The sequence below is a fragment of the Podarcis muralis genome, chromosome 3 (genome assembly GCF_964188315.1).
Source record: "Podarcis muralis chromosome 3, rPodMur119.hap1.1, whole genome shotgun sequence".
Classification (NCBI taxonomy): domain Eukaryota; kingdom Metazoa; phylum Chordata; class Lepidosauria; order Squamata; family Lacertidae; genus Podarcis; species Podarcis muralis.
The window spans coordinates 23966813-24038688 of NC_135657.1; the positions used below are offsets into that span (position 1 = coordinate 23966813).

At 46.0% G+C, this 71876-nt stretch overlaps 1 protein-coding gene and 1 long non-coding RNA gene across 2 annotated transcripts; one reads left to right on the forward strand and one right to left on the reverse strand.

Annotated features, from left to right (window-relative positions):
* Positions 1-2166: 2166 nt before the first annotated feature.
* PKDCC (protein kinase domain containing, cytoplasmic) lies at positions 2167-45129 on the reverse strand. Its single transcript, XM_028724773.2, has 7 exons — positions 44163-45129; positions 25486-25608; positions 23869-24140; positions 20978-21057; positions 19643-19750; positions 6514-6687; positions 2167-4763 (listed from the first exon to the last, which is right to left on the reverse strand). The coding sequence occupies exons 1-7, from the start codon at positions 44883-44885 to the stop codon at positions 4678-4680; spliced, it is 1566 nt and encodes a 521-aa protein (XP_028580606.2). The 5' UTR covers positions 44886-45129; the 3' UTR covers positions 2167-4677.
* A 196-nt stretch (positions 45130-45325) lies between these two features.
* LOC144327218 (uncharacterized) lies at positions 45326-54318 on the forward strand. The gene is made up of 3 exons (XR_013392144.1): positions 45326-46045; positions 49997-50151; positions 54003-54318. It is a non-coding gene; the product is annotated as an uncharacterized LOC144327218 (long non-coding RNA).
* Positions 54319-71876: the final 17558 nt, after the last annotated feature.

Genomic DNA, 71876 nt, shown 5'->3' on the forward strand with positions numbered 1-71876 from the left:
TCAGGCCAATGGCCTAGCTAGTCCAGCATCTCTCAGAGTAGCCCACAAGCAGGAAGTGAGTGCAATTACACTCTCCCCTCATGTAGTTTCCAGTTACTGGCGTTCAGGCACTGATAGCCTTATCCTCCACATGTCTAATCCTCTTTCAAAGTCATCGAAGTTGGCATCTATCGCCGCCTCTTGTGGGAGGGAGTTCCACAGTTTAACTACCCACGATGTGAATAATTATTTTCTGTTCTCTGCCCTGAACCATCCAGCACTCTGTTGAATAGGGTGTCCTTGAGTTCTAGTGGAGGAGGACAAAAATGACTCTCTATCCATTTATTTTAATTTAATTTGTTATAGACACCTTTTTCGCCCAAGGCAACTCAAAGCAACAGCTAAATGAACAACAACAACCCTCCGCATAAGTACATTAAAACCAAAGGTGGCAGGGAATCTTTCACCATTCCATGCATTAGTTTTATAGGCTTCTGTCGCATTCTCTATTACTTGCCTTTTCTATAAACTAAAAAGACCCAAAGGCTGCAAACTTTCTTCATAAGGGATTAGCTTCTGACAATCTGGGGCATCTACAATACATCTCCTATGGGCATCAGAGATATTTTGATGTCCCTAGGAACCACAGTAGGCCGGAAACGACTTGAGTCCATCAAATATGTGTTTGCCACACCCACCTGATCTTCTCTATCCACAATTCTAAGGAAATATTGATATTTTTTTCCGTAGGTTTCCATGCTAAAACATGTTTCCCTAAGTTTCTAAGCTTGTGCGCAATTGTTGACACCTGCTAGCTGACACCATGCATAGCCCACCTTTCCTCCAAAGATCTCAAGGGAACATACACAGTCCCTTCCATCCCATTTAATGGTCCTCACAACAACTTTGTGTGGCAGGTTAGGCTTGAAAGACCGTGATTGGCTCAAAGTGAGCTTCATGGTTGAATGGGGATTTGAACCTGGAGCTCCCCAATCCTGGCCCAGCTCTCTAACCACTACACTGCACCACACCATACCAAATTTTGACTACCGTTTAATCCTGCCATCTCTTACATTATGCCACAGTGGGAAAGGGGTGTGATACAGTGTTGCAGAGAGCCTATGGGTTATGTCCAATGCCAGGCCTACTCAGAGTAGACCCATTGGAATCCATTGACATGACTTAGGTTCAGATCAGAAGAATCTTTATTTCCGTCAGCCACTAGCCATAGCAATAAAACTTAAACTATACCAAAATACATTTTGGAGATTTATGTCAATAATCAAGTAATAGATCTTATTCTAATAGCCCCTACTAAAAAAATTGCAGTTTTTACTGTCACCTGATTATCTTGATCTGCTAGAAGAAAGGACACAGTAGCAATGGTTGAGCGACCAGGCATGGACAATAACAGAGGGGTAAAAAAACCACCCTCCTCAAATCTTTATAAAGAGTGCAAGCCAGAAGCACACGAGCCACTGACTCAATACCGCCAACTCCACATGGACATAACCGTTTTTCCAGCGGAATCTTTTGAAATCGACCCTGAAGTACAGCCGAAGGCAGAAAATTCAATCTTGTGTAAGTGAAAGCGCGTCTGTATTTTGGAATTGTTAAATTTTGCAAATAGGGTGCCAGCGTGTCAAAATGACTAGGTGGAAAATAATCATACCACAAATAACTTTTGTGGTGAAAGCATTTGGTTGGCAATTTTAGTCCAAGCGCTAAGTGTGTAACTTAGGTTCATTAGTATACTTCACTGCAGAACTTCATTGGCTACAAGCCCCACTATACATTTCCAGAGTTCCCTGGGCAGAGGGATCAATTCTTAAACCTTTCTGTGAATTGTAGCTCTGTTAGGGGAATAGAAGTGTCCCATTAAAGACAGCAAAGACAATTTTATTGATTTCCTGCCTGTATTCCATCATGGAACCCCAGGCAGCATGCATATGGTTCCAGCCGGCCACCCATCCAGGCACTGACCTGGCCCAAACCTGCTTAGCTTCAGCATGAGGCAGCCTAAGGTACCTTCAGACCAAATCTATAGCTCTGAAGCAAATCAGTTATAAGGATCAAAGATCCAAAAACAAAAGAGAGCAGGAGAGAGAGAGAGAGAGAGAGAGAGAGAGAGAGAGAGAGAGAGAGAGAGAGAGATTGAATCACAGCAGTGGCGAAAAAACAAGTCCATCCATTTCATTTCTTTTTATTACAAAAATAAACAATTTAAGAACCAAAGTACAAAAGATTCTGAATGTACAAACTAGAAAACAGTATGACATTTGTCACTTTTAAACATTTTCTCACTTGCTTTCACTGAAAGCATATTTTTAGACACACTCTGCCTATATAAAAAAAAAAGATTTTGCTATTTCTATTGCATTTATTAAGGCTGGGGTTCATTTGCTGTCAAAGGTTATTTGTTCTTAAAGACAGGAAAGCAGCAGCACCTTCAGAATGCAAAAGATCCAGTAGCAGAAATGCATCTTTTGTCGCAACTACTGAAAATTTGTGCTTTTTTTGAATAGCGGCTCTGCCTGTGTGTCAGGGATACACTTCTCTGTGGCAGTCCCAATGTGACATACGGGAATCAGATGCAAAGTTTTTCTTCAGGTGTTCTTCTGAACACGTACATTTGCAGAACTTTGGTCAGCAGGAGTTATCTACATGGCTTCCTAGAGGGCAAGGATAGGGAGCCTGTGGTCCTCCAGCTATGATTGGACTCCAACTCCCATCCACAGACTACCTTGGAAGCTGAACTCTCGCATCTGGAAGAGTACAGGTTTCCCATCCCTATCATAGAGCGATCCTATCATATCCATTGGAGATACCAGCAACCCAGAACATCTTCCAGAGTCAGAGCTGGCCTGGGGAATTTTGCTGCCTATCACAGAGTACAAGGTGGCATTCTACATACAGAAGCAAACATGGCCGGCAGCTGAATCTTACTTCAACTGGGTGATGCAGTAGTGCCTTCGCTGCACCTGAGGTAGCAGGTCTGATGAGGAACAGGCCGTGTGGCGGCAAAGTGGAATGGCTGGGGAGGCCTCAGGAGGAATAGCCAGGGCCTTCAGATTCTGTGCCACCTGAGGCATCTGTCTCACTGGGCCAAACAGTAGAGCTGGCCCTGATCGAGTCCCCAAGAAAGTCCCATTATTTCAGCCTGAGTATCCAAGCCTTTTAAATTCACCCAACACAAACGATCTGCGTTAGCCCAATGTAATGAAATATCACACAAACCTAGGTGATACTACTCATTGGTTTTGAGATAAGCAAACAAAACTAGGACAGGCTTTTGAATTAAGACAGCTGCTGATCAGCTTACCCAAAAACCAGTTCCTGGGTTTTGCCTCTTTGTACTCCACTATCCTGTTCTATTGGGATTAAGCCAAGAGTGTTGTGCAGATAAGGACAGGTTTGATTGTCAATGGCTCCCATTAAGTGATATGGGATAATGCAAGCAGGATGCATTTGTCAAAAACTGATTGAGGCAGGGGCAATATCTCCCTCCCTTTATACAGCAATAAGGGGTAGGGTTGGCTCCTAACCTCAGTGCTGTCTTACACCCTTCTACTTTATCCAAGAGCTTGGCTCCCATTCACTTGCATGGGAAAAGTAAATAGCCACAGTTAGGACTGGGGCACCATTTGGTGCACTGACAGAGACAGGTGCAGTGTGTCCGTTTGATTAATTACAGGCACACGCATGTAGCAAGCGGCTCTTTTTTCCTCCCTCCATCACAATGATGGGCATCTTGCTAGTTTATTTTAAACTGGAAAATAGCTATGTTTTTGACTCTGCAGATAGTCTGGCTGCAACATTTAGTCAACTAACCAATTAGATTTCCATTCCCTCCTATATAAGAGAGGAGGATTGTTTTCCCTAAAACAATGCCTGCTGCAACATGCACATGTATCATCTTTTTAAAAAGTTGTCCTCTTTTTGAACTATTGCATTTTTCCCCTCTTAGGCAAATAATGCAGATTTATATCCATTTAAGCTGACTTAACGCAAGCTTTTTGTGTGTGGGGAAAAATGTGTGACAACTTTAACAGATGCTATAGCGTTCCATCACACAAGGACAACCATAATTTTTGGTCTTGCATATTTGGTTCAATGAACAGAAGTACTGATTGTCTCCCAAGAGGTTTCATCATAAGCTTTGGAACTCAATGAGGCTTTTAACAACGCTGCAGTGATTGTACTTGCCTGTATAAATATCTGAACTGGAGGTTCCAAACTCCCTGTGAAAATGAACAAGAATTTCCAACCAAAGCCTACGCAAACCCTATACATAGTGAGAAAAGCACACTAAAGGTGGCTGCTCCTTTTTAGCAACCTACAGATAGCCACACAGTGTATCACATTTTGGATTTCATTCTGCTTCTTCCAAGTCACATCTTAAAAATGTCATCCTATTGCACATTTGTCCTGGTCATGTTGGTCTCTTCTTTTTAAGGTCTGATTTCACGCTCTGCAGATTAGAAGGAGTGATATAGTGCAATTCCCTCCCCATCCTCAGTTTCTTTGCGTACAACAGCAGTCTCTACATTGGCGTGTTGACTGCAGTCATATTTTACTAGCTTGCAACTAGGGCTGCAATCCTATGCATGCCGACTGGAGAGTAAGCCTTGCTGAACTTCATAGGAGATACTTCTGAGTAAATTTGCACAGAATTGGACTTGTAGGTCAGGCTAGCTTTCAGTTGACCACTTTCACGTAGGTCGTCTTGTCATGATCAGATACAATGGAAGTGGATCCCATCTTGAAGTAGACCAGCTGACGGCCTAGGCAGAAAACAAAGAAGAACGGTGATTTTTTAAAAAACAAACAACACTGCAGCTTTTTCAGATTAGGAAGTGATGGGAGTCAAGGAGGCTGCAGAGAACATGTTCATCGCCCATGGCCACTTTGCAACAGTAAGATGAGCTCAAAACTCTGCACCCACTGGAATTCTGAAGTGCCCTGAGAATGAGGCAGAAAAATGGAAGCACATTTTGCAGAGGGTGAAAACTTACAAAGAGAGATTTCAGAACAGCACTCCAAATACAGTGGTACCTTGGGTTACATACGCTTCAGGTTACAGACTCCGCTAACCCAGAAATAGTGCTTCAGGTTAAGAACTTTTCTTCAGGATGAGAACAGAAATCGTGCTCCGGCAGCGCGGCAGCAGCGGGAGGCCCCATTAGCTAAAGTGGTGCTTCAGGTTAAGAACAGTTTCAGGTTAAGTACAGACCTCTGGAACAAATTAAGTACTTAACTTGAGGTACCACTGTAATACTAAATACCAAATGTTGAAATTTTAGGTGTCATGTTCAAATGGGAATAAATATCACACTATGCACGTTTCCAGCACTGTGTATAATTTAGGGTGCAATCTTGAAACCCTCTTACTTAGAGATAAGCACCATCGAGTTCAATAATAGTTACTTCCAAGTAGCAATGCATAGAAGCTCCCTATAAACCTCAACAGTGCAAACCTGCATGTTTTTAATTGGGTTTAACTCCTCAAAAGTTCCTCTCCTAGGCAGGAAAGAGGCTTTTTTAATGTTAATATTAAATAAGTAAGACTACCAGAAATACGCACGACCTCTAAGTATATCCCCACAAAGATCCCAGAGTTCATTTGAGGCTTCCCTTTGAGTAAAGTAGCATTTGTTCGCATCTGCCAATGTCTAGATGGGAGGGCAGAATGCTCTGCTTGTCAAAGGAAGATCCTGCTCACATTGCATCCAGCTGGAAGCGGTCATCCAGCACACACACTAATCTCTATGGCACTCGTGACGACCGATAAAGGCAAGGTGCTGGAATGCATTTTGCAGGATTGCTTCTGCAGCTGCTCGGCTGTTTTCTACCTTCTGCCTAAACTTAATACAATTTCTACCCGCCTCTCAAGTGCTTCCATCAGCAACATAATGTTGTGCTCTGGACACTGCCAAGAGAGATTTTGTTATGCTCAACAGCTATATGGAACTCCTGGGAACCGAAATGTGATCGAAAGCCAGGAACATAGGTGGCCGTGCAAATGGGCCCCCATGAACACAGTTAGAAACATCCCATAAACTTTTGGAATGCTGAAGAGTTCAGGGAAAATAAAAAGTTGCTCAGTGAAACTGGCACCTTCTAGGTCAGGGGTCCCTGCGCTGTGCTGCGCTGATTTAGCGCAGCGCAGGGGGGACTCGCTGAGCGGGCAGATCTGTTCAGGGGCTTGGGTGCCAGTAAAACGGTCTTCGTGGGCCAGATCCAGCCCATGGGCCACACGTTGCCGACCCCTGTTCTAGGTGAACGAGACCCACCCCCTTGCTTTCGCCATTTTTCTAGGGAAAATAAAAGAAGGAAAGGCACTCTCCATGCAGCAGTGTTAGAGGCTGCTGTGACATCAGCAGCAAACAGACCAATCGCTTTCCTCTTATTTTGCATGTTTGAGCTCTGAAAGGAGAGCAGGGCCCTGACGCCCATTTCAAGCCAATCCCATTCCTTAGTGGCCATCTTGCTAGGAGCGGATGATAGTAACTCCAGTCCACCGGCATTTGTTACCTGTCCACGTTGTCTGATTGGTGAGCACGAAAGCTTTGCACTGGGAATGACTCTCACAAACCTCCATGGCCTCGCTAACGTCAAACACGGATAGGAGACATTCCTTGTGGTGGTAGGAGGGCCAGCACCTGTAATTCTCATTGATGATAGTGGCTTCAGGTACCTTTCTGTAATCTGTAGGGGAAAAGAAATACAAATATTCCACATAATGCTATTTTTAAGGAAAGTGGGTCCCCTCCAACACAGTCTTAGAAAACGTTACTGGCCCTCTTCTCTGTTTCTGAAATATATTGCTGGTATGTGTATATGTATGTGTGTGTTAATCATGCACAAAATATCTGCCAGAGGGAATATTTTGCTATGCTCATTTTGGTGGAGAAGAAAAAAGAAAAAGGTTTGCCAAGAAACTCCATCTGCCCCTAAAATTCTGTCCCTCGTCTCCTTCCTGCGCACTGCAAGCCTTTCATTTCGTCGAGCTCTTTATAGAGAGAATGTTCTACTGAGCAAACAACATCCACTTGAATGAACAGGCGACTCAGCCATCATTTGCTCTGAACAGGGGGCTGAATTGTCAGGGCAAGACCTGATCAGGCGCCTCGGCCCTCCTTCTGAGTCAGAAGAGCGTGGCTGTTTTTCTCTGCTTTTGTGAAGAAAAGACAGGTTTTTAATTAAGCAAACTTTTTTATTTCTTCCTAGGAGGAATACAAAAGGGCAGTTTGCTTGATGGGCCCCCAAGATAAAGGCATGGGGCGGGTTGGGGAGGGAGGAATGACATGGGGTTGTTTGGGGCTTGCCCAGCACTGCGGCATTGCCTGTGGATTAGCTGCCCCAATTGGCTGCCGTTCAGTCTCCCTCCTCTGAGCGCCTTTCTCTGTCTTGCTCCCTGTTCAAGGCTCTAGGCCGTTTCCCAGCTGCCTGCAGTCTCCGGTTTATGAATGCATCAGGCAAATCAAACTAATCATTTATAAACATTTCTACTTAGCCGATGGACTCACAAATCACCCTTCCGTTTTTTTTGAAAAACCACGCGCTTCTAATTGTACCCATTAAACAAACTGTAAGCTGAATTTCTAGTTTCAGGGCCTCGTGTTTTGTTGGAGTCATTTCAGTTCAAGAAGAGGGGGTTGTTTTGTTTTTTTGCCCGCAGCTATGAAATTTCAGCCTGTTGATATTTTGGAACGGGCTTTGTTAAGGATGCTTCCAACTCAACAGTCACAGAGTTAACTTTTGGCTGCGATTATACACGGGCTTACCTGAGAGGAGGCCTCACGTCCTGGGGACTGCGCACAATCTAACAGACAACAGATTGGTTTATATGAAAATTGCTCCCCATGCCATTAAGCATGCATTCCACACACCATCTCCTTGGAAAGTATGTGAAATATTTAGTAAACACACGTTGGTTTCACACAGCCCTTGGCTTCTCCTCCTCTGACAACAAGGAAGCAAAATGCAAAACCACATTCAGGAAGTAGACTCCTGCATTCTCGACAGAGCTTGGGTTCTGAAACAGAATTAAAATTCTGCACAGACGGATCTTACGGCCTGTATTAGGTTGCAACCCTATACCCACGTACCTGAGAGTAAGCCTCAATGAAAATCAGCGGGACTTACTTCTGAGTAGACCTACGCAGGATTGTGCTGCAGGCTGTCCATATTAAGGACAGTCACAAACTTTGCATGTCACTTGTGGGAGAGAGACATGAAGCTATGCAGGGCGCTAACAGACACCAGGTACTGCCCACTAAACTTATCATCTGAATCCTAAGGGATAGGAATTTGCTTTTGAAGCCCCCCACCCTGGGGAAAAATATGGTGGAACAAGCCAAGAGTCTCATGCTGCCAGCAACCACTTTTAAAAGCAAAATCCAGACAAAAATGGGTACCACAGAGCTTCACCACAGAGGTTCTCAAAATAACTTGCTTTCTTAATTCTGGACCTAAACCCTGATATTTGACACCTTTCCTGGGTGCTAACCAGAAGGATAAAATCCCAAACCTTGGGATCAACTCCCAAGACCCACAAAACCCAACTAATCCTCTGTATTAGTTGCATTGCAGGGGGTTGGACTAAATGACTCTCAGGTCCCTTCTATGTATGCCGGAAAGACGACAAGAGACCCTTAGCCAGAATGGCAAGAGCACTGAATCTGCAATTCAGAATGAGAACGATTGGTAACCTGAGTCTGGGGTTAAGCTAGTGCACTGACATCTCACTATTCCTTCCCCCAAGCCTCCTGGTCCTTTTTAAGCAGCTCTGGCTCAAAGCCTCAAGAGTGTAAGCTGAGCGCTGTTTTCCAGCTCGTCTGACATGCAGCCCCACCTCACTCCTCACCCACTGAAGCTCCAGGTTGCAGCTCAAAGCCAAAAGGAGAAAGCTGTCATGCTAAAGCAACTCCTGTTGAACCCCAAGGAGATGCTTGGGGGCCAGCCTTCATAGAATCATAGCATTGTAAGGTCAGAAGGGGCCACAAGGATAGATGCCAAAGTTTCCCTTTTTTTAAGGGAAATTCCCTTATTCCAAATAGGATTCCTCTCAAGAGAAGGGAAAAGATGACAGCTTTGAAAAGGATCATCTAGTTCAACCTGCTGCATCTTCTGGTCTGGCATTCTGGTGTGAGTCAGGCAGGTCACACCAGGAGCAAAAAAGGGTCAGAAACCAGGATTGGCTTCTGTAATTCCTGCTTAAAATGGGGCAGTTGAATGGTATGGCATTGCTGTGGGTTGGGCGAGATTACCCCTTGGGAGCTGGGAAGCTGTGAGTTAAACCACAGAGCCAAGGACTTGCAGATCAGAAGGTCGGCGGTTCGAATCCCCGCAACGGGGTGAGCTCCCATTGCTCAGCCCCTGCTCCTGCCAACCTAGCAGTTCGAAAGCACATCAAAATGCAAGTAGATAAATAGGTACCGCTCTGGCGGAAAGGTAAACAGTGTTTCCGTGTGCTGTCTGGTTCACCAGAAGCGACTTAGTCATGCTGGCCACATGACCCGGAAGCTGTATGCCAGCTCCCTCGGCCAATAAAGCGAGATGAGCACCACAACCCCAGAGTTGGCCACAACTGGACCTAATGGTCAGGGGTCCCTTTACCTTTACCCCTTGGGGGACGTTCTGACCCTACCATTCTCTGATTCTATACAGTATCTGACCAATTCGTTATTATCAAATAAGCAACGCCTGCATAGCTTGTTCTTTTTGCTGCCATTAATTCTGGCTTTCGCCCTGCTGAACTGCCTGCTCGGAAATGTCATTACCAGAGATAGACTAACGGTCACTCTTCTTTTTTCCCCCCCCAGCCCCTGTGAGTTCCGTGGTCTAAATAAAGCTCTTGTAATATTACCTAACGTGTTCTGTTCCTGCGAAAAGGTTCAGGCAAATAAAGTAAATCTTTCCACTCCTGGCAGCTTGCAGAGGTATGCGGCACAGACCCATCTGTCAAATTCCTAGAGCCCGGAAGCCACAGAGGTCTCCAAAGGTCTCCGGGCTCTGGACTAATATAAATACTATGTCATAACATATTTAGTAAATGGCAACGCAGGCTGCACACAAATGTGCAGAGAGGAGGGGGACTAGTTGGGTCCTGAGATGAGATGAGAAATAATTTCTGGTCTCGTTCTAATGAGAACCACCCAACTCATTCCCACTTCCCGAAAACTATACGTGGACTGAAAAATGCAACTACCCGTTGAAATTCACGCTTCTCCTGAATTTTGCATTGCAGCTCCCCAAACGAAAAACGAGTCCAGAAATGTGTGTATTAGGATTAATGTGCACAAAAATGCTATGATATTTTTTGCAGACTTCTTTTTTTTTTAATAGCAGCAATGCATGTGGAAAATTACAACTGGAAAAATAAGAAATGGGGGTGGGGGGTGAGGACTGAATCTGACAGATTCATCCATCCCTACTGAGATGAGGAAGTTGCTGAACAGGAGGGGAAAGGTAGAAAGCTGCCATCTGAGAAAGAGAAAGGTTTGAGAAGCACCACAGGAGGACAACTGGAAGGGGCCCCTCTATGAGGACACAGGGCCTCTGTTTGGAGCAGTTTTTGGCAGATTCTCAAGACTGGCACGGAACTTGGAATAGCCACTGATTTTCAACAGTTGTTATTCTTCTTCGGTCTGCATGCTAGTTTAAAAGCGAGGCCTGTGGAATGTGGTGCTCCTCCTCCAGGAAGGAGACAGTGCCCCACACAGAGCGAGATGAGTATCAGCTGACCTTGTGAACACAGAGAACATCACCCGTAAACTGGAAGAGGCAAATGCTCTCAATGTCCAAAAACTATCTGCAGCAGGAGTGAGGAAGCCCAAATGTGGCCCTCAAGGTCTTTCTATCTGGCCCTCAGGACTCTCATAGGCCATGGCCTTTCTCTGCAGGCTGCACCCCACACCGGTCCTGCTTTGCACGCTTTTTGGCTGCTTTGACCTGGCTGAAGGGTGCCTTAAACTTATGAAGCCTGTCTTTCATCTCTGATAACGCCCATTGCTTGCCTCGATGGAGGGTGGCTGGGATTTAGTTCATTGCACAAATGCAAAAAAGTCTCATCCATTGTTCTGACACCTTTTGCCTCTGGCCAGGATGCAATATGGCCCCACAGCTGAAAGAGGTTCTCCAATCCTATAGTCACACAGGAAGTTGTCTCACACCAAACCAGACCATTGGTTCCAGGGGATGATCTGAAGTCCCATGAGGCCACCACTTTGCTGAAGCTAAACAGGGCTAGGTCTGGACTGATTCAGAACCATAGGTTGAATCACCTTGGGTTCCAGGATGGAAGGAGAGCCCAGATAAATAAAATGAAATATGTAAAATAGATCAGTATTATCTACAAGGAGTTGTGGTAGGTCTCCAAGGTTTCAGCCTCACCAGATGCCAGGGTTTGAACTGGGGAAATTTTGTACACAAAGCATGTGCCATCACTGAACTGTGACCCTTCCCCTTTAAATCACTGGTATTCACCAGTGATTTTTTGGATTTTTACTTATATAGTCGTACCTTGGATCTCAAATGCCTCGGCTCCCAAACAAATCGGCTCCTGAACGATCAAAACCCGGAAGTGAGTGTTCCGGTTTTTGAATGATTTTTGGAAGCCGAATGTCTGATTGACGGCAGGATGCTCCTGCAGCCAGTCGGAAGCCATGCCTTGGTTTTTGAATGGTTCCAAGAGTCGAACGGACTCCTGCAATGCATTCTGATTGAGAACCAACTGTACCTATTCAATTCAAAATCCTAAATTTGCAGTTTGAACTGAAGAGCAATTACTAATTTTTAAAATTAGCTTTGTGGATAGCAACATCCCTAGTTGCTTAAGGCAAAAAGCAGGTACGTCCAAGTGAGTACGCAACACTCTAGTTTATTAATGAACAAGTTAAAAACCACAGGTCTCAACAGCAATCCTTAGGGGACTTCACTTTCTATTTCCCTGTTGTGATATGACAGGAACTATCTGCACTTTCTGGAAAACTACTGATGACATTTTTGTTCCAGCACTTTTTCTCAACTGGATGAATGGGTCTCTCGAGTATGGGTGCCTATTTTGAATCTCGCACTGTTTTATTCTAAATATATTTGCAGTTGTTGTTGTTTTTTTATTGTACTGTCCATTTTTCCCTGCTCTTCGCTTCCTGTTTCTTAATCAGTTCCTGGTCCTAACCAGACCTCTCCTCTTATTCCATGACTGCTAAGCTGACTTGCGGGACTTTCTCAAAAGCTTTTTGAAAAGCTACTTTCAAATATCGCAGAGGTGAGATAAGTCTCCATCACAGTGTCATCCAACAAAATCAAGCTCAGTAGCACTGCTCTGGAATATCCTGTCCCTCACTGAAGTGGGGGACCACAACAGCCTTAAGAATCTGTGAGGTACCTGCTCATTGTTGCTTCAGCAACTTTCTAAGGTGGGCCTGTATCATTCCCCACTAGAATGATGTGCCAAAGCCCACCCACTGAGTTCATGGCTGAACGAAGGTCTGAAGTCAGGTTAAAGTCCAGTACTCTGTCAAATGGACCACACCGGCTGACAATTGGCAGAACACCCGGTGGAGGAAAAGAACGCAACATTATTTGTCCTCTGTTTTGCTTTGCTTTGCCTTGCCAGAGGGGAACGGAAGAAGCGAGTGGAGAGCAGGCCAGCCAATGGAAGAAACACACACACACACACCCAAAACACACTATGCAGGCTGGAAGACAAGGCCCAGGGGATCCATAAACCCGTCAGCACGTGCTAGAAGCCTTGACGCACAGCACAGATGGATGCAAACTATTAGACAAAGAGAAAGAGATGCTGGCTGTAATGGCTTCTTAAGAATTAGGCCCATTTGAAACAAGAGCTTTATGACGAACTCATAAATATCACTAGAAACCTATGGCAAGTGTGCCTCTCAGGCCTTGGAGGACTATACTATAGTCGCATGGGTATTTAAAGTATACAGAAAAATTGAACGGGGATCCTTTGTGGGGGGATTGTACATGCAATTAAAGGAGATAAGTAAGTTCAGACTGGACCACCAAAGGACTAAATTGGGCCGCTCTTCACAATCCACACTTCCTGCTCTGACCTGGCTGTTGCCATAGCGACAGGTGCCATGGCACATGGACTCTGGGCGGTGGAATATGTGGTCTTCCTGTCTGTGGTTTCATCTAAATCCAGCAATGTGAGTGGGCATTTGGGGAGGGGGGTGTATAAACTCTACTACAGGAGTTACAGACCTTCCAAGTGTCCCTATTTTCCCACGTACGGTCTGGGAATCAGTGTGTTTTTACATGAGTAGAATGTGTCCTTTTATTTAAAATGCATCTCTGGGTTATTTGTGGGACATAGGAATTCGTTCTTTTTTTCTTTTTCAAAATATAGTCCAGCACCCCACAAGGTCTGAGGGACAGTGGACGGTCCCCTGCTGAAAAAGTTTGCTGACCCCTGGTTTGCTCTCCTCCAAGGAGACCCACCTGGCTTCACCCTTGTCAGCATTCTGGCACCAGTAAAAAATTATTTTCTTTTCACAGGCCTTTGGGCAAGACCAATGATTTGGTATTGCATTGTTAAATCTGTTTTAAATATGTTTAGCGATTTCAACATTATATTTTTACTTGGTTCTAAATTGCTTCAGGACTTTATTAGTGGGAAGCAATACATAAATTTAATAAACTTAAACCATATTTTCTTCTTCTACTACTACTATTATTCCCCCCCCCCCAAAAAAAAAAACAAAAAAAACTCCTGGTAATAGGATGCCATTTGGTGACACAGGCCTTATTTCTATTCAATGTACTCAGAACTAAATTTAGGAATTCCACCACAATCACCCCACTTAGAAAGGTTTGGTTCAAGCCAGGATTGTTTTGTCTCGCCAAAACTTGAAACCTGCTTAAATGGTGTCCATGGAATTTGAAGGCTCCTTGTAGCAACTCACATCATAAAAAGGTCAAAGTTCTGCTCAATTTCCAGACTAATGGCGTTAAAAACCTATAAATAACCTGCCTAATACTATAACAGTGGCAATAAATTCACACATTCAGCTACACACACAGAGAGAGAGAGAGAGAGAGTGTTTGGCATGGCATGGGTTAAAGCTACCACTGTAATGTCACATTATAGAGATTACAATGTACTCATCATCCTAATCCCAAACTCTTATTTCTGCTTAAAACTATTATTGTAAAGTTCACAAGACAGTCAATAAAGTGAGGGTACTCCCGCAGTGCCAAAATCTGCCCTCCAATTTCTCAATAGTTTCCATTTTCCTAGTTAGCAGACCCTCCAAGTGTTCCTATTTTCCAGGGTCAGTCCTGGATTTACAGAAGTTGTCCTGGATTTTGATTTGATCCCGGAATGTCCCGCTTTTCCTTAGGGTGTCCCTATTTTCATCAGAGAAATTTTGGAGGGTATGGAGTTATGGGACCCCCGAGACAAGGAGACAAGTAACTATACAACCTTTAGAAGACATCTGAAGACAGCCCTGTATAGGGAAGTTTTTTTCAATGTTTAATGTTTTATTATGTTTTTAAATAGGCTTGAAGCCACCCAGAGTGGCTGGGGCAACCCAGTCAGATGTATAAATAATAAAAAAATTATTGTGTTGTTAAATAGGACTCCCTATTTCCATCGGAGAAATGTTGGAGGGTGTGAGCTAGTTCTCAGGACAAATTAAGAGTTTTGAATTTATTGGTGGGGGTGGGGATAGCAGCAGTGAGATACCTGAAGGTGCATCTCCACCCCCATCTTTCTGCCCGGACGCTGAGGTCCAGCGCCGAGGGCCTTCTGGTGGTTCCCTCATTGCGAGAAGCAAAGCTACAGGGAACCAGGCAGAGGGCCTTCTCAGTAGTGGCGCCCGCCCTGTGGAACTACCTGACATTTAGAAGACATCTGAAGGCAGTCCTGTTCAGGGAAGTTTTTAATGTCTGACATTTTAATGTATTTTTAATCTTTGTTGGAAGCCGCCCAGAGTGGCTGGGGAAACCCAGCCAGATGGGCAGGGTACAAATATAAAGTTGTTGTTGTTGTTGTTGTTGTTGTTGTTGTTGTTGTTGTTGTTGTTGTTGTTGTTGTTGTTGTTGTTGTTGTTGCTGCTGCTGCTGCTGCTGCTGCTGTTATATTTTTCTTCTTCCACCATTGGTTCCAGCCACATCCTCCACTGTCATGTGGCCTCCAGCAGATTAGTCTCAAGAGACTGAGCCCCCCCAGTAGAAAAAACAGTCCGTCCCCCCCCACACACACCTGGAGGCAGAGACACCTTTCTCATCATCTGCTTTTAACTGGTATTGCTGGGGGCTGGACTTAGTGCCTTTTGCAAGCCCTGCTGCACCCCATCACGGTGCAACAGTCTCTCTCCCTTCTTACTGGTAAACCAAAAGCCACCTTGGCTCTCTGCGCTCAGACAGGCACGCCAGCCTCTCCCCAGACTCGGTCGCAAGCATACGCTCTGGGACGGCAATTTAATATAAATTAGGGAAAACAGGTTGCGGTTTCGTCCTTTTAGCCTGCTCGAGTCACCCTCCACCTGAATTTAATCAGTCCTAATGGCCATTTATTTCAGCCGCAGCAGCCCAATTGGGTGTGTGTGCGTATATGTGTGTTTTACTACCAACTGTAGCTACCAGTTGGAAAGCTGCCCAGTCTCCTTTTCTATTTATCACCTGCCAATATGCCCTGGTCCAGGGACACAGCTGCAGCAACGGGGAGCCTTGACAAAGAAATCGCTTTACTCTCCCTGCCGCCACCCATCTGTTGTAATGGCAAATTAAATACCAAAGGCAGGGTCCAAAGAGAGAAGTGGAAGTGATTAGAACTTATTTGCAAAATGGCACAGCATTATAGCTAGGGGAGCCGCTGAGGCGGTGCCAAAATGGAGGGCAAGGACTTGAATAAAAGTTACATATGCTAACCGATAGGCCTAAATACAAATTCATAAATCATGTAACTAGAAATACAATGCATCTCAGCATAATGGAAAGGATTGTGACCAGGTGGCCTGCTCAGTTTGCTGGCAAGGCGTGGATGGGCAACTTCAAGGTCCTCCCAGCTCTCCTTTCTTACGATTTCCATCTTCAAGGTGGAATTGCACCAAACAGCCCTTCAAACAGTGGCTGCCTCAAAACAGAGGACTGCCCTCTTTCTGTGAACCAGGACACGCGGCCATCCTATTTACAGCTCCTAGCTTCCTCTGGAGCAGCAGTTCTCAACCTGTGGGTCCCCAGATGTTGTTGGACTACAACTCCCATCATCCCTAGCTAGCAAGGCCAGAGCTCAGGGATGATGGGAGTTGTAGTCCGACAACAAATGGGGACCCACAGGTTGAGAACCGATGCTCTGGAGTCAAGAGTGAAAAGACTTTTAAAACAGCATCTGTAGCAGTGAGAGCGTTACAGAGAGAAGAGGTAATCGACGAAAACCTCTCTCCTCCTTTTCCGTTACAGGATGCCACTATGAGAGTCATTTTCAACCAGTGTCCTGTGGCACCCTGGGGTGCCTTGAATGCTGGTCAGGGGTGCTGCGGGAAACACTGGCCTCTGTGCCTCTTTTCCCTTACCTTTGTCCTCTGATGTCCTCCAGTGCTTCTGCCTGCCAAAGGCTTGCGCAGCTATTTATTGCAGCAGCCGTGGCTATAAGGAAGGCACCTCTCTTGGGGGACCCAGCTCAGAGATCAGGGATGGCAACAGCAGCTGACCAGAGGACTCCCCAGGAGAAAGAAGAGAAGAGGAGGCTGAGGGAACACTCCCTGAAGGAGGGTGTTCGAAAAAGGGTGAGGGGCTACCGGCTCTGCAAGCAAGGGGTGACATAACTGGGCTCCTGAGGCCCACAGGGGTGCTGCAGGGAGAATGCAGTTGATCATGGGAGCCGTGGACTCAAAAAGGTTGAAAACCTCTGCTCTATGAGATCCAAAGAACATGAGCCTGCTGGATAGTCCCTGATCCTGTTCTCACAGTCACCACCCAGTTGGCTATGAGAATCCTGCAAGCAGGACCAGGATGCAACGTCAGTCACAAACAGAAAAGTTTCCCCCATGCTTGGAAGCACATCTTCAGATACTGCCCATTAATATCAGGGAGATGGATTTTCCAAATGGAAGCAGTATTGGCATAGCCATTTTCTAAATAAATATACATAAAAGCTACTCAGAAGCCATTTTTGCCAGTGTACTCCTTTTGATACTGTCAAGAATAAATATGGGAATAAGCAAATTAAAAAACTGGAACCCTTGTTTCTAAAATTTGGAATATTTGTTTCTAGTTGTTGTGCCACCAATAAATATATTCAACGGCAAGTGGTTTATATTTTGATCCATTAGCCCTCCCTGTTTACAGTCTTTTTCTTTTTTCTTTTTTGTTTCAGGGTTTATTGCAACCTGTATTTAAAAAACACCTGTAGAAGTATTCTTGAATTCAGTATCATTTTAAATAGCCCAGCATCCAGATAACAAACTTCAATAATGGGGTGATTTACGATTAGGGAAAACACACATGACTATTAAAGTCCCTTCCCCTCCCCCCCCCCCCCGGCAACAAACACACACACACACACACACACACACACACACACACATGCTTTGTTTCTGTGTCACTAAAGTGAAGTCCAAAGTAGAATATAATTTACGGCACTATAAAAAGTTTTACAACCAAAGCACAGTGAAAGCTTAAGACCCAAGTCCTTCTGTAACATGACCAAGATTTATCTTGTTAACGTTTATTTATGGGAAAGCTCAGATTGACAAGAACTTTCATGAAGTTGCTTTTCCACTGACACTTTCCCTTACTAACTGGGCATGGGAAAAGTGGGAAACAGTTCAGGCTCAATCGCGAGGCTATTCTAAACATTTTTACCTATACATTGATAAAGAACCTTCAATCCAGCAGCAGCAGAGGGCATTGGAGCGTTGAACAGGAAAGGCAGATTTGCTGCTGCCACTGAAATAGATGGGATAGCCTGCATGATACCAGGTAGGATTCTGGACCAGGTATGAAATGTGCAGATAATTAAAAACTATTGTGATTTAAAGTCCAGCCTCTTCTGGCAGTTTAGAGAGAACTATCGTAATGGTTTCTAAACAAAATGGATCTCAGCCAATGCCAAAGCAGAGATAGTTGGATGCTAACAAGTTGCTGTTACATGAGTTCCCGAGGAATAAAAACTAAGTCGGAATAGATGTTACTCCAGCTGAATGTCAGTGTAGCTTTGCTCCATCTTAGCAGGCCAATGCACTGTTTCTGTTAGGGTGTTCTGCAGAACCTTGTACTATTCTAATGGTGCTGTTAAAACTGGATTCAGCAGACACCCCAAAATAATTCCCAGCATCCTGGCACTCTCCCAACAAAGGATGGATTGTGCAGCTGAAATGCAATTGGGCTGTGTTGACACTGGCACTCAGCAAAGTGCATAGCTGTCAACTTTTCCCTTTTCTTGCGAGGAATCCCATTCGGAATAAGGGAATTCCCCTTTTAAAAAAGGGAAACGTTGACAGCCATGGCAAAGTGTGTGATGGAAAATGGCAAAATATGAAAAGTTAAAGGAGCACCTGTACCAACTTTACCTGCCAGTTTCTTACTAATATGTTGACCCTGGAGCTGTCCACACTGGCAAGCCTCATCTCCTCCCTAAGTAATTATGGAACCGAATGGAAACCCAGTCAAGAGCTCTGGACTTTTACTTTTAGCCTAAGGGGTGGTTTCAACCCAACAACCAGGATTGGAACTACTCCCACAGCAGTCCCCTCACTGAAATTTCTACTTTGTTCATCCCTCTGGTCCTTAGCCATGCACAAAGCGTACCCATAGGGTGGTTGGGAGGTCATCTGACTACATGGGATGCTACTTGATAATACTTCTGTAGTTCTGCTACCCATATGATAGCACCACACAGCCAAGAGACCTCAAGCCGGGATAAAAAGACACAGACAGATTGATGCTCAATCACCATTAGGAGTCTGAAACCCCAAATCCAATGACAACAACCCCACCCCTGAGCTGTCAGTGAGCTACCAGAAGGTGTACTAGAAGAAGCAAATATCACCAGTGTCAAAGCAATGATTCTTCAACATCAACTTCGTTGGACCGGTCATGTTGTTTGGATGCCTGATTATCATCTTCCAAAGCAACTACTCTGCTCCCAACTTAAGAATTGGAAAGCGTAATGCTGGTGGTCAACAAAAGTGGTTTAGAGACTCTCTCAAGGCAAATCTAAAAAAATGTGGTATAAACACAGACAACTGGGAAACACTGGCCTGCGTGTGCTCCAATTGGAGAACAGCCTTTACCAAAGGTGTCATGGACTTTGAAGACACTCATACTCAGGACGAAAGGGAGAAACGAGCGAGGCGGAAGGCATGCTTGGCAAACCCTCACCGTGATCAACTCCTGCCCGGAAACCTGTGTCCCCACTGTGGAAGGACGTGTGGATCCAGAATTGGTCTCCACAGTCACTTGCGAACTCACTGTTAAGACTGTGTTCATGGAAGACAATCTTACTCGGCTACGAGTGATTGCCAAAGAAGAAGATCAAAAGGTGGCACTGCTTTGAATTCTCACCCTCCATCAAGATCCATGTGGGACTGCAACAAAACAACCAGGCCCCTAGCCAGAAAGGCAGCATGCAGCCATCCTGAGTCAAGACTAATTTGCTGCCCCCCAGGTAGTGATACTTTACCTGACCGGGGTGTCCGTGTAGAATTCTGGAGGTACACGCCACTCTTGTATAAATGCAAAACTCTTTCAAGCTGAGCAGCCGTTTCGTCTATTCCCCACTGAAGTTCTCCTATAACAAGGGAAACAGCTTAGAGACAGAAAGAAACCTGGTGTACAGGAACAGCTAGGGGAGCTTTAGACAGGCAAGGTGTAGCTTCATTGTGGAGGCTAATAGAGGGCAAAATGACAGAGGTCAGGAGCAATAGATGGGGTAGCAAGGGAGAACAAACGAAACTATTATTAATCACACTTCTGTCTTTCTCCAAGGAGCAGCAAATGGGGGGGGGGCCTGGCAGACTCTTCCTATGTTCTTAACGTTCCCCCCACTGCATTCCAGTTGTTGGGGGATGATAGACCTATCTACAGTCATACCTCAGGTTACAGCCGCTTCAGGTTGCATTTTTGCGGGTTGCATTTTTGCGGGTTACGCACCCACCGAAACCCGGAAGTACCAGAACGGGTTACTTCTGGATTTTGGCAGTCGCGCATGCACAGAAGCACCGAATTGCAACCCACACATGCACAGACGTGCCGCTGCAGGTTGCGAACGCTGTGGGATGTGAATGTGCATCCCTCACGGGTCACATTCGCAACCCGAGCGTCCACTGTACAGTGGTACCTCTGGTTACGAACTTAATTCATTCTGGAGGTCCATTCTTAACCTGAAACCATTCTTAACCTGAGGTACCACTCCTGCTGCCACCGCACGATTTCTGTTCTCATTCTGAGGTAAAAGTTCTTAGCCCGAGGTACTACTTCCGGGTTAGTGGAGTCTGTAACCCGACGTGTTTGTAACCTGAGGTGTTTGTAACCCAAGGTACCACTGTATTGCCTTCAAATCCTGCATCCAGACTTCTTGAACACAGGACCAGCCCTGATGGATCAGGCCAGTGGCCAACCAGATGGCCACAAAGCAGGATTTGAGCGCCGCAGTGCTCTCCCCATCCTGTCATTTCCAGCAACTGGTATTCAGAAGCATTAATGCCTCCAACCAAGGAGAGCACAGCCATCATGGTTCATAGCCACTCATGATAGCCTTATCCTCCACAAAGGCGTCTAATCCTCTTTTAAAGTCTTCCAGGTTGGTGGCCATCACTGTGCTTCCTGTAGGAGCAAGATCCATCTTCTCTGTCTCTTCTCTCTCCTGGATCTTCCAGAGCTCAGCTTCATAGGATGCCCATGAGTTCTGGTGTTCCGACGGAGTAAGAGCATTGGATTGGCCACAGTGGGATGCAGGATGCTGGAGAGAAGGGAAGCTTTCAGTTTAATCCAATGGAGATCATGACACGTTTCTTACCTGTAGCATTGACAATCGCATCGAGCAACGGCCTCAGGGATGAAGGGGCACTGTGCGGCAGAAGATAAGTAAAGAAAAACCTACAAAGAAGGGAAAGTTGTTAGTTTTGCGAGTTTAGTAACCGCAGGACATCATAAATGAATAATAAAATTCCAGTAATTTACAAGTCTCTGAGCTATGCAGGAAATAGAACCATATTCTATAATTAAATATAGAGCTGCGGCTATATTCACACAGCTGCTGGGGGAAGCATAGACAGAGCTGCTTTGGACAAGGCCACCTTGTAACTAACTACCTGTAAATACTTTATTAATGTAGAGATTTGAAGTAAAAAAAACACACACACCATGAAGTTGATCTATTTGTAAAGCTGTCTGCCTCTGCTTGGACAAGTCTTTTTATTTATTTAAGGACTGTAAATTCAAAACGTCTTTCACGTGTCCAATCCCAAAAAGCAACCAGCCAGATTGACATCAAACCACTAATATTTTCCAGTGTTTCCCAGCAAAAGTACTGGACATATGACACAATTTATGTAAGGCGCAGAATTCAGTCGACAGAATTTGGTTTATAATTCCAATTCACATTGTTAGAATTTGAGTTACAATGCCTCAGAATAGTTCTTTTTTTCCCCTTCTCTCTTTTTTAAATGAGCCTATTTTCATTAGTGGCTCTGCATAATTTGCTACACAAAGGCTCTAAAGTCAGGCAATAACTCTATTGTCAAAATGTCACTAAGTAGCAATTAAACTTTTTGAGTTGTCCAGAACTTTTCTGGAGGCTTGATGTTAATCAAACTTGTGGGTTGAATAGGAAAAGTTGAGCAAGATTTGTAAGCTGAAAGTCTGGAGCTTATAATAGTCTCAAGATGGGGTGCAGGTAATGTTAAGCAGAATCAACTAGACTCCAAAAGAAGAATGGATACAAAAACTTTTGGAATATACAGAAATGGCAAAACTTACCAGAAAACTAAAAATTTTATACCACAATGTCATGATTTATCAAGGGATATGAAATTTGAATTTCTTCTGCCAATCCCATACTACCATTGCAGTCTATCAAGTCTCTTTTTCAGAGTGACTTTTAACAAGATGGACAGTATAAACAGACCCATGAGACATAAATTATTAGGTCATGGGCAGACTGGTAACATAAATAGGACTTTCAATGGATGCTGCCCTGTCCTTACGCCTGTCCTAAAAAGTAAGAAATAACATTTTCTCTGCATGCATAGATCCTGCTGTCAGTCATATAAAAAAGTCGCTCACACCTGGGGGAGAAAATAAAAACACTTGCTGCATGTGTGTTAAATGAAGTCATAGGAAAGAATTAATATAAGATTCGTTGGTTTGCAGATAGAATACGGAGCTGGGTTGAAGTTAAAAGTCCTTCTCAGCTCTGATGAGTGGTTTTGTATGAGCCACACTATAAAGAGTTGCTTTATTTTATAGGGTTCCCAGGCAGTCTCCCACCGAAGGGACTGACCAGACCTAGACATGCTTAGCTTCAGTAGAATGCTACATCACATGCCTTCAAACCATGCCTTGAGAACATGAAGACACATGGGGAGTAAACATAGAATCCTGATCACCAAATGAACCATAGAGAGTCAAGGCCAAACTACACTTTGCACTGCTCACACTTTAAAACAAAATGCTTTTTAAAAAAAATATTTTCAAGAAAAATCAGCTGCTGGGCTCATGTCCAGAACATGGACCCAATTGCTCACTGCTGAAAATCACCCAGTTGCTACTCCCCGCCCCTGCAAAATGTACAGTTTGTGGCAAACTTCACCTTCAGAAGCAAAAAGCTAAGGGGGGATTTTTTTCAGCAAGAATCTGTTGCTGTTCCCTACTTCGAGTTGGGAGTATGTTGCAGATCAGGGCCCTGCAGCTGATTTTTCTTCAAAACAAACATCTTGAGCGTGTTTTTGGAGAAAGTGTGAGTAATGTAACACTTTAAATTTAGCATTTATTTGGCCTTCAGAGCCAGACTGTGTTTGCTGCGTGTCTTTAAAGACATCCCTTCCAAATGTGGTCCTTCTGGATAATCAAGAAGAAAATAACTCATGAGGAAGTTACACCCCCTGTCCTAATTTCATGCAGCCCACCAGACACTGTGGGCCTCTCCAGGCCACTGTTTTTTCAGGGTCTCATTCTCTTTTGTGTTTTGTGTGAGCAGAGGCAGAGTTTCATGGGAAATAAGGGAGAGCTTGTCACTGTGCGTGTGACATCACGTGTGTCGGGAGGAGGCCACAAGGCCCACCATTACTGCGACCGGGCCCTCAAGATTCGGGGGAGCTCAGTCTGCATACTTTGGCCGGTTGAGCTGTCGTCAGCCCCATAGAGTTGGTGCCTATGTGTGTAAGAAAGTAGGTGAGAAAGTGGGGAGACCGAAAAGGGAATATGACTGCTCCAGATAGTGAGCCCAGGGTGCAACATTACCCTGGAGACGGATGAAGCTGAAACGGACAGGATGGTGGAAGGTGGCACAGAGGGTGAGAGATGAGATAGCACAGAAAAAGAGAGGATGCACTAGGCAGTCCTGCCCACTTTGGGATCTGGTGTTGCTCACTGTCCGCATGCAGGCCCTAAGGCAATAGTGGGGAACCTTGGTCCTCCAGGTGTTGCTCAGCTACAGCTCCCATCAACCCTAACAGTCAATGGGCAGGGATGATGGGAGTTGTTATTCAGCAACACCTGGAGGGCCACATAGGGAATGTAGCCTATGGTAGGGTTCCCCACTCCTGAAATAAAACCATCTCTAATATTCAGAATGGCTCTGGAGGTGGATCCCAACACTCCCAAGGAAATGTGAACCTCAACAGGGGGGAACCAAATGTTTCCCACTCCTGACAGCCCATAGCCATTCATTTCCAGCTGCTTCGATACCTGTAAGCATTGTAAAGATTCCTCTTCTCATTCATACTTTGGCATTTGCCCTCAAGAGAACAAGGCAGGCTGAAGTTTCTTGCCGGGAACTCCATGAAACAGTCCCTGCTGCTCGTGCAGGAGGCCTCCTCGATGCTGGCGTCATCCAGATCTGTCACCTTGAGCTCTCCGTCCACAATCACAAACTGCCGGGGTCGGAAATCCAAGAGAGTCACGGAGCCAAGGGGAGAGTGGGCCAGATAATGCAGAAGCTGAACTAAGCTGAAGCAGATCTGAAACAACAAGAGCCACGTTGTCACGCCTGGCTTCCCTAACAAGGCCGTCCTAGAAGGATCTGTTTATTGTTGCAGAGCATGAAAAAGAAAGACAACAGCCCTTTCATCATTAGAAACAGATTGGGTGGTTACAAGAGCCAAGTGCACACACAAGAGGATCTCTCCATCTCTCCTGGTCTTCAGCACACAAGTTTGTCCCCTTAGATGTCCCAGGGGGAAATGTAGGCTTACCACATAGGTGCACACATTAATCTTTGGAAAGCCAGCACACCATTGCAAGACCCATCTCTGGCTTGGCTTACTGGAGGAGTGAAGAGCCAGTCGTGTTCCATATATCGTTGGACTACAGCTCCCATCATCCCTGACCACTGGCCATGCTAGCTGGGGCTGATGAGGGGCTGGGGACCCCAGCAGCATCTGTAGGGCTAGAGCAGGGTTTCCCAAACTTGAGTCACCAGCTGTATTTGGACTACAGTGCCCATCATCCCTGACCTGCTAGCTAAGGATGATGGGAGTTGTAGTCCTAAAGCAGCAGGAGACCCAAGTTTGGGAAACCCTGGGCTTGAGCTCTGGAGGCAACCAGAAGCAGCATCAGGAGACAGCATCCTCAGGCAGCTAGTGGGGCTCCTTGCTGTGCTGACACTTGCCCTCGACCCTCTACATCAGGTGGCTAGGAGCTGCCATTAAAATTGCCCACAACACAGCATCACCCAAGGGCAGGGGAAGCCAAAGGAGTACCCTTCCGATGTTTTCGACTACAATGCACCAGAGCCAGCATGGTCAACGGTCAGGAAACATGGGAACTGGAGTCCTCAACATCTGGAACGCACCACTGCGGGAGTTCAAAGTTGCTTCATGCTGATCACAGCGCTGCCGCTTGCCATTGTCACATAAGCCCACCACAGACCACCAGTACAGGAGAGGGCCCAGCAGAGTTAGTTCTGCCACTTCACCCAACCAGCTGCTTTTGAGATGGTTTTGAGACAGCAGATGTGATCCTCAGAGCTGGTCCTACTGTTGGTCAAAGTGAGACAACTGCCTCAGGCGGCCAATGCGAGGGGGAAGGGGGCCAGTGGCAGCCTCTGGTCTATTCCTCCTAAGGCCACTCTCCCTTTGTTGGAAGACACAGCTCTGTATGCTTCATGGTCTGTCCCAGCCCCCCCAAACTATCATGCTGCCTCAGGTGCAGTGATGTTATCCTGCCACAGGGGGCAAAGTGAGATTCGGCTGCCAGCTGTCTTGCACTAGTCCTGGGGATCCTGGTCTACTCTGCACCCCATATTCTGAAACCTCCACCAACGGTTAATGCCTCTTCAAATTGCAGCTTTGAAACTCTACTTACGCGAAACCTGTCCTCCCAGGAAATCTGTAAAAGCTGGATCATCTCCAGAGGTGAGCCCAGTTCTGTGATGGCAGTCAGGGTGTCTGCAATGTCATTGCTGTCTTGGTAACAATATCCGTGAAGCTGCAAATGCGGATGGGGGAAAGGAGGCATTTGTACATTATTTGAATGCATGCACGCTTTTTAAAAAATATATATCATCAGTGCATTGAACTCCGCCTCTGATGTGTATTAGAAACTAAGAGGCAGTATGAATCTTTTGGTATACTTCAGTTTAGGCAGAAGGAAGGGGGGTTGTTTGCTTAAATCTGCTGCTACCCAAAAGCACCCCCGCAAGCAGAAAGCTAGTATCTCAAGGAGGATGGAGTGAAGGCTAGTTTAGAAATTTTAAGTGCTTAGATGCTGGGAGGTTTTTTACAAGTGGAAGATAAGCACCATCAGCTTACAGGCTGCATCTAGAAGGGAGACCTTTCCACATGTTAGGCAATACCCAGCACATTAGCTCAGGGCCTTCAGCCTCCAGATGTTTTGAGCTACAACTCTCAATCAGCTGTGCTGTCTGGAACTGATGGGAGTTGTAGTCCCAAACATCTGGGAGGTAAAGGTTGGGGAAGGCTGGACGACATCAATGAATCCCACCCCCCAAATGCAGCTTGACAGACAAGTCACAAAATTTATTGATTGATATATTTTTAGAAAATAAACTAAATAAAATAAACACTGAAATAATGCACTGTTATAATACAGGAGGAAAAAAATCTTCAACAGCAAATAATTTATAAAGGATTCCCATTAGATCAGTAGTGTTTTGTTTTGTTTTTTCTTTCCAAACAGCATGTCAAGAAACCCTGGGGTTTGTTCGGAAGCGTATTTGAAATTCCTCAATGAGAAGATCAGCATTTATTTTCTAAAAACGGTTATATCCTACCTTTTCAAAAGTTAGGTCCTTGGTACCGTTTGCCAACATAATATGAAACAAGTGGGACCCACAAGAAAATCTTGCAGTGCGCAGGGCTTCCTGTTCAGTTCAGCTCATGCCCCTTCCTTGGTTTCTTATGCCTCCCTCAACACTCAGATAGCATTCTGGGACCACTGAACATGCTCAGGTCCCACTGAGCTGTTGTGGGCGTCCCCTAAACCTCAGGATTTTGCCAAGCCTGGCAATACCTCTCTCTTGCGCAGGGTATGGGGAATATTGATTCCAACATGGGACCCACGGGAGCAGCCATTTTAAAAAAAATTACTGAGAGGGGATGTCTTGGGAGTGCACAAAAAAAGTGGGGAGTCAGAACTGGCCCATGTATAAGCCACCCCTAATTTAGATATTTCAATGCAGTTTGGCCTATTTACACTTCTGAGCAATGACACAGTACGGTGCAGTGGTACCTCGGGTTATAGACGCTTCAGGTTACAGACTCCGCTAACCCAGAAATAGTGCTTCAGGTTAAGAACTTTGCTTCAGGGTGAGAACAGAAATTGTGCTCCGGCAGTGCGGCAGCAGCGGGAGGCCCCATTAGCTAAAGTGGTGCTTCAGGTTAAGAACAGTTTCAGGTTAAGAACAGACCTCCGGAACGAATTAAGTACTTAACCCGAGGTACCACTGTACTGGAGGAGATTGCCAGTATAACCAGGGAGAGGAAGGAAAGGAGAAGCTGCCACAAACTTTCCTTCTGTCATAGCAAGAGAATTTTACCATGCAATGCTATACAAAGGGGATTTTTTTGTTTGTTTGTTTCTCACCCCCCCTTTTTTTTCTTTTTTAAAAATTGCCCTAGATACTTTTACACTTTGGCCACACACATTTTGACACACAGCCCTTTGGGGGACTGATCAAGTTTCAAGGTGGCACCCAGTTTGAAAAAAAGGTTAGCCACCCCTGCTATAGATGTCTTGGTAAAGGTAAAGGGGACCCCTGACCATTAGGTCCAGTCGTGACCGACTCTGGGACTGCGGCGCTCATCTCGCTTTATTGGCCGAGGGAGCCGGCGTACAGCTTCCGGGTCATGTGGCCAGCATGACTAAGCCACTTCTGGCGAACCAGAGCAGTGCACGGAAATGCCGTTTACCTTCCCGCCAGAACAGTACCTATTTATCTACTTGCACTTTGACATGCTTGCAAACTGCTAGGTTGGCAAGAGCAGGGACCGAGCAACGGGAGCTCACCCCGTCACGGGGATTCAAACCGCCAACCTTCTGATCGGCAAGTCCTAGGCTCTGTGGTTTAACCCACAGCGCCACCCATGTCTTACTTAGATGTCTTACTCAGAATCAAATGTTTCCAGTGGAACTTATTCCCAGGTAAGTCTGCACAGGACTTACTGCCGCTTTAAAATGTGTGAAAGAACGTTCACCAGCTTTGACTCTTGCAACCCCATGCCAGAGATCTGTCATTGTCTGGGGAAACCGAGCCTTTCAAAAAATGTATGGTTGTATGAAGTAATTACTCCTTGTCTGAAATAAGTGCCTTTGCACATCAAAACACTGCTTTTAGGAAAGGGAGCATCGGACAAATGGGAATGTTAAAAGCGGGGGGGGGGAGGAAACTGAAACCAGCAATAGACACTTTGGCATCAGATCTGTACTTGTGGCAGTTTTCTTACACCTTAATTTCTGGGGCAGAGAACTGGGAAGGGAGTGTTAGGCCAAGCAAGCAAAAGTCAAACAGAAGCAGAAGGGAGCTGGCCTTTCAGGTGGAGAAAAAGAAGAACTTTAGCAGGGGGAACTGTGTTGAGGAATTGCCTGGAGCCCACCAAGACAAATTAAAAGTGATGCCAGTTCTGGGATGGAGGCCTACATATAACAGCATGAAGACTGGCCATTAATTCCAGTGATTCCTACCAGTAGCAGTTTTCAATGCCAAACGCTACTTGTTACAACAAGGTGAAGGCAGCAAAATCCTTTGGAACTGTGGACCGTTTGCAGTGACCCCAGACCCCAGACTGCCAACCTTTGCTCTGGAGGGGGCTGCATTTTGTTGGGCGTAGTCTGCCAAGGGCCAAATTCCAGGGGGTGAAGCTTGCAAACCTGCATCTCGCTCGCTCGCTCTCCCCCTTATTAATTTAATTATTATTGCATGCATATTCCCCCACCCTTTCCTTCAATGAGCTCAAGGTGGAAAACACAATTCTTTATCCCTCATTTTACCTGCGCACAACAACCCTGTGAGGTAGGTTAGGCTGAGTGAGCTTCATGGCTGAGTGGGGGTTCAAACCTCACTTTAACCACTATAGGTTTCATTTCCACCTCTTTCTGTTGCATCCAATTCAGGGCTTCTCCCACCCATCTAATTCTTCCTTGGGCACATCCAGGCAGTGTGTATCTGCCACATTTTACCGCTGCACCACTAGCCAGGCCTTTCCCGCTCCTTCAGATTTCTTTTGGAGGTGGGAGAGAACAACAAATTACGGCGACGAAAACGAACCCTTTTTCAGACGCGCCCCCTGCCCAAACAGAAGCCAAAGGTCAGACAGGACACAAAACCCGACATGTTCGAAACACAAAATAAAAGACCCCTAGTAAGCTGCCGTCAATGGGTAGAGATAGACAAACAGAAAACCCTTTCTGGCTTAAGTGAGATTTCCAAAGCTGGATTTGTCGAAAAGAACACATGCCAAGAAAAGGCCTTAGCAAAAGTGTTGCTTTTCTATGCCCAGAGAGGAGGAGGAGGAGGAGGGAGGGACAAAATGTTCCAAAAAGAGAAACAGTTAAAAGCCAGCTTCTATGTAGCAAGGATGATGCAAGTGCAGAATAATTCACAGAAAGGCATTTTTCCTATAATCCAACCCAGCACTGCATGGAGGTGTTCTGCTCTAGTTACCGCCTCTGACCACTCTCCCTCGCTGCTCCAAATGCCTGGAATTCCCCTCGGAATTCTCTTCCAAACCAACCTTAAAGCCTGCGACATCCACAAATGCTTTGACTTAACCCCTCCGCTTTCTTCCCCCAAATGAAACAAACCCCGAGACTGGGACCTGGGAGACTCTGGATTCGAATCCCCACTCTGCCGTGGAGCTCACTGGAAGAGCCAGTCCCTGCCTCTCAGCCTCACCTGCCTCACAGGGTTGCTGTGGGGATTAAATGAAGAGGGGGAGAACCCATCTATGCCACCTTGAGCTCCTTGCAGAAAAGGGAGGGATAAAAACACAATAAATACTCAGAGTAGACATGACTTAAGCTAAGTTCACTAATTTCAATGGGTCTACTTAGAGGGATACCCCCACCCCAATAATTTGGTTACTTATACTAGTTTTAAATGTTTCCCAGATTTTATCTGCATGTGTTTTCGTTACTACAGTGGTACCTTGGGTTACAGACGCTTCAGGTTACAGACTCCGCTAACCCAGAAATAGTACCTCGGGTTAAGAACTTTGCTTCAGGATAAGAACAGAAATCGTGCTCCGGCGGCGTGGCAGCAGCAGGAGGCCCCATTAGCTAAAGTGGTACCTCAGGTTAAGAACAGTTTCAGGTTAAGAATGGACCTCCAGAACAAATTAAGTTCTTAACCCAAGGTACCACTGTATATACAATTACATCAATGGTTTTGTGTGTATTCTAGCTGTGTTTTCTTGACAGTTTAGTTGTGTACACAGCTTAGAGAGTTCTGACCAAGCGGTCAAAAAAATCTTGCTAAATGAAAATAAATACACACTGGCACACAGTGTAAATTTCAATGGTGAACGCCTGCCTTTTGCTTACGTTACTATGGAAGCGTCATTTATTCCAGTGGCACTTTGTAAATAATAATGGAACTAGGGAGTCTGACAAATTCCAGAGGGAGGGGAGGAACCACTATGAATCTGCCCTGCCCCATAATGCTGAGCCCCAGTTCTCCTCCAGATTGGTTCACAATCTGAGCCACAGAAGGACACCTTGGTTGTCGGTGCCTGGGCACTCCCTGCCTGCCTGCTTAGCCCTAACGTAAGAACATAAAAATAGCCAATGGCCCATCTAGGCCAGCATCCTGTTCTCACAGTGGCCAACCAGATCCGTGTGGGAAACCCGCAAGCAGGATTCAAGCAGAAGAGCCCTCACCCTTCCTGTGGAACACCAGCAACTGTTAGTCAGCAGCAGTACATTTCCGAGCACAATTCAAAGTTTTGGTGTTGACCTTTAAAGCCCTAAACGGCCTCGGTCCAGTATACCTGAAGGAGCATCTCACCCTCATCATTCTGCCCAGACACTGAGGTCCAGCGCCGAGGGCCTTCTGGCAGTTCCCTCACTGCGAGAAGCCAAGTTACAGGGAACCAGGCAGAGGGGCTTCTTGGTAGTGGCACCCGCCCTGTGGAATGCCCTCCCACCAGATGTCAAAGAGAAAAATAACTACCAAACTTTTAGAAGACATCTGAAGGCAGCCCTGTTTAGGGAAGCTTTTTAATGTTTAATAGGTTACTGTATTTTAGGGTTTTGTTGGAAGCCACCCAGATGGGTGGGGTATAAATTATTATTAATTATTATTATTATTATTATTATTACTACTACTACTGTTTCTGACCGTGGAAGCAGAGAACAGCCATTCAAGTTGCTGGCTCCTGTGGGTGGGAGTTCCATAGTTTAACAATGTGCTGTGTGTAGAAGTCCTCTCTCTTATCTGTCCTGAATCTTCCAGCAATCACTACCTGGACTGGAGATGCCAGAGAATGCAAATGCTCTAGCACTGAGCCACAGCCCTTCCGAATGTTTGAATAAAGGGCTTAGCAAATGCCACTGAAAAAATATTCTATTACTCCACTTCGCATACTCCAGCACTGAGCCATGCTGGCTCACCCTGAGAGGCAGCCAAGTTCTGAAAGATGCAAGGATGTTGTTAGGGAAGAGCGAGAACATTTGGCCTGACTCGGCCTTTCAGATCACATTCTTTATTTGGATAATTATCTCCTACTTTTCCAAGAGGGAATCAAACTAAAAAGGTGGCTTAAAATAAAAAATAAGTTGTTGGGTTGTTGTTGTTTTATTTAAAAAAAAAAGATCACAAGAAAGGAAAGCTAACAAAGAGCAGTTAAACAGCATCACATTAACTGTAGTCAACAGCAGCAGATTGAAAGGCGATAAGACATGTTGCTATTCGTAAAGATTTTCTCCCTGCTGCTCCATCCCCTGGAAATCAAGCAGCATTAAAAAATAATAATAACTGCATCAAATGTTCTTAACACAATACTTTCGGAAATTTCATCTTGACTCATACACAGGCTTGCCACAAATACATACACACAAAGGCACACTCCCCACCCAAAAAAAGATAATCACAACTTCAAATGATGCCCCTGGGGGGGGGGTAATCCCCAAATCCACAGCTGGGCAACATAATTCTGTGTCACCGGATAGCAGTGGCTGCTGTTTGGTTGGTCTTAATAAAAGTCATCACTCAAGCTGTGGATTTTTATTTTTGAGTTCTTCTGTAACAGACCAACACAGGTACCTTTGCTTTTTGTGTGCCCTGGAAAAAAATATGCTATTTTCATGACAAGCAATACCATGGGGAGGCATATCAAAATAAACTCAAAATCTATTTAATTTATGAATTGCTTCCCAAGAAGCATTTCAGATTTATTTAATTTCATAAAAATTATGTGCTGCTTAATTGTTTTTAAAAAAGCAAGCTTCAAAGCAGTTCACAAGAAGAATAAAACACAAGGATGAAATCATCAGTAAAAAAATAGTTGAAAATATCTATTTAAAACATAATTTAAACCAAGAATAAACTATATATATATCCGGCATTCTACATATCTTGCCAGAATGAAAATTGTTTTTGCAGGTGCCAGAAAGAGTAATAGTGAAGGCGCTTGACTGATGTCAACAGGCAGGGAGTTTCAAAGTTGCCACACTAAAAGACTCATTTCTTACAAATGTGGAATGAGTGTTTACATAGCAGTTGTAACAGTGTCAGTTCCGCAGACTGAAGCGGTCAAGTGGGCATCTATGGGGTAAGGATGCAGTTAACAAACTACAACGCCCCATAAATCTTTGGGGGAAGAAACGATGTCATTTTAAAGCGGTATTCTACGGCTTTAAATGTGTAGCATAGACAGGATCATAGCGAAAGTGCGAAGAATTCAGAGTTAGGAATCCCTGGCTCTCCTTGCATAACTTCCTACAGTGCTCAGTGTTCCTGGGCTGGCGAAATGGAATGACTCTTCAACCAGCTCTTTAGATGCACCCTTTATATCTCCAGCCTGTTCCGACATAAAACTGCCTTCTATTGTAAACCTCAGTTGTTCCGAAAGGGTACTGAAATTAGTCACAACGGGCCCAAGAACAGGCCTTTTGTGGTGAGGATTTTGAAGAAAAAGCAGATGAGGGCTGTCACCCGCTCCTATTAAAGAAACAGCAAACTGGAACAGACCCCTTAGGGAGTGATTTACATGAGACGAATAATAGAGGGTGTCGAAAGATGCAACTTGATAAATTGGGCTGCATTTATTTTGAGAAAGGGCAGTTTGGAAAGCAAGGGAGGGAAGTGGGGCCTTTTATTCAGGTACATTTTTGCCCGCTTCCTGTTAAAAACTACACTGGGCCTCCCCTCGCCTTCCCCAATTTCCCCCTAAGCCAGAATCTGCAGTCCAGCCCTTTCAGAGCAGAGACCTCCGGCACTCGTCTAATAATGACACGGATAGTTATGGCTGGTTTGCAATTGTATCAGCTCTGGGCTTCCAACGGCAGCAGAGTTCTTGCTAACAGATCCTTTCCTCACTCTTAAAGGCTCAGGATAACATCTGGGCCTTTGGGGAAGCATTCTCGCAAGAAAGAAGCACTTTGTGTAATTCATCTTTCCACGCCAAGCTGCATCTGTCTTCCCCTTCAACCCACCTCCTGTCTCCTGCCAGCCCCCTCCAGCAACCTTCCTTGGACCGTGGTGGACTCCAGCAAATTGCCAGGAGGTGGCATTGCTTTGACCTCACCACCTCGCTTCACCCTCCATCAAGAACCCACCAGGATAATAATAATAATAATTTTATTATTTATACCCTGCCCATCTGGCTGAATACATGCATCACCTTGAGATGTCTTGTCCACAGCAAGAAGACAACCAACCCTCAGTGAGAAATCTTCTGCTGGGGCCATCATGAGTCAGTGCAAAACAGCGAAGAAGAAGAAGAAGAAGAAGAAGAAGAAGAAGAAGAAGAAGAAGAAGAAGAAGAAGAAGAAAGAAGAAGACTGTAGATGCTCCAGTAGGTTTAACTTCATGGTTACTTATCACAGAAAATTCAACTACATTATTGCCTACTTTTAGCATCTTTGTTTCCTGCTTTTTCCCCAAGGAGGTCCAAGCAGAACAAAGGGCATCACGCCCCCCCCTCCCCATTTTGTCCTCATGTAACCATGAGAGGTAAGATTAGGGTGGTGATTTATCCTCACCCTTCTTGAATGAGCAGAGATTTGAATCAGCATCTACTGGTCTGATAACTCTCAAATTCATGACATCACAAGGGGAGAGATAGTTTGATATCGAGCCTGTGGTTGGACTGGGCCCTATGTGTGTGACTTTACTGGCAAATCAGAAAAAACATTTATCATATTTAATCAGTGGCTATTCTACTAATACAGGCATCCCCAAACTTGGCCCTCCAGCTGTTCTGGGACTACAACTCCCATCATCCCTAGCTAACAGGACCAGTGGTCAGGGATGATGGGAATTGTAGTCCATAACGGCTAAAGGGCCATGTTTGGGGATGCCTTTACCCCAAGGAGGCTTTCAGCAAAACAAAAAAACACCACACCAAAGAAACACATAAAGACAAAAATTATCACATTTTAAAATGACTTTTTCCATTTTTTCCCATTGCCAGCAACATTCCAGATGTATACATCTAGGATTGCCAAGTTCAGCCCCTAAAAGCTGGAAACAGATGAGTGGAAGCTTGTTTTTATCAACATGCACCGAAGACACACACACCCCTCCAATAAAGTCTTCACTGCACGGTGGGGAGGAAATAAGAGAGCTGTTTGGACAGACCCCATTCCCAGGGAGCCTCTTTGGGGTGAACAGAACCCTAAGAGAAACACACCACATTTCCATAGTCCCTTGACGGTTACAATCAGCTTTCCTTCCAGTTGGCGCTAACATCAGAAGAAGAATTGTTTGAGACGAGCTGTTTATGACCGGCTGAGCCCACATGAGGCTTATAATTATGTTTGATTACAGTAAATCAAACATCACTATTGTCTCTTTACAATCACAGCCATTGTTTGAAATTAACAGCTAAGTTACTGCAGTTACCAAGCAAAGGATTTCTCTGTCTTCTCCAGACTGGGAGGTGGCGGCAGGTACAGAGTCAATATGTGAATATGCCTGCTGTTTTCCACGGTATTATATAAAAATCCAGGACTTTGGTGAATCTTCCCCCTCCCCTCCCCACTTACAGGTCAGGAGAAAAGAGACAGACAGGCCATCAGCAGAGTTTGATGGAGGAGGACTGCAAAGCAATTAGTGGGGCTTCTAAATCTTCAGATACAATAAGTCAGTGACCCAGATCCCCCCCTTTTCTCAAATGCCCCTCATTATTAAATCAACCTTAATGAGACACTCTCCTCCGCTGCTGCTCCTCCACCACCTCCCTTCATTCCAGAACAAACGACATTCTCATTTTGATCTGCACCTGCCCATCACAATGGCTGGCAGGGGTGGAACCACACTTGGTGCGAGATGTGGAGGAATTGAAATTGACAAGCAACTTGAAATCCCCCATAAGGCGTGTGTGTGTGTGTGTGTGTGTGTGTGCATATATACACACACATTTTTGTTGTTCTTATTTAGAAGCAGTTGTTATTGTTGTTTTTTAGAAGCAGTAGTTGTAAGGGGCCGAACCAGCTCATGTATTTTCTTTGCAAATATGTGGTTTTTTGGTACCGGCAGGCCTTCCACAGCTGAACTCTCCCCCATATCCCTTCATCTTGTTCTCTGTGTTTCTTCCGATTTTCTCAGTGTCCACGGGGCTGGGAGCAGCGCCCTTATAAGAAAAGGCATGGGCTTGTTTACTTTAGAAAAAAGAAGGCAAGTAAGCGGGGGACGTCATAGAGGCGTGATTATGTTTTTCTCCCTCATAATACTAGAACTCTGGCCATCCAGTGTTGGAAAGCTCAGGACAGACAAAACCAAAGCACTTCTTCACACAGCGTACACTTAAGCCACAGGGTCTGCTACCAACAAGGGGCAGGGATGTTGACAAACTCAAATTGCTTTAAAAGTTATTTGTAGACAAAATCGTGGAGGATAAAACGGTCAATGGCTAGGCTTAATCAATCATGGTTGTGATGGTTGTGGGCAGTGGCGTAGCGTGGGTTGTCAGCACCCGGGGCAAGGCAAGTAATTTGCGCCCCCTAAGCTGTGGATTTGCCCTAACCCCAGATGTTGCGCCCGGTGCGGCCACCCCCCCCCCGCACCCCCCACGCTACGCCACTGGTTGTGGGTGTCCTCTGGTGTCGGAGGCAATATGCTTCTGAATACCCGTGGCCGGGAAGCGTAAGTGGGGAGGGTCTCTTGCCCACTGGCATCTGATTGGCCACAGTGAGGAGAGGATGCTGGGCTGGACAAGCCATTGGCCTGATCTATTGAGGTTCTCCTTACGTTCTCATTTGGCACATCTGGACTCCTGAAGGCAAATGCTTATTTATTTTATTTTATTTATTAATATATGTGTGTTCCTGTCAAAATTTAGTACACAGAAAAGGGAAATATGGTGGAATTCATTCTTTTTTTTTTAACTCATTAGAAAAAAATGAATCAGTTTCTTCACATTTTAGGCTCATCATTCGACTAAAGGCATCCATGCTGATTCAAATTGCAATCGATCACTCAATTACATTTTCTTATAAATTAAACAGCTGTTCTGAAGCATTTGTGCATTCAGTCTATTTATATCCCATTAAATGCTTTAAGAAGAAAAGGGGGGGGCACTTTATTTTTAGAATATGAACTAGCTATTATTACCTTTAAGAAAAAAACCCAAGAGTCAAAAACAGACATTTAGCTGCCTGTCTGCACCCCAGCTGAAAAACAAAAGTAGTTTGTCCATGTTTGCATAATGTGACGTTCTTATTTCTAGGCGCCAGGCAAAAAACATTCCTCTTTAACCAGGCCTTTGGTTGATTGACATCCTATGCCCTTTTAAAATGGGGGGGGGGGGTTTGCAGGGAGGGCTATTGGTTTGTTTTTATTTGATAATGTATTTTGCAGTTTTATATTCTGATTTAATCCTGTGAACCACCTTGAGATCTGCAGGTATAAGGTGGTATATAAAATGCAATAATAATAATAATAATAATAATAATAATAATAATAAATTCTGCCTCCCCTCACTGAGCACTGTGAGTACCCAGCCCTAAGACATCCTAGTTTCTTCTTCCTGCAAATATAGACAACCCATATATTCAATGATGTACCTTAACAGGTGAGTGAACGCATGTGGATTATGGGGAGAGAGAGAGAGAGAGAACACCCTTGAGGTAGTAAAGTCCCAGGATATGCAAGGCCTTCAAAGTTCAAACATGCACCTTGAATTGGGCCCAGGAGCAATCTGGTAGTTGTCATAGAACAGGATGAGTTTCAGAAGGCATGGAGCAGTTTTCTGCACCAGGTAAGAAGGCTTCCAAGTCACCTTCAAGGGCAGCCCCACAGAAACTGTGTTGCAATAATCAAGCCTTGACCTCCCAGAGGCATGGGTCACCAATGGAGCAAGAGTTGTCACGTTCAGAAACAGTAAAAGCTTTCTAATGATCCAAAAATGGGGAAAGAATGTCAACCTGCCACTGAATTTACTATTATATTTTCACTGCACAGAGAAGGATGCCACGTGGATTTCAAAACTCATGTATGGGAATGTCTGGAGCCAGTACTGCTTGAAGGGAATTGAAAGGGTAAAAAGTTTGTGTTGAGTGATCCTGTATATATATATATATATATACACTCTGAGATTCCAAGCCACGAGTTCTTATTTCTGATTGGAGATTACAGGCTGCTCCAGAATAAGGGGCTATTTGTGGATAAATAGGCTAATTCACTAATGCTTTGGAGGCCCGTGGCAACCCGTCACTCACCGTAGATGGATGTGCTGCTGAGCTGGAGAGAAGAGCAGGAGAATGGGTGGTCTCCAGTGTATTCCCTGCACTCAAGGAAGCAGTAAAAGGAAAATGAGCTTCTGTTCTTGAAAGCTCTCTACACTTTCTCTGGACACTAAGAGCTTTGCTTTAGGAAGTTCGCCTAAACAGGTTGGGTTTATTTAGAAAGGCTGTCCCCTCCTGTCAAAATTAAATCAGAAGTCAGAAGGGCCTGGGGTAGGGGTGCCAAGGGATGGAGTTTCAAGCTTTCCCAGAAATTTATATAAAGAGATCAGTGAAGTGATGCTTTTTGCAAGAGGCTGGTTTTGCCATTATTGACTTCAGAGGACGAAGGATGAAATCAGAAACTAAGATTATAAGGCAGAAGAAATGTTGTCACACAAATGCATGCAAAATTAATCTATGGAAGTCTTGGCCAGAAACTTAGATGGTGAAGAATGTGTCTCATGCATGAAGGAGAGGCTAATATTCATTATTGTTCCAAATTATTATTATTATTCTTTGTTTGTGTGTTTATATTATAATATTTGCATTGCATCTTTTTTTGCCAGGGTGGTTTTATAAGAAATAAAATAAAAGCAATTGAGGGAAGTGGGAAACAATATGTAAAACCAAAATAAGATAAACTCAAGCAAAACCGTTAAAAAGGTCTAGAAAATATGAACGACTCCACTGGCACTGGAAAGATGGACAGAGTAGTAGGCACCAGGTGAACAGCACCACTACCAAGAAGGCCCTGTCTCTCTCATTGCTGGTATACACCTTAACTCAGATGTGGGGAGCAAACAGAAGGTAGCCTCTGAAGAAGGCTTGGCAAGGACCAGGGGCAGAACATCTGCCTGGCATGCAGAAGGTCACATGTTCAATCCCTGTCATCTCCAGGTAGGGCTGGGAGGGTCCCTTGATCTGAATCACTGCTAGTCAGTGTCAACAATGCTGAGCTTGACAGACAGATAGTCTGTCTCAGCATAAAGCAGCTTCTGAAAAACTTAAACACAGATAGGCTTATATGAAGGCAGGCAGCCCTAAATGGGATCTCGGAGTTTAGAGGACCCTCTTTATGCTGAGGCAGAAGTGGAGAGACAGTTTGCAGGGGTTTCTGCCTTTAACATCATCATTATTATTAGCAGTAATAGTAGTAGTATTTAATGAAAAACTGGTTGATGCCAAAAATAGGCTTCTAAATGGCTTCCAAAATATAAAGGCCAATTGCGCAAACATTAAGATATAGACATTCGTAATTAAAATATACACTAAGGCAACAGTGCAGCAATTAAAACAGGAGGCTTCGGGCTGTACTGGGTGCTTCCCAAAAATATTGGGGCTGGCCAGCATTCAAAATATGATTCTGGACTAGATGGAACTTTGCTGCAAGCCAGCAGGGTTGTCCATAGCATCCTTACAGAATCCAGCTTCCAGCATGGAGACAAGCCCAGTTGAAAAAGAAAATCCACTTTAAAGCTAAAATGGAATGAGACCTGCACTTAAACCATATTCCAAAACCTCTCAAGGACAGAACAGATTCAGTCTTCTAGACTCTTAAATGGATTTTGGCTTGTCTGGGGGTTTGTTTGTTGGAGCGTGCCGTTAAATCCCACTCAGTTTTAAAATGGGAAGCTCTAAAGCAGAGGCTCCCAAACTGTGGCCTGCAATCTTCATTCAAGGGGTCCCACAGTGTGCCTGCAGATCAGTGGTTGAAGCTGGGAAATGGGCACATCCATTTCACTGAATATTTGATCTTAATTTTTAATGTACTTTTTAATTGCTTCTTTTCTTTCTTATATTGCATTTGAAGTCTAAGGAATTACAATTGGTACAACGGGCAGAAAAATATTTAAGTGGTCCACCAGGACCTCCAGTAATTTCAAGTGGTCCGTGGGCAGAAAGGGGGGCATTTGGGAACTGCTGCTGGGGAGCAATCTTCTGTAGGGTTCTAGACAGGTCGCTGCTCACTATTTTGGAGCAGAAAAGAATCAGACTGGAGTGTTCACAGTACATTGATACAACCTCAAAGCTGACTGAAATCCTTTGTGGGCGGGTGTTCTAAAAAGCATGAATATTGAATACACAAAACAGAGAGCAGCACTCTGGTCTTAAACCAAACATCCTATGAAACAGCTATTTCAAAAGCGCTCAGAGCTACAATAGATCTATCTGTGGGAGTGGGTCCATGATAATATCCAGCTAGATCTACTGGCTTCCTTTTTATTCAGATCATTTGCCTGTAATGCCTTAGGAAGCATTTAGTGCTCGCCTGCATTTCACCAGGATTTTTCAAAATGAAATTATGCTGGCGGTTTTTCTTCTTTCACATCCGCCTTCCCTCCAGTGTGTTGGGGATCCTGCTCGAGTAAGCCTTACTGAGCCTGCGAGGAAGCCAAAGCAATCTAAACCCCATTGGCAAATATGGTTCTGATTATTTAAATGAAATTTACTCATAATTGGGGTGGCACTTAATCCATGAAGCCGTAATTGACCAAGGCGGGAGAAAGAGGCTCTGAAAGGAGGTGACTAGATGGCCCTTGATTCTCTTTCAGGGTCCTCCCCATCAGGATATTTGCTCACAAAAGGAACTGGGGAGGGGGAAGAGAAGATAGGCATTTCTGAGACGTGCTCCATGGAATTACAAATAAGAGGAACAGCTCATTGCGCCTCCTCTAGTTTTCATGGGCCTAATGGAAGAGACTCGCTCAAAACAAATCTTTTCTCTGCAGAGCGGCTGGGTGTCTACAGAGAGAGAGGCTAAATGCCCGGCTTTTGATAGAGGCCGAGCTTTCATTGTGCGAGGAGGCCAGCCAAATTCTGTGTGGGTCCCCCACCCCACCGAAAAGCCCACATAAGCTCTTGTTAACAAGCACAGTCCTTAAAGAGGCCTGAAAGCGATGGCTACAGCTTGAGATGAAGTCGGATCCTGGCTGTCGGAGACCCTGCAATAAATTGGCCTCTGGAAATTCTCTAGGGCTGGTATTCCTCAAGGTAAACCCATTTCAACTCAGCGAAACTTCCTTCCCAAGGACAGGTTAGATTTTGCCTTAAGCGTGACTTTTTCTCAAAACTGGAGCTAGTTCAAAGACGTAGCTCTGTCCTGAGCGAGGACCTGAAAAGGGATCATCTGTAGGAAATGTAACTGCCTGAATGAGAGGCTGTCGGGTATTGCTGGTGGGGTGGAGAAAAAAGAGGGGTTTACAGTCAGGTTTGCGCATGTTGATTTGGAAAGCAAGACCCATCAGCAGATTCACTGTGGATAATTCCCAGGCATAGGATGGCAGCCAAACAGTGGCAAGGGGAGGGAAGAAGGGGTACAAACAGGGAGTGTCTCTCTCTCTCTCTTTCTCTCCTTTATCTGAGAATATGACATTGTCGACAGGCCCAAAGGGGAAGAACTTGCACACACCCATCTCCAGCGAGAAACACAAGGTGAAACAAAGTCCTCTTTAAAAACAACAACAGAGGGGGATGGGGAGGGAAGCTTTAGCTGTCAAGCTCCATCGACCGCCTTGTCTGCGCTTTTGACAAGACCAATCTGATGTGCTCCCGAGTCAAAATTGCTAACAGAGACCTCCTTCTCCTCTCGCTGCTGTTTCTGGAGAGGGGAGATCTCTCTCTCTCTCTCTCGGGTCATCTTCCCTCCCGACTCCTCGCCGCCCTCCCCACCCCCTCTCTCTGGCAGGATCGCAGCTATGAGCCGTTTCTCGTTCTCCTTCCCGAGAGGGAAGCGATTGCCAAACCGGGTCAAAAAACCTAGATTCGAAATTGCGAAGCCTGCCTGGTTCCTCCGAAGAGACTCAGGCTGGAGTCTCTGTTCTCAGGGGCACCCAAGCCGATTTGGAACAGGCTCTTGCTCAACTGCTTTGCCGATCGCCGCCTCCTGTTACAGAGCAAGGGGTGTTGGGCATCGAGGCCGCCAAGATTCTTGTTTGCCCCTCCACACACATGTACTCACCAGTATTTTATTTTGGTGGTTCTGTATTACAAGTGTACTATAGCGGGTGGTCTTTTTAAAGAAGAAGAAGAGGCAGCAGCTATAAAGCTCCTCTCGCATACGAACTCCTATCGACTTCCGCTGGGTTTACTCGCGAGTAAGCGGGAACAGGATTTCCAACTTAGTCGTTTTCAGATCTCATGCCATTTCAACGGGAGAAAGTGGAGGCTTGATTTAATGCATCCGCGGCGGCGGGGGGGGGGGTGTTTGTGTGTGAAGTTTGCATGTGATTCAGTTCGCCAGAATACGGTGTGATTTATTACCCGTAGACATCAACCGATGAATATTTGCACAAAACAGGAGAATGTATGAGTTCCCTGTCCCGAGGAGCACCGGGAACAGACATTCGGGCACCATCGGGAGACTTGACCTCCGCGAGGAAAAGGGGTTCTTTCTAATACGAGTATTTAAAATCCCCGATTCAAACCTGCTCCTTCTAAGATCGGCCAGGATGCCATCGTCGGCTAAGTACTGCGGCTGGATGTCATCGAGGCCCCGTGTCTTGCTGAACGCAGACACCCGGTTGACTATCCACAACTTAAAGCGAGCGCTTAGCGGTTCCGAGTTTGCAACTCGGCTCTCTCCCTTCAGCGAAAGCCAAGGTTCTCTTCCAATTAGGCATTCACGGCGCTAGTCCTCCGGGTGCGCTCGGGTGCCGCCGTGCAAAGGCAGAATCCAACTGCGCGCCGCGCTACTGAGAGAACCGACGTGGCGGAGCTGTGAACCCCGCGACCCCCTCAACTCAGAGAAGATCCCCACCGATTCGACGGGACGCCTAACCTCCCAAGAGTTGTTGAAAGCTTTTCCGATTTCTCCCGTGTTTCTGGCACTCCCCTGTCTCCAGCTGAGAGAGAGATTAAAACGGAGAGCTGGTTGAGGGATCTTCACGTCTCTGCCTCCTTTCTGGCTGCTAGAACACGTCGCCCGCCCACGTCTACACGACTGTGGCACTCGCTGGTTTGAACACGCTGGACTGCCACCGTCGCGACTTATCAGAACTTCATTCTAAGAAGCGTTTCCCCCAATCGACGTAAGAAAAGTCCTATTTGTCTACCCCAGCTCCTCAAGTTTTCTTCTTGATCCAAGCTGTTAACACAGCACAAATCATCCTGCAGCAACAGATAAAGAACTCTGTGCGACTCCCAAACTTGGCACGTTCTGCTCTCGACAGAATTTCCTCTAAGCCTCCACCTCGCTAGCTGTGTATCTCTGTGTTACGAAGCTACCTTAAACCAAGGCAGACCATTGATCCATTTAGTTCAATATCGTCTCCACACTGAGCTGCAATATTTCAGGCGGGGTTCCCACCCCAGCTCTACTTGAAGATGCTGAGGATTAAACTAAAGACCTTTGGAGCGCAAATCAGACTGTACCAATGAGCTACGGCCCTTCCTCTCTTTTTTAAAGCAAATTTAACAGGAGGCGAGGTCTTAAATCCACTAGAATATTTCCAATTTGGGCTTCCTCAGGATTGCGGCCCTCTCTAGCGCAATTAAAGCTGCCAAATATTTCTGATTTATCCAGCATTCTCCCCCATAGGATTAGAATTTCCGAAGTTTAGGGGAAATACCCCCAGAACAGCTGTCTCAAGCATCCCGACCCCGAAACACACGGAGGAACGGCAACATCCTATGCATGTATACACGGAAGGAAGTCCCATTGAACTCAATGGAGCTTACTCCCAAGTCTGCGCGATTAGGACTGCAACCTGAGGATTAACCAAAGCGATTTAATTGGCACATTCACGTATGGAAGCAAATCTCATAGGAGTTCCTTTAAGCTTCGTGCGTCCAATATTTAGGAGGCAGTTTATGCCGGGACTCAAGTATAAGAACACGTTCCACGAAACTCACTGGGAGACTTCCTTGTGAGGAGACAGCGTTAGGTGTCGAGGATCGGGAAAACAGTCTAACCCAAATCACGAGACCTGATCCTGATCCTATTCACTTTTTTCCTGGAAGTGCAAATTCAGAGAGTTCTCAGTCACACACACACCCAAAATATCATCTCTCTAGGATCTATTTCCAAATGAAATTCATCGGTGGCCAAAATGGGCTTTAGAACTATAAATCTTGGGTTGGAGAGCATGGCAGCGCATGTTTGCCTTCGGACAGATCGCAAGGGAGCTTCCAGAAGCAAACGGGTCTCGGATGTGCTGCCAGACGGCTCGATCCCAAATCACACTGCAAATCACACCTAGGTGCCATCTTCGCCTTGGGAGGAGCGAGCAGCAACAGCGAGAGGTCGCACGTGGCCGGCCGCGCTGGTAAACTTCCCTAACTTGACGCGTCAGGACTGTGGAGCAGATTAACTCTCCTTCCACAAACCCGCCAGTTCCAAGAGAGCCCAATTAAAACATCATTATTCCAGAAGCAAAGAATACAGCCCCGCCGGGAATTGGCAGTACAATGGCTTCCCTCCCAAAATTCCCCCTTTTTTTCCCTAATACAATACACGTCTAAACAATTTTTAATAAGGCAGGATCTCAACAACAAGAAATCCAACCCCAAGGTTTAACTAGGTTGCTCCACTCGATCGCTCACACAATTATTAAAGAATAAATCCAGTGTGTCTGTCTGTGTCTCTCTACCTCCCCCCACCCCAATTCTTCACTCCGGGGACACCCCCCCCCCCAATTTACCTGGAGGATGTTGGGGTGTCGCAGCCTCTGCAACAAGACCATCTCCTTGGCGATCTTATAGGAAGCCAGGCGATAGCAGCCTTCCAAGGAGGCGTACAGCTTGACGCAGTTGTCGATGTCGTGGCCGCCGAAATCGACGGACTTGAGGGCCACGGCCAGGCTGCGGTTGAGCACGGCTCTGTAGACGGCCTTGGTGTAGCCCGAGCCCAGGTAGTGCACGTTGCTCACGTTGCCGATGTCCCGGCAGCCGAGCGCCAGCGGGCCGAGCGAGAGCTCCAGCTGAGCTCGCGGGTGGTCCCAGGGCGCGCCGCCCCAAGAAGGAGCCCGGGGTCCGGGCAGCTTGGGGCGGCTGCTGCTGCGCTCCGTGGAAGAAGAAGACGACAAGGAGGAAGAGAGCCGCTGCGGAGCGAGATCCATGAGCCGCCGCTCCAGGGGTCGCACTGCCAGGCGAGCCCCGGCGGCAGCTGCCTCCCGAGGCGGCTGGTAGCGCAGCACCTCCTCGTAGCGCTCTCGGATCTGCCGGGCGAGGTCCTCGGGGAGGGGGCGGCTGCTGCTGCCCGCCTCCCCCGGCGAGCCCGCCAGCGAGTGCGTGACGCCCGCGCTGAGCTGCTGCTGCTGTTGCTGCTGGGGATCAAAGGCCGGGATGAAGAGGACGTTGAGCAAAGTGCCCAGCAGGAAGGACATGCAGAAGCCGGCGGCCACGGCCAGCTTGCGCCGCTTCATCGCCCCGGAGAGCTCGGGCAGGGCAGCGATCGCGGCTCGCCGCTGCTTGCCTCCGCTGCCGCCGCTGATCAGCTTGGCTGCCGCGAGCTCCTTTGCAACATTCCAGCTCCGCAGCAGCGACGGCCAAGGAAAGAAAACCACCAGCGGCTCTCCCAAAAATAAAAGCACCCGCCAGCCGCCTCCTCACGCTGCCCGGCCGCCGCTCCGCTGCCCTGCCACCCTCATGACACTTGCCTCCTCCAGCGCCGCCTTTATAAAGCCTCCCCGAAGCGCTTATTATTAGCTGCACCCCTGCCAGGAGGGAGAGGGGAGTTCGCATTTGGAACGGGGGAGGGCAATGTATTTGGAATCCTCCGAGCGTTCTGCACACATGGTGACGCCACCTGATTGGCGGCTCGGCGCCGCCCGCCGAACGCGGAGGGCGGCACGGGGGTGGATGGGAAACGTAGTCTCCCGCTCGGCGCGGAGAATGGAGAGCGCGGGGAGGGAGGACTACGGGTCCCAGAGGGCGCTTCTGCGACGGAGAGGAAAGGGGGCTCCTGGAGGAGGCGCCGCGGACTCGATAACGGTGTCGCCCGCAGAAGACAGCGGGGAATGGGACCGGGTATGGGGCCCCTTCTTGCCCGGCGGCTGGTTCGCGGCATCGCCGCCTGACCCGCAGGGAAGGAAAGGGGGTCGTCGGAATGCGGAAAGCAGAGCTTGTAAATTAGGAAATCGTCAGGACTCGGAGGGCGGGAGGTGAGGATGGGTGTATTGGAAGGTTATTTCTCTGCTTCGACCTTTCTGGATTTGGGGCTCCGATTGCCCCAGGGTGTCCATCTGAAGACAGAAATTCATCGCTCTACTTTAGTGCACGTGTGCGCGTGTCGTAGCCGGACAAACTGAGACCCTCTTTTCCAAACCTCTTATTTTGAGGATGCTGTGACGATTCTGTCTATGATCAAGTGGTGATTTTGTGGGTGGGTGGGGTGTATTTTTAAATGCTTCAAGAGCTGTCCAGATACTTCCGTCGCTTTCACCCTCCCGCCGCGCCCCTTCATCTGCCGCCCTCCTGACATTGTCCCATGAATCATACGCGTGAAGGAGCCTCTGTGGAACAGGCAGCGCCCGCGTCGGAATGCCGATGTGAGCGAGGGAAGTGGGCAGCAGAAGAAGGATGGGTGAGACGAGGAAAGTTGCTTTTCTCCCCCCCACTGCTGACCTTTCAAAAATATGTCCCAAACTGAATATCAACTTCAGAATTGCATGAGGTCATTTATTCTTTATGGCAGCGCTGATGAACCGCTTTCCCTATTAATTTGTACATATTTAAAGCTATGGACAAATGCCTGTTTGTAATAAATAGGAATAAACGTTTATTTCAGACTGTGCTTGTGCCACGCTCGCAGCTGGCCCTTGTACTGCTAGAGATCAATATCAAATATCTATGGTTGCTTACGTGAGAAGGAAACAAGGTTCACGGAACTCAGTCGAGTTTACTCCCGTGTAAACATGGATGGTATCTTTAAAGTCAGCGGGTAGAAGCCAGACTTGGTCCCGTTTAGGGTAGGCCCACTGAAATCAATGGGTCTACTCTAAACATGTCGGTGTTCAGCATCACCGCTCAATACAGTTTGGCATTTTAAGGCTACTGAATGAAGCTCAACCTTACTTTACCTCCTCTACCCCACCCCCCGCCAGCCAGCCCCATAACACCTACAAATTATGGGTCGTTTGGAAAGCCATTTGTGCAAATGGGAGGCGGGGCTCAGCCATCGGCGCTGAATCGCCTTTGCCTGGAGGGGCAGACATAAATCTGATTTAAAATACACAGTTGCAACAATGCTGCGATAAATCGCCGCGATTAGGTTGGCCGAGGGTGTTAAATGAGGCGAACAGAAAATTTGCTTTCTAGGCAGAGGAAAGTGGCGAGTCTTAAATGGACTTTCATTAAGGCGAGTGAATATTTCAGATTTCCCAGCTCAGTCCCCTGTGTGCCTATCTGCTCAAAACTAAATCGCGTTGAGGTTAATGGGATTGCCTGAGACTGCAATCCCAGACACACTTACCTGAGAGTAAACCCCATTAGACACAAATGTTTTGCTAGTAATAGAACTGAGATGCATCCAGCGGGACTTACTTCTGCATATCCATCAACAAAGGATTGTGAGGTTTTATCTCATGGGCGGAAGAGCTACAAACTTTCTCTGAGCTACAGAGTGTTTAAACCTCCCTCTTCAAATATTGCGCCTTGATCGATTTCTCTGGTAAGTGGAGAAGTTGATTCCACACACAAAAACTTCGGTTGGAGGGAGGGTGTGTGTGTCCTGTGTCGTGACTAGGAAATAAGTCCCCAAAAATGGTCCTCAAAGAAAGCTGCAATGCTAAACCTACAACTCTCAGGCTGGGGCTGGCCTTGATCCCCCTGCTCAGCTAGAACGTGAATTGCAGGGTCTGGGTGTTAATGGTGCGCTTATCCATCAAGGTCTGCATGACGGCGCTGTTAGCAACTAATTAGCAAACACAAAGGGAGAGCGCATCAGAGCTGGGGAGAAGGGCGGCGGCTCCAGGCAGCCGGCTCGAATCCAGTCCTCAGAGAAAAAGGGCTGGCGGAGTGTGGTGCCGCTCATGTCACCCACACAAAAGAAAGTGGCGTTGAAACTGTCAGTTGCCACCAGCCGGAAGATTTGCGGGCAGCAGAATCAATTAATTTCACCTCCTGGGTTTTGGTCTTCGGTGGAAAGGCTCCTGGCAAGGGAGGAAGCGCCATCAGCAATGCATTCCTCTCTTCAATTTTTATAAATTGTGGCTACTATTTTTTATGAATTCAGGTGGCTACTGAAGGAGGGGCGCTTCTCAGTGCTGGCACCCCACTTAAAAAATAGTCTCTGCAGAGAAGCTCACCAACCTCCCCTTTACAATATTTTCCATACTAGGTTAAGACTTGATTATCCACCCAGGCTTTTTAAACCTTTCTTTTAAAACAAACCATGGGCCTTTGAAGGTGGTTTAAATAAACTTTGTAGCTAACATTTATATATTATTATTATATTATATTATATTATATTATATTATATTATATTATATTATATTATATTACATTACATTATATTATATGTAATATAATATAAAATAGGCTTCTATCACTGAAGGTGAAACCCACAAGAACCCCACAAGATTCATCAGAAGTGTGAACTGTGGATGCACAAGTCATTCATGTCTTCACTTTTGCCACTTTGATGTAACCTCCAAAGTTAAGCTTAGGTAAAGGAGACTCTGGACTTTTATTTTTTCCTTTGTACTCTGCTGTCTCCATCCTAAATATGTTTGTGTGCATATGTCCTGTTGATTTTGAGAAAGTGTATTTAGCCTCACCATAAAGATCCCCTAATGACTTGGGAAGAAACCCTGTTTATTTCTGCTGGACTTGCTTCCAAGTAAAAAAGTGTGTCTGGGATGAGACTACGCAGTTTGGGAGTTGATTTAATCTACATCAGCAGGGTTGAGTTCTGTGTGGTTTTACAATTAAGGCTGAATTTGACTTCTTTCAGAAAGTCATAAACCTATATTTGTTTTCAAGGACAAGGAGAAATGTATGAAAGGCACATATGTGTGGTCTACCATACAGAACACAGACACTTATTTGTATGTATAGAGATAAATAAAATGAATGGAGATTTACAGTGAGGAGACAGTGACTTATCTGTCTGCATAGAAATATTTGGGAATGACTGACTCATTGACTCGCTCAGGGGAATAACAAGATTTTATTATTATTGCTTTTTAAGGCAGCTGTGTTGGCCCATAAGCGGGGGGGGGGGGGCTCTAAAATCCATAGCCGGACAATGTACCTGTGCATGCTCACAGCCGGACCAAACAAAATGGTGCATAAGCTGTCAAATGTGCCATAATTATTTTCCATTGGGCTAGAGACATTACCCAAAGCAGGAGTTAAGGGGAATAAGGGAAAGGGGCTTACAAAAATCAGCCAGGATGTTGAAGCCTTGAGGTCTGCAATTAGACTGGATTAATCTTTACTGCATGCTTGAGAACATGGGACACCATTTTTACAGCATCCTCACTGGCCGCCCATCGACTACCAAGTTGGGCTCAAGGTTCTCCTATTAAGTTATAAAACCCTGAGCAACTTAGGTCCAGAATACGTCAGGGACAGCCTGAGCATTTATATCCCAGCTCAGTCACTGAGATCATCTGCAGAAGTGTCATTGCTCATTCCCCAAGTTGGCAAGGGCCATTTGACAATAACAAGCAACTGAGCGTTTAGTGTCATCAACCTAATATTGTGGAATACTCTGCCATACTCAGAGTAGACCAATAAGGCTACTTAGGTGGCTACACAGCCCAGTCATTCTCTAAAATAGTGTATATATACAATGCATATTATTATTATTATTATTATGTATTCCTCCAAGGGGGACACGGGTGGCGCTGTGGGTTAAAGCCTCAGCGCCTAGGACTTGCCGATCGTCAGGTCGGCAGTTCGAATCCCCACGGCGTGGTTCGCTCCCGTCGCTCGGTCCCAGCACCTGCCAACCTAGCAGTTCGAAAGCACCCCCGGGTGCAAGTAGATAAATAGGGACCGCTTACTAGCGGGAAGGTAAACGGTGTTTCTGTGTGCTGCGCAGGCTTGCCAGATGCAGCTTGTCACGCTGGCCACGTGACCCGGAAGTGTCTGCGGACAGTGCTGGCTCCCGGCCTATAGAGTGAGATGAGCACACAACCCTAGAGTCTGTCAAGACTGGCCCGTACAGGCAGGGGTACCTTTACCTTTTATTCCTCCAAGGAGCTCAAGTGATCTGCATGGGACTTCCCCTGCCCCCTTGATTTTATTGCCAAAACAGCCCTGCATGGTAGGACTGACTACCAGGGTTTCCCAAATTTAGTTCTCCAGCAGTTTTTGTACTATAATTTCCATCACCCCTGACAACTGATCCTGCTAGCTAGGGATGATGTAGTCCAAAAACAGCCAGAGACCCAAGTTTGGGAAACCCTTGGCTCGCCTAAAAAAAGCAAGTGAGCTTCATGATTGGGTGGGGATCTAAACCTGGGTTGATACAGTCTTTGTCCATCAGGCTAACCATCGCACCACATATTTTATCAATTTGATATAGCACATGTACCAGAAAACTCGTCGCGCCTCTTTTCTGGTAGGATCCGCATCTCATCCAAGACTCCAGAGCCACAGTGAAATTCTAGTGACAAGCTGAGGATGCCAAGAGTGAATCTGAATCTGAACTCCCATCAACAATATGTTCCTGATTTAAATGTAATATTCTTTTAATTGGACGGCATGTAAACCATGAAGCGGTAATTAAAAGAGGGTGGGAATCTGGTAGATAACTTGCAGAGAGAATCTGAAAGGCAAGCGGGCAGACTCATCCAAGACCCTCAGGGTCCCCCCCCCCCCCCCGCCTCAGCCTTTTCTAACTTTAATAACTTCAAGTCTCCAAATAGTATTTTTTTTTAATGAAGCACTCATGGATGATACACTCAATATGCTATGTATTAATTAGACAAACATGAAGGTTTTAAATTACGCATGCAGAGCCCTCAGAAGAGGTTGCCGATCTCCCCCTTGCCGTATTTCCTTTTCATTATCCTTCGCTCTGATGCCTGAATTTAAGCACCCTTGATCAAACTCTCCGTGAACTAGGCCACCGGTTCCCAGACGTTTTTGGGCCACTGCCCCCTTGGTCCCATAAACTCATCCCCAGTGCCCCCTACGTAAGGTAAGGGTACCCCTGCCCGTACGGGCCAGTCTTGACAGACTCTAGGGTTGTGCGCTCATCTCACTCTAGAGGCCGGGAGCCAGCGCTGTCCGCAGACACTTCCGGGTCACGTGGCCAGCGTGACAAGCTGCATCTGGTGAGCCAGCGTAGCACACGGAACGCCATTTACCTTCCCGCTGGTAAGCGGTCCCTATTTATCTACTTGCACCCGGAGGTGCTTTCGAACTGCTAGGTTGGCAGGCGCTGGGACCGAGCAACGGGAGCGCACCCCACCGCGGGGATTCGAATCGCCGACCTTCTGATCGGCAAGTCCTAGGCGCTGAGGCTTTTACCCACAGCGCCACCCGTGTCCCCAGTGCCCCCTATCCCTGTTTAAAAAACATGGTTCAGAATAGCACTTTTCACAACCCACTAAGGAAGATAGCAACACAATGAAATCCAAAACAGGAACCACTAATTGCACCTTTATTCAAAATCCACTTTAAACTATTTCCTTTAATCAATTCAACAAAACTGATGAACTTAGCAGCTTTTTCAAAGTCTGATAATCATTGACACCCCCAGAGCTGCCGCCCCCCCTGCCTCCTTGCTTCTTAGCGCCCCCTAGTTAAATCAACCATGCTCTTCATGGGGTGATACCACCCATTTTGGGAGCCACTGGACTAGATGTTTGAGAGTCGGCGCCGTCCCAATTTCTTTAAATTGAGTTTCAAACATAAATGGGAGGTTAAATGTGAAAATGCCGGAGAAACAGCTATACAGTTAAGTTGGGTCCTGAGACCTTGTGCTAGGAATGGAAAGGAACAATCAGGTTACACAAATTAAATAGGTTTTTTTAAAAAGGGTAAAGGACCCCTGGATGGTTAAGTCCAGTCAAAGGCGACTAGGGGTTTGCGGCGCTCATCTCGCTTTCAGGCCGAGGGAGCCGGCCTTTGTCCACAAACAGCTTTCCGGGTCATGTAGCCCAGTGTTTCCCAACCTTTTTTGGACAAAGGCACACTTGTTTGATGAAAAAAATCTCGAGGCACACCACCATTACAGCCCCGTGACGTCAGCGCGCAGCGTCACGCCGGGAGGGACGCACGAAAGTGTAAGTTTCAATTTTTTTCCCTCCCCTCCTGTGTAAAGGGGAATGCATTCTGCTAAGTAAAGGCACTTGCCACAGCAGCGTCAACGTCACAGCACCCACCGGCACCCAAGAGAGAAGGGGTCTCAGCAGCCCTTTTGCCAGGAAGAGGAGCAAGAACGAGAGGAGGAGGAGGAAGAGGAAGAGAGTCCCCCCCAAAAAAACATTCTCCTTTTGATCTTCCTTATTTGCAATTTCTCATTGCAAAACAGCGGTTGATATAGAGCTGATTTTTTTGTTATTACAGTCCCCACCCCCTCACCTAGAAAAACACCCCCTGCCAATTTTATTATTATCATTATTATTATTATTATTCCCCGCCACTCTGGGAGGCTGAAGCCCTTTAAGGCTTCCTTCTGTCCACTCTCTGTGAATTACCTGCCCGGAGCGGGTTTCTGGGGGGGGGGGGCGCTGCTGCCGGTGTCCTCCCCGTCGAGTCTCGCCTTGCCCGGCGCGTGGCGGCCGCCCTTTCCCACACTCTGCCGGCTGCGCTGCCAAGCCCCGCGGCTCGGCCTGTCAGCGTTACCGGGCTCGGCGGGCGGTAATTCCCGAAGAAAGCCGGCGGCGCTTGAAGAGCTGGCAAGCCCCCATTTGCATGTCTGTTTTCCGCAGCCCTTGGAGAGGATTAAGTTCCCTCCTTCCTGCCGGGGAACCTCCAAGCTTTGGGGGTGGGGGGGGAGGAGGCAGCAAAGCGAGGCAGGAAGGAGAGCGCGGCTTGGCTGGGTGAGCTTTGGCAGGGGCAGTGTGCCGCGGAACACCGGTTGGGAAACACTGATGTAGCCAGCATGACTAAAGCACTTCTGGTGCAACAGGACACCATGACAGAAACCAGAGTGCATGGAAATGCTGTTTACCTTCCCGCCACGGAGGTACCTATTTATCTACTTGCACTGGCATGCTTTTGAACTGCTAGGTTGGCAGGAGCTGGGACAGAACAATGGGGGCTCAGCCCGTTGTGGGGATTCGAACCACGGACATTCTGCTCTGAGCCCAAGAGGCTCAGTGGTTTAGATCACAGCGCCACCCGCATCCCATTACAAATTAAATATCAGCAGCCCAGAGTGAAGATAATACATCAGTATTAAAGGGGTCCCATCTGCAAGACTTAACCACCCAGTCATGTCAGTGGTCCCAATGAGTACAGTCTGCACATCTCATGGTGCTCTGATACCATCCTTGTGACATATGGAAGGAGGGAGACGCTTGAATGATGAGGGAGAGCAGAAATGGACACAAGACGCTCAAAGAGGACCAAGACACATTGAGATGTCAAGCCCAAGAGTCTACCAATAACACGCCACCTGCTGGTGTTTGATATGGCCAGCATTTTCCAAAGCAAAATGCCAAGCCATCCATCTTCTGTGACCCTCAAGAGTGGTCAGGCAAATTTGGGGAGTTCAGGCTCCTGCTGCAGTTTATCTGCCACACGCACAAGACAGCTTTCTGTTGCTTTGCCAATTTTAACATGGCAGCTCCTGTTCTCCAGAACTCCAAGCCTATTGAATCCTAGAACTGTAGAGTTGGAAGGGATCCTGAGGCTTCTATTGTCCAACCCAGTGCAATGCTTCATTGTACTGTTTTCAGCACTTGCTATAAAAAACAATAATCTTGTTTAAGGCCACCTTGACCAGACATGCAATATTATTATGTACTTATGCTTTTTACCATCTGCTGCACTATTTGATACTGAGTCTCCACCCCACTTGGAAGAAAGGTGTTCATTGGTTAGAAAGATCCCAAGACTGTTAATGTGGTTAACACAGGTGGACTCTGTGATGAGTCCTTGCCTGTCAGAATACCACATTCACACCATACTTTTAAAGCACTTTAAGCAGTCCTGGCTCCCCCCAAAGTATCCTGGGAACTGTAGTTTGCTAAGGGTGCCAAGGAATTGTTAAGAGACTCCTATACCCCTCCCAGAGCTACAATTCCCAGCATTCCCTGTGAAGAGGAATTGACTGTTAAACCACTTTGGGAAATGTAGCTGTGTGAGGGGAATAGGTGTCTCCTAGCAACTCTCAGCACCCTTCGCAAACTACATCTCCCAAGATTCTCTAGGAGAAGCCAGGACTATTTAAAAGGGGCATCATAGCACTTTAAATGTACAGGGCAGAGGGCTTTCTCAGTAGTAGTGGGACACCCTCCCATCAGATGTCAAGGCGATAAAGAACTACACAACTTTTAGAAGACATCTGATGGCATCCCTGTATCAGGAAGTTTATAATGTTTGATGTTTCATTATGTTTTTATATGTGCTGGAAGCTGCCCAGAGTAGCTGGGGAAACACAGCCAGATGGGCGGAGTATCATCATCATCATCATCATCAAAGGCAGTTTCCTGTGTTCCAGGACAGAAAGTGGAAGAGGGAAGTATAAATGAATATAAAAGAAGAATATACTTCTTAGCAGATGTGTGTAACATCCACGTAGCCAAGAGCTGGCAGATGCAAAAATAAACAAACAAAATCAGTTTTGAGTTCCACATGCAACAACACCCAGACAATTTTGTTAAATCCCTTCCAGGAGACACGTTGCTGCAACAGAGATGGTGTCCTGCTCCTGATTTTATATATATATTATTAAAGATTTACTTTGTTTCCAAAAGTAAGTGCATTGTCTCTTTCTTCAGGTTGTGCTTTCATTTTTTCAAGCAGCCCACCATGTGGAGAAGGATCAGTCTATCAGCCTCTTTTGCACAGAGCTGGCTTCTTCACGGTTATAATTCCCCTTGATGGCTGGCGTTGCTTCCAGACACCTAACAGCTATTTACCCATCCCTCCCCTCTTAATCACAGAACCCATTTAGAGAGGGATTAGCAGCTTTCACACATAAGCAAAGGGAAAACCTCCCGTGGAGAAGACAATGGAAGCTTCTTCCCCCTTGGTGGTTTCTTATCAGATAATGGAAGAAACTCTGCCCTATTGGAAGGCTCTTGTTTAGCCAGGTATTTTGCATTACAATCTTACCTGAGGTGGTTCAGGAGCAGGAATGTCAATAGGCCAAGTTGTGGGGGAAGGGGGAGGAGCAGAAAACAGCCAGGAGGAGAGGCTGTTTTGAAGACCACATGCTGGTAGCAAAATGAGTTGCTGTTGTTTTTAATTTAGTTTTCTGCAATTAAGGAGGCAAGAACACCCTCCTTGATCAGAGGAGAGATCTGCCTAATCCAGAAACTGCTCACAGTAGCCAGCCAGGCTGCTCAGGGAAACTCAAGAATGGAGTATGAGAGATTGCTGAATGGAGAGAAATCAGTAGAGCATGAGACTCTTAATCTCTTAACCTCTCAGGGGCAGGGGGTTCCAGCCCCACGCTGTGCAAAAGATTCCTGCATGACAGGGGGTTGGACTAGATGACCCTTGTGGCTCCTTCAAACTCCACAAGCCGATGATTCTATGAAAGCAATAGTTATTTCTGATCATTCCCACCCACCTTAGGATCTGTCTGATGCTCTGACAGGCCCCCTCCTGCATTTGATGAGGTGACTGCTTCAGACTATTCAGATATGCCATCGTTAATTTCTCCGGTTCTTTAAAAATTATAATATTCCATCTAACAAAACAACGCTGTCCAGGGTTGTAAAGACTGTGGAGAGAATAATTGGGTGCACTCTTCCCACCTTGGATCAAATCTATGCTTCCAGGTGTCATAAGAAAGCTGCAGAGATGGTGCAGGATAGTGCACACCCCCGGAAATGATCTATTTCAGCTTCTGCCTTCTGGAAGAAGGTACAGGGTTATAAAGACTAGGACTAGCCGCCTGAGAAACAGTTTCTATTCAAATGCGATTTTGGTTTTAAATGCAGTGTAAGGTAGTCTCTATGGGAGTATATTGTATTTAATTATGGGGTATCAGAGTTTTTAGGGGGCTAACCAGGCTGGGATAGCAGGATTGTTGGTTTCTCAATGTCTGATGTAGATTTTTTCAATTTTGTTGTTCTGCATGGGACAATGACAGTAAAGATTATTGTATTGTATAGTAAGTCATATAGCATCATGTCTTAATTTAAAGTCATTTTAAACATCTAAAGGGCTGTCATGTTTAAGATGAAGCAAGCTTGTTTTCTCTGCTCCAGAGAGCAGGGCTTGATTCAATGGATTCAAGCTACAAGGAAGGAGATTCGGACTGAACATCAGGAAGAACTTTCTGACAGTAAGAGCTGTTCCACAGTGGAACGGTCTCCCTCAGGAGATTGTGGATGCTCCTTCATTGGAGGTTTTTAAGCCTAGGTCAGATAGCCACCTGTCATGGATGCTTTTGTTGATATTCCTGCATTGCAAGGGTTTGGTCTGGATGACCTTTGAGGTCCCTTCCAACTCTACAATTCTGTGATTCTATGAAATGCTGGTAAGGGCCATGGCTCAGCGATGGGGCATATACCTTTCATGTAGAAAGCCCCAGGTTCAGTCCCTGGCATCTGGGCTGGGAGGGGCTCTGAAATGAAATGCTGGAGAAGCTGCAAGTTAGCATAGAATAATAATAATAATTATTATTATTATTATTATTATTATTATTATTATTATTATTATTATTAATACCCCGCCCATCTAGCTTGGTTTCCCCAGCCACTCTGGGTGGCTTCCAACAGAATGTTAAAATACAATAGTCTATTAAACATTAAATGCTTCCCTGAACAGGGCTGCCTTCAGATGTCTTCTAAAAGTCTGGTAGTTGTTTTTCTCTTTGACATCTGGTGGGAGGGCATTCCACAGGGTGGGAGCCACTACTGAGAAGGCCCTCTGCCTGGTTCCCTGTAACCTGGCTTCTCACAGTGAGGGAACCGCCAGAAGGCCCTCAGCGTCCGGGCAGAACATTGGGGGTGGAGACACTCCTTCAGGTATACTGGACCGAGGCTGTTTTGGGCTTTAAACAATGAGCCTGTTGGAGCAATGGTCTGGCTCATTTTGAGGCCGTTTCCATTCTAGCCCAGTATTGGAATGATGGGGGCAGTGGTATAGAGGATGGGGAGCTCACTTTCAGGCCTCCCCCCCCCCATAGAAGGAACAATTACGTCATCTTCTTGAGTACCAGGGTAGTTCTTGGAGCTCGCTCTCCCAGGAGGCACGTGATGACCAGCAACCTAGATGGCTTTAGAAAAGGATTAGATAAACTGATGGAGAGGGCTATCACATGATGCCCATGTTCTGCCTTCACAGTTGGAGGCAGCAATGCTTCTGAATACCAGTTGCTGGAAACCACAGGAGGTGAGAGGGCTCTTGGGCTCGGGGTCCTCCTTGCTGGTTTGTCACAGGCATCTGGTTGGCCACCTGTGAGAACAGGATGGCGGACTAAGATGGGCCATTGGCCTGATCTAGCAAGATGTTCTTAGGTGAAACCTTCTCCCCTGCTTTCCAAAACTGGACTTTTTACAGTGAGGAAACAAGGGTGGAAATGCAATGGACATATCCCCCCAATGAACCAATTGGGATACATGTTCAGTAAACAGCCAGAGTCATAAAGCCTGCCCACAAACAAATCAGGATGACTGCTCCATAACCAGGTCACCTGGAAGCAACCCAAGGAACACAGGGTGGCATTTTGTCCTCAAAACAACCCTGTTCAGTTAGGTGACAGATGATGCCATTGGTAACACAGACATGCATTCCCCCAGTCTTGTCCAAATCCAAAGCACTGGGGTTCCTTATATCAGATTGGCTTCCTTGCTGCATATCTCCCAGCAAACCATTTGGCGAGTTAACGATGTGTTTGGTGAGGATGAGCTTCCCTTTCTCTCCCTGTGTCTGGAGGCAGCAGGCTTCCTTGGATGATCCCCAAGCCTGAAGGCACTGAGGAAAAGGAGGGGGAAGAAAGGGAAGTTGGAGGGGAATTTCTGCTCAGTGCACAATGCTGACCGAAAAGGAATGGCAGTGCAGTAGCCAATAAGGTAGGCAGACAGCTCCCTTATGCTGAATCAGAAGACTGGTCCACATAGCTCTGTGATGCCTACACCAGGGATGGGGAAGCAGTGGTTCTCTAGATGTTGTTGGATTCTCAACTCCCATCAGCCTCAGTGCAGGCAGGGATGATGGGAGGTGTAGTCCCACTGGATCTGAATGGATAATGCAAAATACCTGGCTAAACATATGGTGCATATGTTTGAAAGGGTGTGTGAAAGTTCAAGTATTTAAGGTCTGGGTAGCCAAGAACAGACAGATTTACAAACTTGGGTGTGTGCAGGGCTGTCTTAAGCATATCCGGCGTGTGGTGCAAAGCTCCCTCGGGTGCCCCCCTCCCCCGTTCCCCAGAAGTTTTTTAAAGAGAAGACGGCGCTGCCAGCGGGGCTGGAGGAGGTGGAGGGTGGCTGGAGGGTGGCTCCTCCGGCAGGGAAGAGGTGGAGGCTGGACACGACATCTCTCAGCCCAGCTGGCTGCTTCGTGCTGCAGTGGCCATGGCAGACTGAGGCTCCGGGTGTGGCGCTGCTTCGATGCAGCATGGCAGAGGCGGGCGAGGGCAGCGAGCTGATGCCAGGAGGCACCGCATCCAGCCTCCGCCTCTTCCCTGGCACCCTCCAGAACTTGGCGCCCTGGCGCCCCGCGCCACTAGCCTCTATGGGTAAGACGTCCCTGGCTGGGAGGTCCAATTCCAGAGGGACCATCCTGTTAGGCTGCAATGGAGTGTGATGGATTGCTCTAAAGTCACTTCAGCACCAGTTTTGCGGGGGAAATCATCTCCTAACTTCCCCACCCTGCCCTGTATTTTGTCAGAACAAAGATGGCAACCCTAATTCCAGCCCTATCTGAAGATGTCAGGGATTGAACCTGGGATTTTCTACATGGAAAGCAAATGGTCTGCCAATGAGTTATGACCCTCTCCCTCCCCTTGGGGCTAGGTCCAATGCCACGAGTCAGCAGTGTCCACATTTCCAAGAAGGCTGTCCACTGTCCACATTCACACCATACTTTTAAAACAATATGATAACACTTATGGACAGGAAATGTATTGGCTGGAAGTATGACAGATTTCGAACCAGGGCACTGCCTAACAGTGTAGCAGCTGCATTCTATACCAATTGCAGTTTCTGGGATGTCTTCAAGAGCAGCCCCACATTGAATGTCGTATAATCCAGTCAGGAGGTTACTGGAGCATGGATTACCATGGCCAGAGATTATCTCTATCTAGGAAAGACTATAGCTGGCAAGCCAAGGTGGCTCAAGGCATTTCGAGCCACTGAAGATACCTGGGGTTCTAGTGACAAAATTGGATCTAGAAGCCTCCCCCTCCCCAAGCTATGGACCCAAGAACTGCCCATGGAGAGTACCTCCATGTTGTCAGGGATCAGTCTCAGTTTATTAGCCCTCATTCATCCAGTTACAGTGGCCAGAAACCAGGCCAACATGTCCTCAGACAATAAAGAGAAATATAGATGGGTGTCCTCAGTATATGCTGACACCCAACTTCAGGTTGCATGAAGTTGGCAGCTTCATAAATTCTTTGCCTGTACTACTCAAGTCTGCATGCCCAGAGAAGCGGGACCATTCAAACAGAGTGTGCCTAGCACATTCTTTCAGTGAAGTGAAAGGCTCCTGGGGAACTGACTCATCAAGGCATGAAATTCCACAGCAAATTTAACCCAGGTCTGCTGGACTCAGCTTGGGTTGGGGGTGACCTCAGTGATAGTTGAGGTTATTTTTCTCTAGGCTAAGGAATCTGATGTAGCCACAGATTAATATGGAATAACAGATGGGACAAGATAGCTCAAATGCAGGCATGCTCAATTTGTGACTCACTAAGCTGAACACACATCATTGGTTGTGTATTGTGGCCTGCCAGATGGCTTAACTTCTTGATTGGTTTGGTATGTGGACCTTTGTTTAGTTGTTGTTTTTCTGCAGTCATGGACAGCAGTGAGATCTTGAGGCTTAACAACCTCCTGGCTATCTAACCGTGATTGGCTTGGTGGGTAACAAGCTGTGCAGGTCTGATCTTAAGGATACCAAGATCTGATCTTAAGGCTACCAAGGATGCCCACTACCTAAGGATCATCTCTTTTCAGTCTTGGAATGAAGGCATCTAAGAGTTCCAGACCAGCCAATGAGAATGGGAACAGGTAGTGGCAGCCAGGAACATAGAGCTGAAAACTGAACAAACCATCCACACAGGCTTATGCATAAAGGCAACATGGTAACTGCCAATGCATCACCAGGTCCATTGCTCTCCATGAATTGTTGGACAAAGTCTGATGCAGGGAGCCTGCCTTACTGCTGGAGACTCCCTGTGTGATATAGAACTCTACAAAACTAGGATTCGGCCCCATCAGCTCTGCTCACCCCTACCTTTTACATGGGAGAGGCATGCTCCAACAGGGTGACTGAATGGAAAGTGTGAGTTAAACTATGGAGACGTCAGTTCAGATGGTGACTCAAACCTGAGCCAGCCACCATCTCTTAGCCCGACCTACCTATACAGGCAGGGACGCGGACTTATAAAAAATATTGGGGGGGCCCGGGAAAGCTCATGAATAATAAATAAGCTCATGAATATGCAAATAAAGTGGCACCGCCTCCTCGTGAGCGAATAGGGGAGAGCGTGCTGCGCCTATTAATCAGCTCCAAAGGAAATTGGGTGGAGCTTTTGCTCGGGAGGGAGGGCAGGAGGCATGCAGCCCGCCCCTCCCTGTGCATTTTGGGCTGGGGGAGGGGCGGCGATGGCGCTCTGCTGGAGGGGCGCCGGAGATTATTGGGGGGGCGGAGCCCCCCCAAACGAATTTTTGAGGGGGCTCGGGCCCCCTCAAGCCCCATGGAGTCGGCGCCTATGTATACAGGGTTGTTGTAAAGATAAAATGGGACAACATCATACATTATCACCAGTATTTTATGAATTGCCTTGTACAGATAGTGGACACCTGTTGTATCTCAACCCCTAGAGAAAGAGTAAGATATGCATGTACTCAATGTATAGAACAATTGCTTTTATGACCTGGGTCAATTCCTTGTGGCTGCTTTTCTAGGGGTTTATGGGGTGATGAGCCTTTGACCATTGACCAAGTCTGACCATTGACCATGCTGGCTTGTCAACCACAGGGGCACTGCCAACTCCTGCAACATTGACAGCCCATCAGTTCCATAGGAGTGCAGGTTCCATAGGGGGAAAAACAATGGTCCCAACCTCGTTCTAAGACTGACACTAGCAAACAACCCTATGTATGTTTACTCAGAAGTAATTTCTACTGTGTTCAATAGGACTACGAGGAAGTATGCTCAGGATTCTAGTCCCAGCTTTCTGTGTGTCTGTGTTTAACTGCATAGAGGACATATGCATGATTGCATTGACAAACGCTGCAGCCGAGACAGAAATGGAACTGCCAACACATGTTTTCCAACACATGAAAATGGGCCATGGATTTTGTTCCATTTCATGTCATTCTTTGCTCTGGGCTCCATTTGAAAGTCTGTGTTCGTCCTTCAGCGTATCAGTTCCCGACACATCCCACAAAATACTCCACTCCTTTCAGTCTGGAAGCAGGCCTTTGGAAGACAACAAATCTGGAAAACTTTGATGTTCAAGACGTGCTTTTTCAAAAGACAGAAAACATTAGCAGGTCCACGTTTCCTATTGTGAGCCCATTTTGGATCTGCAACTGATCAATGCCTTTGCTTACCTCTGCCTAATGGACTGGGACGGCTGCTCCAGACACCTAACTCAAAATCAGGAGTGCATTTGCACCAGCTGTCTCGAGTGTACTTAATTATACTAGTCTGGAAGGAAAATCAACAAGCATTTATAAACAAAGCTACTGGCTGGAGTTAACAGAGAGCAGCAAACACAGTTCCTAACACATCAGGAATATGTGTTTGCTACCACAAGGAAGGGTTAGAATTAGGTGAGGAAAAACAACAGCAGCAATTCCAAAGTCTGCATCCAGGTCAGTCAGACGAAATATTGCTAGATTCTCCTAAGCCAGGTCTCTCTTTCTCAGTTCCAATGTAAATTAAATGAACAGATATTATCTTGTTTCTGCTGGGGAGGGGTGGCTTTTGCAACATATGGAAGACATAGTCAGAGTTGGGCGGCTTCTGGCTGCTCTTTGTTCATGTTAGCCTTTTATTTATTTATCGGAAGATAACATTTATTTATCTCAGCATCACCCTTTAGAAAAGCTGGAGAAAGTGAGCTGTTCAGGTTTTTTAAAAAACATTTTAAACATTCGTTCCTTATTTGATCCCAACAATCCCTATTGTGACCAGTGTTTAACAAGCCAATGCAGAAAAATTAAAACCAGGCTCCCTTTCTAAGCATGATCAAGTCTGCAGCAATATCTGCAGCAATTTTCCTTTAGGGAAAATAATTTGTTGCTTCCCAAATGGCAGCGCTGAGAATGATAAAGAGGTACGCATCTGTGATCATCAACAAATTGGAGATGAAAGTTAGGTCACACCCACACCAAATATTTAAAGCACATTACATCCCCCAAAGAATTCTGGGAATTGTAGTTGCTGGGAAATGTAGCTCTGAGGTTCCCATGGTAATTTGGAGGAAGCCATGTGCTTTAAAAATATTGCATGGACCTTTATGCTGGGTGCTCCAAGAACATGGGTGAACACATGGCCTTAACTCCATAATTATTTTTTAATCAATATTTGAGGGAGTAAACCATAATATTAAATTCAAGGTACAGTGGTACCTCGTGTTACGTACTGTCCCCCTTACGATTGCTGCAGGTTACGCACTCCGCTAACCCGGAAGTAGATGCCCCTTGTTGTGACCTTTGCCCCGGGATGCGAGCGGAAGTCACGCTCCGGCAGCGCGGCAGCAGCAGGAGGCACCATTTAGAGAAAGTGCGCCTCATGTTACAAGCGGTTTCCAGTTACGAACGGACCTCTAGAATGGTCCGTACGTACGTAATACGAGGTACCACTGTATTGCATTATCTGTTGACTGAGGCATGGCAACAAGTATTTCAGAAGTAGAAATCCTTGGAAGTTCTAGACTTTGGACTATTGTTTATATTATTTCATTCTTTGGTGGGGGGGAACCACACACAATATTTGACTCCTGAAAGGCAAAGAAGAACTGCAGAGCTTGCATGCCATCTGCAGGAACTTCATTTCATATGCTCCTAATGACAATATGCATTGACACCTATGAACAGCTGTCTCATAAACTTGGAAAGCAAGAGGTGATTTAGACATTACATTTATTTTGAGTTTCTTGCACCAACTTATGCTAATTATTATCTTATTTCCTGCGCATAATGCTTCAGGGAACCCTGAATTGAAAACGTAAATCAAATTTATGCAATTTATATATTCTGTTAAATAAAATATACTTTCTTAAAAGCATACATAAACCTTTGGTTAGCAGTAGGCATGGATAAATTCTCTCCTACTCTGTGGAGCTATACATGCACAAACCTGAGAAAAATGATAGGTACAGTTCTGGACCAGAAAAGAAAACCTATGTGCTCCCAGTTCCATTGAAGCTCATGGTGAACCAGCCTAGCTCTTACTATTTTTAGCTGTTGAAAGAGACTGTGGTGAAGGCGTCAGTGCTTTTAGTACCATTTGTTGGTTAACGTATTACAACAGTTACAATTAAGTATATATTGCAGATGTACCCAACATGCAAATCAGGCGCCTTCACAGTGATGCATCCTGGGTTTCTTGCAATAAGAATCCACTACCAGCCTTCACCAAAAGGGACGTGGGTGGCGCTGTGGGTTAAACCACAGAGCCTAGGACTTGCTGATCAGAAGGGCGGTGGTTCGAATCCCCACAACGGGGTGAACTCCTGTTGCTCGGTCCCTGCTCCTGCCAACCTAGCAAAGTGCAAGTAGATAAATAGGTACCACACCGGTGGGAAGGTAAACGGCGTTTCCGTGTGCTGCTCTGGTTTGCCAGAAGCAGCTTAGTCATGCTGGCCACATGACCCGGAAGCTGTACGCTCCCTCGGCCAATAAAGCGAGATGAGCGCCGCAACCCCAGAGTTGGCCACCTTACCAGCTTTCACCACCAGATGGCTTCTGTTTTTCTCTTCAGCTGTTCAAGCAAGGAAGTAAGGAAGTGGGCAGACTCCAGCTGTTTGGATATCTGAATCTGTGGAGCAAGGTTTGGGCATAATTCTTCATGTTTGGATAAGTGAATTTTCACATAGTGAGCATGCCTCTGCATTTTTGTACCCATTACTTGGCTGGAAGACTGCATGGCACAATTTGGAGAAGAACAAATCTTGAAGGACTGCATACTGCATACTGGTTCATCTTTAAACACAAACTGAATCAAATTTCTCCCATTCCTAATGGACACACAGCAAAATAGGCATGTGGGATTCTTGTGCTTGGTGACCCATGCATGATTAGCATACTTTTTTCATTCATAAAATGGCTATCCATGTTGGAAACTTGTCACATTTGAAGCAGTTCTTTGATCCAGCTCACAAGTTTTGAGATGTAAAAACTGGACAGTTCTCGGCGAGGAGGGTCATACAATCTGGAGAGAATTATAGAGCATCTAAGCACAAGTAAATCGTAAGGACAAAGAGGCACAGTTTATGAAAGAATAAATCTTGTCTGCGTAACCTTTTGCAGCCCTAGGAGTTAATAAAATAGTGGCTGAAGGAAAACCATGGGATGTAATTTATTTAGACATTTAGAAGGCATTTGGTAGATCTAACTTCACAAGAGGTTATTAAGGAAATTTGGTCACCCCCAGAGAGTGAGAGGTAAAGAGCTGTCATAGAATCAAATCTACTTATAATTAGCTGGGAATAAATGGTCAATTCTAGAGATTGAAAAAGATTAATAACAAGGTACCCTAGAGATCATTATTAATAAGCTGGAAGAAAGGCTGGATTGTGAAGTGGCAAAATCGCCTGTCAGTATGGAATTCCTTCAGTGTGGCAACAGACAGATTTGTGAGGGAACTAGAGAAAGTTTAATAAAAACTACAGGCCTGTGTCATCTCTCCCATAAAAATGTGCAGCAGAAGAAATAAACTGAGCATTGTCTTCAGGATATTATTTTAGACTTCCCCCCTGTTTCGTCTCCATCACTTTAAGCTCATCACCATCACCTGCACTTGTTAGCCGCTTTATACAAAAAAAAGTCTCAGAGTGATATAACAAGATAGATGACAACCGGGTAAATACAAGCAGATAGAAACCATTCACTTTCTATATTTTCTGCACATGCCCTTGGCACTCCAGTGGAACCTGCAACAAAATGCTGCAGTTCATTGGAGGTTTTTGAGCAGAGGTCGGATGGCCATCTGCTTGGGTGCTTTATTTGAGATTCCTGCATTGAGGGGGCTGGACTAGATGACCCACGGGAACCCTCCCAACTCTATGATCCTATGAAATGCTCCTCGTTCAAGATTCCAGCCACTCCGCACCATTCTCTACCCTCAGTTTCCCATCCTCCCCTTCTTCTGCTACACAAACACACACAAACAAAGAGAGAAAGTATTCCATGCACACTGAGCAAGCTCATTCCTTATTGGGCTGTTTCAGGACCCCTCCTTTAGGATCCCCCCCCCCCGAAGATTTTTCTTTTGTACTTGTATCAGCCATGGGGTTCTTCTATGTCTGCTAGGGACGCGGGTGGCGCTGTGGTCTAAACCACTGAGCCTCTTGGGCTTGCTGATCGGAAGGTTGGTGGTTTGAATCCCTGTGACGGGGTGAGCTCCCGTTACTCTGTCCCTGCTCCTGCCAACCTAGCAGTTCGAAAGCACGCCCAAAAGTGCAAGTAGATAAATAGTTACGGTTGCGTCAGGAAGGTAAATGGCATTTCCGTGCGCTTTGGTTTCCCTCAGAGTGTTCCGTTGTGCCAGAAGCGGCTTAGTCATGCTGGCCATGTTGGCTCCCTCGGCCTGAAAGTGAGATGAGCCCCATTTGACTGGACTTAACCATCCAGGGGTCCTTTACCTTTACCTATACAGTGGTACCTCAGGTTACAAACACCTCGGGTTACTAGCACTTTGGGTTACAGACTCTGCTAACCCAGAAGTAGTACCTCAGGTTAAGAACTTTGCCCCAGGATTAGAACAGAAATTGTGTGGCGGCGGCTCGGCAACAGCGGGAGGCCCCATTGGCTAAAGTGGTACCTCAGGTTAAGAACAGTTTCAGGTTAAAAACGGACCTCCGGAACGAATTAAGTTCGTAACCAGAAGTACCACTGTATCTGCTAATACCATATTGGCCCAAATACAGTCATACCTCATGTTACGTATGCTTCAGGTTGTGTGTTTTCAGGTTGTGGGAATGTTCAGGGATGCAGGAGAGGATATATTGTGAGATTATATCCTTATCCAACTTGTGCTAACAAGTTCCCAAAATATCAGCAGAGTTAGAGACATTCCCCTTTTAAGTTCGCAACGGTAACATGTGCTCAGGTTCGCTAGAACCTCTATAATAATTACTCTGGTAATTTCCCCCTTGTTCCCTCTTAAAATAAAAGACACGACACACTCTTTATAAAAGTATAAAAAGAGTTTACTCACGTTCTGTTCAAAATAGGATCCCAGAAGGCAGACAGGCTTAAAAAAGTAAAATACATTTAGAATCTATCTTATAGGAAGATAGTCCTTTTCTCCTCTCTTGGCTGGGAGCCAAGAGGGCATCTTTAGATGTTGCTTCTTCGAAGGAAGATGGCAGAGAGAGGCAAGAGAGCAAGAGGGAGATGGCTGTCCTGCCCTGTGCTTTTATCATTACCTGCACAGGTGAGGCCACACCCACCTCTGGTCACATGCGGAGGAAGTCTGTCCCAGGAAGTTTCCCTTCTGGCTGGACAGACATCCCTCCCCATGTCTCAACATGTACACTCTAGGAATGTTGTAATTGACTGCTCCTGTGTTTTACATCCCACACAGGTTGCATCCTGCGGGGACCCAGAAGTACCGGAAAGGGTTACTTCCAGGTATCGTCGCTCGTGCATGCACAGAAGCGCAAAATGACATCACGCGCGTGCGCAGAAGCGGTGAATCACAGCATGCACATGCACAGACACACAGGCGTGGGTTGCGTTCTTTTCAGGTTGCGAATGGGCCTCCGGAATGGATCCCGTTCGCAACCAGAGGTACCACTGTATAAGCCGCACTCCCCCCCCCCAAGTGTGGCTTATATTCGCGACCTTACAGTATGCAGCCAGGAGTGCGGGGCAAACAGCGCCCGCCATGCAGCAAAGTGGCCCCCATGCCACGCATAGTCCCCCGTCCCCTCCCCCAAGGCTAGGAAGGGAGAGAGAAAGGAAGGGGGAAGACCACCGGCAACACAGTGTGGCTCCCCCCCTCCCCAGTATGCAGCCAGGAGCAGCGAGGAAGGGAGTGGCTTATATTTGGGTATTTTCCCTTTCCCCCCCTCTCCCCTCCAATTTTAAAGCTGTGGCTTATATTTGGGTGCGGTATATATTTGGGGCAATACGGTACCTACCTCTTGGGTATGGGTGGTGCTGTTCTGGCTATATAAGCAATGACACTCACCACCTGACCTCTGAAAATAAATGGAATGATGGTTTCATTTATATACTACCCTTTCTCCATATGTTACGTTGCACAATTTTATCCTCACAATGTGGGATAAATATAAGAATTTGTTGAAAAAGAGGACACCACTTTGGCTTTTTGCTGTTAGAAGCAATAGTGGTGAAAAAGAAAAATATGACAGAAAACTGGGCAAAATTTAGGAATTTATTAAGGGAGGAAGGTGGTGAGCTCAAATTAAAAGACTTTGAAGATATATCAGGAATGGTAACATCTTGGTTATAATACCATCAGTTAACTGAAGTATTTAAAAAGGGGGATATGAAAATCAAAATTTTCAATTCAAGAGAGACCTGCTGGGCTGAAATGTTACAGTAATGTCTAAAATGTATAAGATGCTATTAGAATGGGAAACAAAAGGTGAACAAGTAAAATATTCAATGATACTGGATATTGGTCAAAATATTGAACTGTTGGCATGGGAGCGGTTGTGGAACACAGATTTAAAGTTTACAGCAAGTTATGCTTTGAGGGAAAACTATATGAAAATGATGTCTAGATGGGATTCGACACTCAACAGACAAGTGAAAATGTATAACTTGGAATCAAATATTTGTAGGAAATGTAAAGATAAGGGGGAGGGGGAGGGAAAAAAAGGAAATGTAAAGATAAGGAAGGTACCTTTTTCTATATGTGGTGGACTTGTAATAAGGTTAAAGCCTACTGGGAAATGATATATAATGAATTGGGGGGGGGGGAAATGTTTACTATAACCTTCACTAAGAAACCAGAGGAATTATGGGATTAGAGTTACCTAGACAATATAAAAAATTATTTATGTGTGACCATTGCCGCTCAAGTGATTTTTGCCCAAAGATGGAAAGAAGAAAATGTCCCAACTAAAGAAGAATGGCAACAGAAGTTATTAAAAAGGTAAAGGTAAAGGTACCCCTGCCCGTACGGGCCAGTCTTGACAGACTCTAGGGTTGTGCGCCCATCTCACTCAAGAGGCCGGGGGCCAGCGCTGTCCGGAGACACTTCCGGGTCACGTGGCCAGCGTGACGAAGCTGCATCTGGCGAGCCAGAGCCGCACACGGAACGCTGTTTACCTTCCCACTGGTAAGCGGTCCCTATTTATCTACTTGCACCCGGGGGTGCTTTCGAACTGCTAGGTTGGCAGGCGCTGGGACCGAGCAACGGGAGCGCACCCCGCTGCGGGGATTCGAACTGCCGACCTTTCAATCGGCAAGCCCTAGGCGCTGAGGCTTCTACCCACAGCGCCACCCGCGTCCCACAGAAGTTATTAGAGTACTCATAAATGATGAAACTTACTGGAAGAATAAGAAATCAAGACAATAAACTCTTTAATGTAGAATGGAAACCATTTATTGAATAATTACAAAACTATTGTAAACAAAGTAAGGCATTAGCAGGATTAAAGCGGAAACATGCAGTGACAAAAAACGTAGATTGAATATTTGGGATAAAGAATAGTTAGAGATAACTTGGAAATGAGGTAAAAACAGTGTAAGTGTAAAAAATTGCAGAAAGGGGGAGGAGAGTTGAAATATGATGTGGAATAATTCAAATTTATGTTTTGTGCTTGTTGCAAAATTAAAACTATAAATAAAAATTATTTTTAAAAAACAATGGCTCTGCAAGATGAACAATGGCAAGGCAGTGGGGCTGCATGAACACAACTTTTTATTTTGAAATTAATAGAAAGTTATTGGGTTTTTTCTGCATAGTCCGCATACAGTCTTGATCTGTGGCATATCTGTCATTCCGGAAAAGCACTTCTTGAGAAACTGGTTTGATTCTGAGAAGAAAATCTCATTGCCGACTGATGACCCCACGGCGTGTCCATTTGAAAACAGGTGAAAACGGATGTAGGTGGTCCTGGCAACAGGGTGAGTGTGTATTCACACCTGTCCAAGGAAGTTGTGGGTGAACATGTACCAACGGAGAACTCATCACTTCCTCCTTCATTGACCTGGGGCATGTGCATGAAGGAAAAGGCACAGATACAGCCCCAGAGTGGTTCAAGGTCAGCCAGCAAGCTTGAAGGATAACCAGGGAATTGAACTTCTTTCCCTCTCGTCCTCTTTCTCTCCACTACACCAAAAAAGCAAGCGAAACCTTTCTGTGAAGTCTGGCATATTCCACTACAGAGTGTTGTGTCTAGAACTGAAATGAACTGACAGGGAGGAATGTCAGATTTGAAACCTGCATGTGGAATTTTGCACTTCACTTGCCCATTTTTGGAATTCAAACGCCCGAACCTACTATCTCAGAGTTTCATGTTGTGAGTAACTTTTCCAGCTCCTGGGAGACTTCGAAGATTTGGGCTGTGCTGATGTTTACATTTTAGCAACGTCTACAATTGGAGCGAAGATTTTTTTTAATAAAAAAAAGTTGGAAAACAAGATTTTCCCTCTTTATCATCACATGGCTGTGTTAACGCATTGAGCATTTGAGAGAAGTGAATTTGGAGTTTCACTGATATTTGTAATGCCCTCCCAAATGCCAATTGGGGCTAAAGCAAATATGTGGGGTGGGGTGGTAGTAATCAGGTTCGAATTCAGTTGCTCCACTTTTAATTTGCATGTGGAGAGTAGGAACTTACAACAAGCAATGGAGGTTTTTAAGCTTTGCAAGGGGTTGGAATAGATGACACTCGATCAACTCTATAGTTCTATGATTCTAAGTGTTCTTGTGCTCATGTTCTGTTCCCTAGTTTTCCACAGGCATCTGGTTCATAGCTGTCAACTTTCCCCTTTTCTTGCGAGGAATTCTACTCGGAATAAGGGAATCTCCCTTTAAAAAAGGGAAGCGTTGACAGCTATGATCTGGTTGGCCACTGTGAGAACAGGATGCTGGACTAGATGGTTCATTGGCCTGATCCAGCAGGCATTTCTTATGTCCTTATGCACTTAACTCCACTATGTCTCCCTTGATCTCCAAACAGAAGGTTCACAGATATGTTACTATGGGCTCCTCCAGATGACCTATTTATTGAACATTCACCCAGTGTGGTGTAGTGGTTAGAAAGGGGTCAGCAAAACTTTTCAGCAGGGGGCCAGTCCACTGTCCCTCAGACCTTGTGGGGGGCCGGACTATACTTTACTTCTGTTGTGCCATATGGGTCACTTTAAGAAAGAAATTTTGTATCTGTAGATTGCCAACACTGTTACTCAAACCAATATTGTGCTTGTCCACATAATCCTTCTTTGTAACAGTCGCTGCTTACTGCAACCACTGCTATGCTATAAGATCCACTATCCTGTAATATTACATATGGTATGTACAGCTGTTTATGGTTTTTTACATTAATTTTGCTGTAAAAATGTGTGAGATTACGATATTGTATTTATTTGCATTACCTAGTTCTACTCATGAAGCCTAGGATGGCAAAACAAGGCTAATATCCTGGAAATCCTTGTCTTAGACTCTGTGAAAGGATTCTGTGGAACTATAACAATCCTTCGTGTGGATTATTGGACTCTATGAACAGACAGGTGGAATAGACACTTATACATGTATGGACCTTATGCATGAACGGACTAGAAAATGAACTGATCCACTGGGTCTTCTGCTTTTTACGTTGAACTTTGAGACTTCCGTTGAAATCTACAATTTGATACAATGAATAGGTAAAGGGTAAAGGGGACCCCTGACCATTAGGTCCAGTCATGACCGACTCTGGAGTTGCGGCGCTCATCTCGCTCTATGGGCGGAGGGAGCCGGCGTTTGTCCACAGACAGCTTCCGGGTCATGTGGCCAGCAGGACTAAGCCGCTTCTGGTGAACGAGAGCAGCGCACGGAAACGCCGTTTACCTTCCCGCCGGAGCGGTTCCTATTTATCTACTAGCACTTTGATGTGCTTTCGAACTGCTAGGTTGGCAGGTTGACAATGGATAGTATACCTTATTTATTCAAAAGTACAGCTGGTTACGTCTTGTGTGTTTATTGAGTCTGTTTCACATAGCCATAGATTTGTTGTTGTTGTTTTGCCCTCCTACTTACAGCCTATCAGTTTTTTCTACCTTAGACTCACAGTGTTGCCCTGAAGAATTCAGCAGGGAAGAAGATGGGGGGGGGGGCGGGACTAGGACCAATTCACTCTGACTGTCATTTGCTCTGGCGCCACCTACTGTTGGCCTCCCTGCCTTCCACCCTACCAGTCTCAGTGGTCACTGAGCACCCCTGCTCTTCAGCCTGTATTGTCAGTGCATCATTGCCTCTGTGCATACACAAAGTGAGCTTCCCTCATTCCCAAAGCATGACGGAAGCAGTACAATTGGCAGACCATGTTATTTGCAAGCTGGCCCTTGAAGCCCCGTATGCCCACAAAAAAAACACACCAAAAACCTTTATAAACCAGAAACTCTCAGCCTTGGAATGGCATGTCCTCTGGGAGGAACTGCTTTCTCTCTCTTCCCAGACCTCTCCTGCTTCCCTCTGAACTCTCCCAGCTCTTATAACACCACTCCCTTCAGTTGGCAGCAGTGTGTGAAGCTAATTAACCCCTCGGGCCAGCAGCTGGTAGTTGATTTATTGAGAGCCTCACCCTGCAAACACTACAGAGGACCTCAGTCAAAGGACAGCTTTGTATTCCCTCAGACTCATTCCCACTCATTCTTTTGCACTCTGTTGGCATGAAGTACTACGTCACTGCCACACGGTCGAAGCACATGCACACACAACTAGTCATATGGTGTCAAGAATTAAAT

What these genes read in the sequence shown, in the direction of transcription:
- PKDCC (XM_028724773.2), bottom strand. Translation starts at nt 44,885, where the DNA reads ATGAAGCGGCGCAAGCTGGCCGTGGCCGCCGGCTTCTGCATGTCCTTC. An exon ending in AATCTTTACAATGCTTACAG is followed by an intron (nt 21,058 to 23,868) that starts GTATCGAAGCAG and finishes CCTTCTTTGTAG; the next exon opens with GTTTTTCTTTACTTATCTTC. An exon ending in TACACGGACACCCCGGTCAG is followed by an intron (nt 6,688 to 19,642) that starts GTAAAGTATCAC and finishes TTTCCCCTACAG; the next exon opens with ATTACAGAAAGGTACCTGAA.